We start from the raw sequence: 72,089 nt of genomic DNA on the forward strand, positions 1-72,089 counted from the left end.
TGGCATGTATTTGACAAACACAAACGTTGCTAGGAGTTTCTGCCATTAAAAAAAACATTCTTGGGACGCAAATTAGCAAATGAAGATTTTCCTATTTTAAATGTGGGGTTTTCTTTTTTATAAATTTGATATACTTCATTTAAAGTCATAAATAAGTGGCGTTTTTGAACCTTTGTTGTTAGATTTGTTTCACAATCTGTAACTTTAATAACATCCCTTTTTACTGGTGCTTGGCGTGAAATGTCGTCACGACAGTAAAATTTAGCAACGCTGTCTTTAATTTCTCTTGAAATAGCATTATGTGAAGTTTTCTGGCTTTCCTCATATAAAGGCTTAAACTTATGAGATATATGCTTCACTACGGAATTTCTTTTTCTGGGGCTTTTAGGCAACACATTTTTTACTCTAGAAACAGCTCGAGAAAGTGCTGCAGGAGAGGCATATGCCTTCTGTTTATCATTTACTACGGTGTGCACTGATTCTTCACTCCTCATCTTTTGCAGTTGTCTCATCGCTAATTTTGATTTTCTTCTGTCTTCTTCTATCTGCTTATTTGTTCTTAAACTTCTTTTAAGTGCATGTCTCTTTTTATCTTTTTGTTTCATTTTTTCCTTTGTTTCTTTATTCATTCGCTCTCTGTACTGTCTCATTCTTTCTTTAGCTGGAATCGGAGCCATCATAAATACTCTGCAAAATAAATTAAAATTTTAAGTTTAAAAAGAATTACAACTAGATGTATTCTATATTTATGCTACAAAATATTGAGTAGGAGGAACTGGATTAAACTTGTAAACTTAAATAATGCTTGTAGATGTTAAAAATGAATAGATTTGCTCAGAACACATTTATTATTGGTAAGAAATATATTTTAAAAAACTAAATATTTATCTTAATTATACTTTATAATGTTAAAGCAATTTGAAAATTTAAAATAAACTTAATTTAATTTAAGTTAGCCATCAGTTAGTCTGTTACACAGAAAATTGTAAGTCTGTGACACAATTGTTGTTAGTCTGTTACCACCATTAAAAAAAAAAATATGGCAAACACAGCAGAAATACTGCAAGTTATAAGTTTTTAAGCCAAAATGTAATACTTCTGAAAAATTTAAAGCTGATAAAATAAATAATTACTATTTTAATATAGTTATTTACATATTTTTGTAACAGACAAACATAATACATACCTTTAAAAAAAGCCAAGAATGGAGCTAAAAAACTCCAACAACCTTCCAGAATGAACTTTCTCAGTCAAATGGAGGCAGTGGAATGTGGAAAATCAACTTCACTTTCCTTCTGAACCTGATTACAAACTGGTTTTGGAAAGAAGAAAAGCAGTTCTCTGCCTGACTATTTTGAAAATCAATGTGACCTTCAAAAGACTGGTTTCTGCATTTTTACTTTTCAGAATTTTGGAAAAGGCATAGCAAATCTTAAAAATATAGGTTTTAAGCTTTCAGAAAATATACATATATCACTTGATTAGCAAAAAAAGTAAATTACTAAAAAAGGTAACATTGGCTTGGAACTGTCCATAGATGGTTATTCAAAATTAGTATATCCATTGCCAGAACTCGTGAAGAAAGGAGTACAAGAAGATATTCCGTGGTTAGAGTCTCACGAAAGCTGTTTCCAAAACCTAAAGAATGCGTTATGTGACGCACCTAAGCTGTTAACAGCTAAGTTGGATCAGCTGTACGTCATTCAATCGGATGCCTCTGCTTATGCGATTGGAGCCTCTCTATCACAGCGTGATGACGAAAGAGACCTACGTCCCATCAGCTTCGCTAGCCAAAAGTTGAACGCGACGCAGCAAGCATGGCCTACTGTACAGCGAGAGGCCTATGCTGTCATTTGGAGCCTTCGGAAGTTCGAAAGCTGGATTTTTGGAGCTCACATAGAGCTGATAACGAATCATGACCCTCTGATATTTATTACCAAGAGAGTTCCTCAATCAGCCAAACTACAACGATGGACATTGGCACACCAGAGATACAATATTTCAATCGAACACTGCCCAGGTGCCAAACTTGGAAATGCAGATGCCTTGTCACGATTACCTGTGGACTAATTTAGAACTTGAATTAACTAACGAACTTGGACTAATTTGAACATTAGTTATCATAGTGACAATTTCTTACTGTGTGCTATAATATTTCAAAACTCAGAACTTACTTCTCGTGTGTTAGTGTATTTTACAGGTATGAAAATAGACTTTAAGTATGTAGACTGGAGAAACACAGAGTTGTATTACGTTAATTTATGCTAATCAGGTAATTTATGGCATGTCATCAAGAAAACATGTTAGCATTTTTTGAAGGTAAATTTTAGTATCTGTTAAAATTTTACATATGTGATTATTACAGGAGAGGATTTTTGATATTGTATTTTTCTTGTATTGCAGTGTAAAGTGCTAGTAATTTGGTGAGTGTAATTACTATGTGTGTATGTTGGGATTGCCGAACTATTAATTCTCAGATGGTGATTTTCGACTGCAGTGATAATCACAATCTTGGGGGGAGGTGTAGTGTCCGGCACCCCAACAGAGACATTTCTCGACCACTCTCTCCTGGTCGCACGATTACTTCAGCCTGGTGCTCGGGTGCGGAGGAGCGAAGGGATGTTTGGGAGAGAGATGACTGAGGTCTGATAGAGAGCAGCGGTGTTGTGCGCTGGCTTTGACCGGTGGTTGATCTGTTTCATGTTTGCGTTATGCTTTATGCTGATTCTTGTGTATATATTGTACAGTTGATTAGAGAATAAATGTGTAAATAAAAGATCTCAAAATTAATCAGACGAGTTCACTAAATTTTCAACGAACCAAAGCGGATAAAGGGCAAGCTAAGCCCTGCACTCGCTACACTCTGAAAAAGTATTAGTTTTTCCCATTTAACAACAACTAAGTGCAAATTTGTGAACCAGACATGATTTATTTATCTCCGAATGAAAGGAAAAGCTGTTTATGTGAAACATCTTGCAAGTTGAATGCTTTTTCCTCCTAAAATAATTTTGAATTCAGTATGTTGTGACTTTTCTACCATACTATTTCCATCTGAATTCTCATATGTTGCAGCCTTGCAGCCCCCCCCCCCCCCCCCCATATTTTTATTTTATATATTTTTTAAAATCTCTCCTTATTAAACAAACTTACGAAGAAAGACAGCTGTATAATTTTAAATTTGGTTGTTGACCAAACTTTACATATTTTTTTGACAAATGTCTTCATTCTGAGAATAAAAGCAAACCCCTAATTTTTTCCCCCGTTTCATTCCAGTTTTTTTTTTTTTTTTCATACTTTTGTTGATTTCCATCCACATCCTTATTTTATCCATCCCATCTGAATTTATGAGTTCAAAACCTTTGTGCTGTTAATAAAATTTCATTTGTAGTTGAGATAGCCTTTAAAAGGAGAAATTAGCCTCCTCCGTAGATCAGTGCCATCTAGTTATCACTTACAATCCAGATTATATTTTTATGCAGGGGCTATCCACAAATGATGTCACACTTTGACAGGGGAGGAAGAATTCATGAAATAGTGACAGTTAGCAGGGTTTGTTGATTAAAATAATGATTTGAAGCATGATTTAAATAATGATTTGAATCAAGTGATTTTATAAAAAAAAAAAATCATTGATTTGAATCAAGTGATTTTTTAACAAAATCATTAATTAATTTTTTTTCATTAATTTTGCATTTTTAGAATATGTTGCTCTAAATTTAATTGCATAATACATTGCATATTGCAATCTTAACTTCAACAGGCAAAACTACATAGATCCCCTTCCTTTTTCACTCTTGCAATATTGCTTTTACTCCAAAATTACAGTTCAGAACAAAATAAAAATTTGCGGTTTTTCTTACACACCATGACTAATATAGTTAAGAAAAGTAATTGTTCAACTTATTATTTTACACTAAAAGCGTACGTGATGATGGAAACTTTATCTTTAAGCAAAGCATAAAACAAAATCACATCTTATCTAAGCATTATAACATATTAATTATAAGTCTTAAAAATTTATTGAATAGTTAGAGAAATTATCCTAATTTTAAAAGTAAGCTGAATGGATTCGTCTATTGTATGAAATATATCATTTTTGTACATGTAAAGTGTTCTACATATTTTTGAACATTTTTTTTTAAGAATAAAAATTTGATTTAAATAAAAGAAAATCTCCTTTTTTATTTTTTATAAAATATATAAAAAATAACAAACTCTGACAGTTGGTGACTTGGGGGCGAGAGGGAGTAACAAGAACTGTGACATAACACATTTTTTATGAATATGCTTTGAAAGACTGACAAGGGGAGGGATGAAGTGTGACAATTTGTGACAGGGTGGTCAAAAATGTTGAAAAAAGCAACATCATTTATGGATAGTCCCACAATCTGTTTATTTGCTTTTGTAGAAAATGAAATTAAAAGAGATTCCACCCTTCTAGATGCTTTTCCCCAAATCTTTTATTCACATCAACGGATGCTGGAGTTCCTGATATTTGTGCCTTCCGCAGCATTGTAAGTATTATTCAGTATGAAGTCATGTCAATGGTTTATGTATCTTAATCTAGATTTTCAATCTGTGGCATGTTATCTCATTTTTTTTTAATATGGTACTTTATCCAGGAATGTAACTGAATGTAACTTGAGTCTATCTGACCCATGTTGTTCCGAGAGGATTTTAAACCAACAAAACAACATTTTAAAAATGTTTTATTTCTCTTATTAGTAGACCAGCAGAAATGACCTCATAAGCGGAATTACATATGAATTGGACAATGTAAAATCAGGGTTCCTTTGTGTATTCGTTTTAAAATTTTCTACCAACATTGACAGTTAAAAAGAAAATTTTAAAAAGTGTGCATAGGTTTTCCGTGAACCAGGACTGGATTTGGAAGTGTGGAGACCTCGGGGCAACGAAGGAGTGGAGGCCCCTAATCAGGGTTTGAAAATATCCAATACTTTGATGGATATCCCAATATTTTGATACATTATATATATATATATATATATATATATATATATATACAGGGTGATTCTGAATTCATCATCAATATTTGGTGGGGAGGTAGGGAATAGGAAAAGAACACTATTTCACATAGGAAAGCATGGGCACAAACAAACGCATGACGGTGTAGAGGGCGGTGTGTGTCCGCATCTCCCATGAACGCGCATAGCTGTCTGCCGTGTGCAGCCAGTCGTCATTCGACAAGGTGACTTCGCAGAAGTAACATGAACCGGTACACGTTTCAAGAACTTGCAGATATGCATCTAACTTACGGTGCCGCAGGAGAAAGCTGTCTTAGAGCTAGGCAAATGTATGCAGAGCGCTACCCCAACCGGCGCGTGCCACAGCATCAAATGTTTTCACGTGTGCATCGACAACTGTGCGAAACTGGATCATTTGCTGGTATTAATGTTGATCGAGGCAGGCGCCGATCAACACGGACAGTTTCAGTCGAGGAAGCTGTCCTACAGTCTATCGAAGAACAGCCAAGTTCTAGCACACGAGGTATTGCTCGCCAGTTTGGAGTTTCACAATCGTCAGTGTGGCGGATACTACACGAGGAACGTTTACATCCTTTTCATTTGCACACAGTGCAGTTACTGGAAGCAGAGGACTATCCCAAGCGTGTTACTTTTTGTCAGTGGTTCATGCAGAGAACAGCCGTTGATCCCAATTTCCCAACGTATGTTCTTTTCACAGATGAAGCGTCCTTCACTCGTGAAGGTGTCTTCAACACACACAATTCGCATGTGTGGGCTAATCAGAATCCACACGGTACGAGAGTTCGAGCTGCGCAACAACGCTTTGCCGTCAATGTGTGGACTGGGATCGTCGGCGACTGTTTGCTGGGACCGTATTTACTACCATCCTGTTTAGATTGCGCAAACTACCTCATATTTCTTCAGACTGTGTTACCGGGTCTTATGAACGAGGTTCCTGCTGTTATTCTCCGGCGAATGTGGTTCCAGCATGACGGCGCTCCAGCACATTTCGCAAATGATGTGCGTTGTTACCTGACCAGAAAATTTGGAGCTCAATGGATTGGTCGCGGTGGACCGGTTTGTTGGCCACCACGGTCACCGGATTTATATAGTGTTCTTTTCCTATTCCCTACCTCCCCACCAAATATTGATGATGAATTCAGAATCACCCTGTATATCCGATATTTTCGACCCGTGAAAGTTAGGATATTTTGTAAAAAATTTATTGTGGGGGCCCCTTTGTTGTGGAGACCCCGTGGCAGTAGCCCCGCCTGCCCTTCCTTAAATCTGGCCCTGCCGTGAACAAATCTTTTTTTATGCTTTTACTTTATTATTTTTTCTTTTTAGATCGAGGAGATGCTCTCAACTAATGATTATATGCTCCTGTCAAACTTAGTTGGAACGGATATGAATATGAGGCCATCAGCTAGTAAACTGTTAAATTGTGGTTTTTTGAACGATTATGAATCTTTTTGTAAGCAAAGGTGTGGCAACTTATCAAATATGCAATGAGTACTTATATTTCAGGGAATCGATCACAGGAAGGATTTATCTCATGCATATCTAGTCATTTGCTAGATGCAAAGACAAGAGTTTGTTTTGCAAGTTTTTCTATTATTTTTCTCTTTATTTTTTCCAAAGTAAATTAAGATTCTTTGTGCCATTGATGAATAATTTCCTACTGAATCAAAATAGTCAACATTCCAAAGATTTATGTACAAACATTCTCAATATATAATGCTTTTTTGTGAAGTTTTATATGTATCGAGCATTTATGCTACTGTTATGATTCCTGCAGTTAATATTGTTTTTAAGAACAAATCAAAAAAAGTAATTTTTTTTTCTCCGTTGTAATTACTGTTGAAGGGGAAAAACAGAACTGTGATTTTAAGAAACTGTGATCTTTTTTAAATGTGTTTATGTAAGAAATTTTTTTGACTATATATCTTTGTAGTAAAGCATTGTTTCTCAATAAAAAAAAAACTCAGTCCAACTTGTTTTGTCTTTACATCAAGCTGTTTTGGTTTCTTCAAATTCCTATTCATATTAGATAATAAAGTACAGTAAAAAAAAAATGCTTTTAAAATTTTTAAGTATAGATAAATCTTGTTATAATAAACTTCAAGGTACCGACAATTTTATTTATTGTAGTGGCATTTCTGTGTTATGAAATCTGGGCAATGTAATGGCAATTAAAACAGGACTGAACATGTATTTCTTTGGAACAGATATTGCTATGCATTTTTATTTGCTGGGATGAGATTTTGCTGTACTTGTTTTTCTGAAAGTGTGCTTTGGAAATTTAATCCTATTAATTTAATTCATTTAAAAAATATTGGCAAAAGGATTGAGAAAGCCAATAGCAATGCTGCACAGAAATACAGGACACAAAATGCGAGATCCAAATCGATTTTGTGTCCTGTATTTCTGTGTTCAGCCGTGCAATTTTCTATGTGTGATCTTTAAAAAATGTGCATTGAAATAGAGGGAGTAGTGATAACTGAAGATTTTGAATGAATTGAGAGGTACTTAAGCACAAAAATTTAATGTGAAAAATAAATGGAGCGAATGAACCACTCATCATCAACATTGTAGTAGTGGACTATGAGGGAATGCACTAAACACGACAAATGCAACACAAAAATTTAGGAACCATCAAAAAAATAAGTGAAAAAAGCAGAAAATGAAAAAAGAATTTTTTTTTTCCATTTGCAGATGTTACCGGAGACAAATTTTAGACAAGCACCATCAGACCTGTAATTGAAGTGCAAAGTATTAATACACCACTAATTCTAAATCGACTTTTTTTAAAAAATGACGTCCCACTGACCATTTCCTGGTCATCAACATTGATTAAATAAAAAAATATGAAAAAAAATCCTCCCCCGCCCCTACCGCCGGAAAGAAAAAAAGAATTTTATGGCAAGAGAAGCCTTTTTTCTGTGTTCAGTGACAGTACCGTTGTTTGTAAGTGTCTACGTACCTAATTTCAATATTCCATGTCATGCCGTCATTGAGTCATGCAAGAGACATACAGACATCACGAGAAAACTCGCAGTAATTATCTCTGGTATCCTCAAAATGGATGTTTCGGACTCCCGTATGTTTTTAAGTATCGGGTCATAAAACTGGTCATAAAAGTCAGTTAAAGTCGGTATTTAAAAAATTAGTCGGTAAAGTCGTTTTTATAATTTTTTTTTTTGTGAATTTACAAAATAATTAATTTTAAGTTAATATTCACTTTCAATTTTATTTTCATTTTCTGATAAACTTTGAAAAATGCCAAAAAAGCAATAAATTGCTGATATAGCAGCCAATTTTGCCAACCTGGTAGTCGTTTTTATTGAACTTCTTCTATTCCCAATTATTTTATTGGATTGGGATCTAGTTTTATGTAAAACCTAACTCTCCCGCCCCTCCCTTGATATTGGATATATTCAGGGCCGTATTTAGGGGAAGGCAGGCAGGGCTACTGCCCCGGGGCCTCCACAATAAAATTTTTACAAAATATCTGAACTTCATGGGTTGAAAATATTGGATGTATACATATATATCAAAATATTCGGATATATATCAAAGTATCGGATATTTTCGAAAATATGATGATCTTTTTGAACCCTGATTAGGGGCCTCCACACCTCCAAATCCGGCCCTGGATATATTCTTTGAAACATTTTCCTGTTTTTGCCTAAAGTGCAAGGTAAGATTCTTTTACTTTTGGAAGTGAGGGTTTGGTTGCCTCCCTTAAGAGCCGCCTTTGTTTTTTAACTTATAAATGATATTTAAGGTTGAGAAAGTGACAAATGTTAATAGGAACTTGTGATTCTGTTACCCTTAAGTACCTCAATTACGTGATTTTCCATCAAAAGTATCAAGTTTTGCGTTACCTGTGGGGGGAGTTCATAATTATTCCATGCTTGGTCTATGACTCCTTTAAGGTCCTTGGTCAAAAAATATTGGCTTCCATTTTCATATAGTTTATTTGCTAGATGCTCCCACACGCTTTCCATTGGATTTTCGTCTGGACTAAGCGATAGGCAGTCCATGACATTGATACCACATATTTGTTGTGTTAGGCACATGAGTATTGAGTAGGTGCTTTGTCTTTCTGAAATACACAGATTGGTACTTCCAGCAAATCCTGCATTTGAAGAAAATGGCCCTCTGATATTTGCTGTTAGTCATGGAAGTTCATTTTCTTGCTAGAAATTTCCAAAAATGCTTTTCTATTGAATCCAAAAGCATATGAAGTTATTACTTATCCTCCGTCTAGTCTGTCTACAAAAAAAAAAAAAAAAAAAAGAACTTTTTCGTTGGCTTCTTAAATCATACCAGTAAAATTTATTCATTGGGTCCATTTAAGTTAGACTTTTTCTGAGTGCTAAATATTGTTGATAGCCATTTGTCACCATAAGGTGTATTTTCTTTGCTCGGTTTAAACGTAGGGTTTGTTATTGCGTTGGATTTAATTAAATAATGTATTTGGCGATTTGTATCAAGAAAATGATCTTCCTCGACTATTAGGGAGTATTAGAGGACCTTCTTATTAATTCATTCTATTATATAGGAATTGCTGGGTGGACCAAACTGTATTTCAGCAAGACAAAGCGCCAACTGATGCTTCCAACTCAACAAATCTGTAGTTCAACATGAATAATATCAATGTCATGGAATAACTATCGGTTTAGTCCAAACTTAAGTCCAGTGTAAATAAGTGTGACAACATCTGGCACCATACTTACATGAAACTGGAAGCCAATATTTTTCGACACAAGAGTAACTTGATACTTACGATGGAAAACCACGTGTCTCAAGTAACTAGAGGTAATGGAAATACAATTTCATATTTACGTTTGTAACTGTTTCTCAACCTTAAATATAATTCATAAATTCAAAAATCTGTAATTATGGGACACCCTATTTTTTAGTTTTCTGAATAATTTCAACACATGGTGTTCTTAAAATAAATTGCCCTAACTTGTGTTTCACATACTGGTCATTATTATACACACATCGTCGCCTCAGAGCAACATTGAGGCATCTAATTCCAAGAATAACGCTAAGATATCCTACTGTTGCTCTGAGTCGACGATATGTGATATAAATCCCTCCATTCGTATTCTTATTGTGAATTGTATTTTATGCTTGTGGCTATATTTTTGGCAGACCCAGCACCTGGGGTAGGCTGTTGCCTAGGGCGGCAATTTCGAAATTGAAACAGTAAAAAAAAAAGTATGAATATCTGTTTCAGTGTCATAAATGCTAAAAAAAATAATCATTTAAAGTGTGTACCAGTGCTTGGATATGCAAAACATAGTTCGGAATTTTTCAAAAGGTTCAATTTGATTTTAGAGGTGGCAAATTGCGTGCTTTAAAAGTCTTTTGAAAATATTAATTTCTGTTTCAGTGCCATAAGTTACACTACTTTAAGGGTGCTCTTCACTGAGAGTCTGAAAGCTTCGGATCCAATGCTAACCTACGGGGAAAGTTGAATGTTATTTTACAAAATTCCTTTGAAGTTTTCGGGTCAATTTTTTTTCTGAGTATTTTTCAAGCCTATGTCTGTGTATTTTAGTTTTTACTTTTTTGATACGAACAAAAAAAAAAAAATTCACGTTGTAAATTTAAAAAAAAAGGAAGTATCGCATTTTGCGTAAAGTTGCATCGCAGACCTTCAGTGAAGAACCTTTCCGAGTTATTCAAATTAATTCACGGATATAATTAAGATTAAAATGATCTTAAGTATGCTTATAATATAGCATTAATGAATATTTCTATTTCTGGGGATGCACTACCCCCATTACTTTTCACTACATCAAGAAGGCATAAACAATGGAGCTGGTGCATCCAAAGAAACATAAATATGTATATTAATGCTACTTTATAAGCAAATTTAAGGATGCTTTTTACTGAGAGTCTAAAAGCCGACGGATCCAATGTTAACCTGCGGGGAAAGTTGGATGAAGGTTTTACAAATTCCTTTGAAGTTTTCATGTAAATTTTTTTCCGAGTATTTTTCAAGCCTCTATCTGTGTCGTGTACTTTTTGCTTTTTTGAAATATCCATTCTTTGATTGTTTAAAATTCGAGAAAAAATGAATTTCGTTGAAAAAGGTGGTAGATACTGTTTGACATTTTGCTCCATAAAAAATCTGGCAAAATATTTCCAGCACTCTTTTGAGACTTTGTTCGAAATAATGCGACCATTTCTAAAAAAACCCGGGGTCTAAAACCATATTCCTCTATTTTTGTCTATATTATGCTATGTTATTACAAATGTAAACGCATAAAATGCTTTCCATAGCTCGACAAACATTTTTGAAAATAATTTCTCGAGCCAAACTCGTAAAAAATTCTTTACAAGGTATGTACACATTGATCATGTAATTCATAATGCAGTGAAATTCAGTAACAATGAACTTCAAAATCGGGACTGAAAACTTATTTGGTTGAAACGGGTATTTGGTTATACTGATATACGTTGTAACAGGATTTCACTGAATTTTTCTTTTGAAAACTTTCTAAGGAGAAAAATGATACATACCTGCATTTCTTTAAAGCATGAATGAGTATAAAAAAATTGTTTTAAAGCAGGGGTGGGTTCCCAGGGTCGTGACCCCAAATGGGGTCGTGTAGCGTTTCTTATTCGGTCGAAACATTATTCCTACCACAGCATAGTTGGGAGTGGATCGAATCTAACATAGCAGTTTTGTAATGTAGGATCTAACGTAGCTTTCACAATGTTGCCAGGTTAGGTCCACACCTAGCGATACTTTACTGACATGTAGGCTACGGGATCACAGGTCCTTTACTTGGTCAAAAAAGGGTCGCAACGTGCAAAAGATTGGGAACCACTGGTTTAAATTTACAGATAATTAGGGAACTGATGGGGGAAGGGGGAGAACACTGACCATTTTGTTTTTAACTGGATGAATACACAATGTTCGAAGAATCTTTCGGTAGTCGTGTTACACTGAAATTTTCATAAGCTCAGACAAATAATTTGTTTGACGTCTAAAACATTTCCCTGAAACCTAAGGTTTTTCAATTTTAGCCGGTCTTTATCAATATATATTTGTGTGTATGCACTGTGCAGTCGCGCCTGTTCATAGTGAAGTCTAAGGAACCGAATAACAATTTCGTTTACAGCTTCAATTTCGCTATAAAAAGGTAAACAACAAGAAGGGAACTGAACCATAAATACAATATATTGGGCTTGAATATTAGTACGAAAAACCAAAATTTCAAGTTGAATTTTAATTCAAAGTGTCAAATGTCAAAGTTTTTTAATATCCTGGATTCAAAAACAAATACATAGCCACAAGTTTTCAATCAAGCAATGCATTTTCTACACTTATAATTTACATCTTTTACTTGTGCTTTTAAGACGTTGTTTTTGACTTTTATCTATTCCTTGCACAAAGCTCATGCTTTTTAAAGTGCATATTTTATTTACAATTTACACATTTAAAAATTGAAGATATTTTGGAACACCCGATTTAAAATGGTGTTAAAGCTTCATTGAAACATTATCATTACTTAATATTATTCATAAATTGGGGGAAAAAAATCAAAAAAAAAATTAATACCAAACAGAAAAGAAAGAAACATTTAGTATCTAGCCCATAAGCTTTCATTTGAATTTTGACGTCTTGAATTTACATTATGTTTTCCACAATCACGAATTGTGGTAGAACCCTACTCGTTGGATTTCTTATTTCTACAAATGGTTCCTATCCGAATTATATTTGTAAAAGTCATGATTTGAATACAAGACGTCTACATTCAAATGAATTCCAGGGGCTGGATGCTGGACGTTGTTGACTGAATGCTGTTTTTGTCTGAAAAGTATTGTGTAAAATCGAGAGGGTCGGGAATAAGTAAAGTCGATGGCGGGGGAAATGAACTTCACCACCCAGGAGGAGGGACATGCTCGCGAAAACACGTGGAACATACGAGTTTGCATTAAAAGCATAGAAAAATAAAGTCGAAAGAACATCAAGAACATCTTTATCAATAGAGATAGATACATGTGTTTCTGTCTTTTACATCATTCAAAAAGTTTTTATTGGGCCTGACAGATTTCTCTTCCACGTTCTAGAGTTATTTGAGTTACCCTAATTTTGCTAACAGTTTAAAATTTCCCCGGGAAGTCGAGAAGATATCAAAACGAGCTGATGTGTGCATCACATGACTTCCTTTTACTCCAATTTAATGTCATTTCCCCATTATTCGCTATTTTAATGTGATTCAATATTTATTCTCTAAATATCACCAACAATGGCCAAATTGAAACCAAAAAAAAAAAAAAAAAACTCCGCCAAATTTGTCGCCAAGTTGGCGACAAAACTTGGCGACCAAAAGACTGGCGATATATCGCCAAGTGTCCGACAAATTATAACGCCACTTGAGTTTACATCGAAATTAACAATGATTTCCCCCCAAAAAGGTGCAAAAGACCCCCTTAGGAACATCCTAAAGCAACCAAAAGGGGAGGTGCACAACTAGACCCCACTACGAGTCTATGTACCAAATTTCAACTTTCTAGGACATACCATTTTTGAGTTATGCGAGATACATACGCACATACGCACATACATACAGACGTCACGAGAAAAGTCGTTGTAATTACCTCGGTGATGGTCAAAATGGATATTTCGCGTGTCTATACATTCTTAGGCACTTTTCCGCATGTGGTCGAATCGAAAAAAAAACTCAACATTCATTTGGGGGTGAGCAAAATGGAAATTAAGGGCGATTTTTGAGTGAAAATTTTTTCGCGAATACAATACTTCCTTTTTTGTAAAAGGAAGTAAAAAGAAAAATTAGAAAAATTAAAGCAATAAATGTTAGTACACTCAACAATTTATAAATTCTGCTTCATGAATACTTTTATACAAAAAAAGAAAAATTGAAATATTTTTTAAATTTTAAGGATAGTATACTAATGTGTGTGATTTGCAAATGTCGGATTATATTTTCAATTCTGTTTTTTTTTTTCTGAATATAAATTACGTATGTAAGACATTGTTCACGTTCTTACGAGCAAACAATTGACGTAAGTAGGGAATATTCTACGTAATTGTTTGATTACGATTGTTTGATTGATTGCAATAATTTGCATCATTGAAAGCTTGATTGAGTGCAGCTATCAAGTTTAGGACTTCGTTTGCACGAAGCTGTCAACATTGTGTGGTAATAAAGAGGTTTCATTTAATTTCGAAATGCGAGCATGAATGAATTTTCTGAAAATTGTGCTTTTAGCCGTTGCTTTTCTCACCATAGTATCCGCAGAAAGAAAAGCATTTCTGATTATTGTTATTGTTATTATCACTATTTTGAATCGCAGAAAGCAATGCATAACTAATGTAACCAAAAATTGAAAACCATTAGAAAAAAAAAGACCTGAGAAGAGAAAAAAAAAAGTTTAAAAAGTTATTCTATTCCTCCTAACATTTTGCATTTGAATAAGTCGAAGTACATTGTTCCAAGTGTACTGCAAGTAAACTGCAGCTTGTATTTTTAATTTAAGTACATTATTGCAAGTAATTCCCTGTTGCTCGTGTAATTCCACCCACGAAATGTATTTTCAAATGTTCTCAAACAGGGGCGGCATTTCAGCATTTCATTTGGGGGTCGAGTTTCTTAAATATGTATTATCACAGTGCGGTAACAAACACACATTAGCTAACAAGAAGTGGTCATAAAATCGGTTTAATATGAATAAAAATTAGTGCTTAGACGCAATTAAAATTCTGATTCATTTTCTAATAAGTTATCATACAAAACATCTCGATACTGAAGTTTTTATACCTTTTGGAAAAGTTTTAATGCATGTTTTTTGGAATTCGGAAGAGCAGGGAATCGTCTTACTATCAGTACCCAGTGTCGTGCTGTTTTGCCAGTACAGCTAAATAGAAAAGGTTTTTTCTTTCTTTTTTTTCTTTTGCTCATTGTGCTTCGAAAATATTTCTCTAACCTAACAAAAAATTTTCTCTACCAGCTGAGCTGATTGGAATAGTTAAAAAAATAATTGAAGTAACCAAGTTATGTATGAAAACACTTTTTATGTCTTGCTCTTCAAAATCACACAGGCAACTTAAAAAATTGCAAGGAGCTTAATTTTCATCATTGAATAATCTAGTCTCGTGGGCACTCTCAGCTTCAATGAGATGTCATCTACCACCAGCTCTGTTATTCACTATTCCAGGCTGAAGAGTCCACAACAAGGACGGAACTGCAGTCTCTGGATGTGATAACTGGTCTGTCGGTATATTGCCTGTAATTTTTCTTGCCTAGTGCTAAAAATTTTACTCATAATTGAAACATTTTATTTTTCGTTTTCAAAAAATCCAATCCAGATAATATAGAGCCAACCATGCAGAAAAATAATTATCATCAAATCTTGTGTTAATTTTATTCGAAAAACAATCTATTACTTCATACAAAATATTAAAAAATCAGTGTTTGACTTCACATCATCATGTGGATTTTTCTTTTTTTAGCACCTTTTTCAAATTGGCTCGGAGGAAGAATTTTTTTGAAAACGTTTCACCATTGATTGAAATATGCATCTATGTAAAATCTATTTTCAATTTCAATTGCAGATTTAACTATGGTAGTATGAACGCACAGATCAATTGTAGATTGAACTGTGGCTTGAATAGTCCGAAAATTAAGTGTGGCGGATTGAAGATGTTTTGATAGAGTAAAGCATTTTTAAAACACTTTCCGCAATAGAAACAAATTGAATAAAAATTCAAACGAAGTCATACATGCTTTGAAGGGCATGAGCTTTTGAAAGAATCGTTTTGCAATAATTCTCACAGTCGTCAAATCACTGCTTTGAAGTTATAGAGAAAGGTTTTTATGATTTTAACTCTTGAAGACCATCTTGTGTCACTTCGAGATTGCATAACTATAGAGTCCCATAAAAGGTATTTGTTGATATGTTTTTTTTTTTTTAATTCAATAAGCACATGCATTTTTAAGAAGTTTCTATGAAAGCAGATAATGCATTGAGCAGCTAAAACGTGTTTCTAGCAAAAGAAAGCGATGAACACTCATTAAATAAATATACACTTAAAAAATGAGCGTAAAAGTGAATGTAAAATATCAAGGAATTTTCTTGAGAAAACCATGCAGCCACACCACTTTGCACGAGCCTCTCATATTGGACATACCATCGTTACACTGGGCACACAAGTATGAAATATTTAGCCGAGAAAAGGCCGAAAAATACTTCTTGAATTTCTAAGTTATCATCCAAATAACGAAAAACACTTTTTCTAGTCTGGGAATGTGTCGAGCTTCATCAAATAGTTACTGAGAACCAGCGAGATTTTTTTTAATGAACATTGATTTCCGACTTACATAAATTGAATTCACCCATTTTCTATCATTCTGCTTAAAAAAATTTGGGGGTGCGACCGCCCCCTCTTGACCCCCCTATTTGCCGCCCCTGTTCTCAAACATCATGTAACTGCGTGCTTCGAAAATACACTTCAATAAAAGACTTACCAACTACTTATTATTATAGCCTGTTGCACTTTTCGTCTGATGCGTAAAATATTAATATTATTAATATTATCATTATTATTAATATTATCATTATTATTATTATTTTTGAAAAAGAGTTTCAATTTTAAGAAGTATATTAATCATTTAGTCTTGTGTATGCTGCTCTAGTCACCATGCTGATTATCTATGTTTTTGCGGGATGATTTGTTTACTGATAGTAAACAAATGCAGCCCTGCGCATGATGAATCACCGGAAAAATATAAATAAATATCTAAAATATTAATTGATTAATTAACAAAAATGTCAGTTCAGCGTTGCATATCCTCCATCGAATTGCAGAAGTATTCCTTTTTCGACCACACACACACACACACACACACACACACACACACACACATATATATATATATATATATATATATATATATATATATATATACACTAAAAATAGCGGGATCCCCCCCCCCCTCTTTGAAATGTAACCATATCCTGATCAGAAATTGTTTTCCGATTACGCCATTTCTGCCGTCCTCCCAATAATTAAAAATAAAATCAGCATCGTTCCACCTCTTGACTGTAAATATCCGATAACCGATATGTAATCATCCCTCCTCACCCCTCACCCTTTTTTTCCGGGACTACACCACAGTTTTACACTAAGCTTATACCTCTTATGTTTTCCCTTTTATATATATATATATATATATATATATATATATATATATATATATATATATATATATATATATATATATATATATATATATAATCCTATCCTAACGCAAAAAATTGCATTCTTTAATTAAACTTCGGCCAAGAAACGAATTAGCTTTATGAACGAAATAAGATTCGGACGTGGTAATTGAGAACATCGTTTAAAAAAAAAAAAATAAGACAATCGTTTTTCCTGTTCAATTTATGATAAATTTTCATTTCATTCATCAATTTTTCATGAATATAAAATCTGGGAACGCATATCCAAAAAAAAAGAATCTTTGTTTCAAAAATTACCGCAGACCCTTTGGTACTGACTTTATTTTCTGTTCTGTTCAACCTTCGCGTCGGTACTGTTCAAGTGAGGTTTTGGCCGCCAGCTAATTTCCCTGATTGCTCTTGACGACGGGGGTCATTTAGGGGTTCCTTTCCCTCCAGAACAATGACAGCTGTGACAGGTCACGTGTTCCTGCCTTACATCGGTTACCGTCCACTCCATTGGCTGTTGAAGTGTCAATCACTTAATTCAGGTTCACTCCCGTCGTTCAAGGAAGAAAGTCATTTACACCCTAACTTCAATGTTTTCCCTCACTGAAGAGCAGCCTTAATGTTAAAAATGATAATTTAAAGTGTGTACCAGTCCTTGGATATTCAAAATCTAGTATGGAATTTAACTAGAAACTCAATTTAATTGTAAGCACTTTACAATTTTTATCTTATTTAATATATTATAATTTTATATTATTCAATGGAGGAGGGACTGCACTTGTCAATATTGCCTAGGGCTGCAGAACTAGAGCCGGCCCTGATTTTTGAGATAGGGGGGAAGTTTTATGCAAAAATATTTGCTTATTAGTAATTAAAACAAATTCTAAATTTGTGTTCTGTGTTTTACTAAACGATTTTTTTAACTAAAAATTAACAGAGTTAAATGTACAATTTATATTATTTTTTCAACTTTATATTTCCTGATTTCACAACTTTTCTTAAGAGTTGTTTTTGAGTGAATTTTCCAAGGAAAAAAAGTGAATGAAAAAGTCCTCTCAATCACTAAATATTTTAAACAGTTGCAAGATATTTTTTAATTAATTTTTTTAGTTTCAGGAAAGTTTTATTCATTATACAATAAATATATGAATTAAACTAAACTTTCAGTCAAAAAATGTATGAAATTAGCTTTACATTATGTTGCTGCACGTTACAAACAAAGCTAGTATCTATTTTACTAAGTATGATACTCTTTTTGTTATGCCAAAATTTGTTAATTTTTAAAATTTTAGTCAGTATGTGGGCCAGTATTGGTCAGTATTTTATAAATTTTGGTCAGTAAAGTGAATATTTTTGATCCTCCAAACAATTTTACCCCCTGAGTATATACTAGCTTCGTTGCTTGGCTTTGTACGGTCCACCTTGAAAATAAAAGTTGTGTCAAGTGACATGTGTGTTCAACAATCAGCCTTGAACAAAAAAAAGAAAAAAAAGTTAAAATTTTGTGGCAGATTGCGGAAAAATAACCAGAAAGGAAACATAATAAATTCCCTGATTACAGGAAAAGCCTCAAAACAAAAGCCAGAATTTTATTTCTTCATATTTGAGAAAAAAAAATGGCAATACTTCTTTCTTCTCTATTATTTTCTTCAGGCTATAAATTTCAATATCAGCATTGATGCGGAAAGTTGAGATGAAGCACTGAATAACAATTTGAATGGAGGAAAGCCTTTGAAAAATAGGGATTTTATGCCGAAATATAAGTATCATAATTAATATAGTTTTTAATTGATAATCTCTTCTAATTATCATCGGAGGATTTTGTTAAATAACCAGACATAAAGAGTGGAAAAATACGAATCTATCAATACCTGGTTCGATGGTCAGTTCACTGGTGTTCGGGAAAAGAAACTCAAACATAGATGAAAATATAGATACATACACCCAGTTTTTAATTACATAAGATCTACATGCAGTCAACCCCAAAAACAACTCAACATTCCTTCGAGAGTCAGCAAAATGGAAATTTAGGTAGATGTTTGAGTGAGAATTTTTTGTGAATAAAAGACAGTAAAGGAAGTAAAATGTGTTGAGTTTATTTTTCTATCAGAAGAAGGACACCATTTATCTTGTTTTCCTGAATTTTGAGTTTTTGCGATAATATTCACGAATTCTTATTTTTAGATTGTCTTACCTTTAGATCTTATTTTTAGATTAATGTATGTAACAGACTGGTCTTGCTTAATTTTAATGACATTTTTAAGAACCCATTCTAGCAGTTAAAAAATATATATTATGCTTTTTATGTCCACTTATTGAAATTCAAACTGTGATGCGTAACATTGCTTTGTATACTTATGTCAAAGACTTTATTATTGCTTTTGAAACGTCTTCCCCAAAATAAAGCTAGATGCTTTTTAAGTTGGAAAGGTTATTCTTTCGAAAAGGGGATAAACAAAAAATATTATAGTGCATAAGATTTCTCACAATCATGTTTGCATAAAACCATTCTAGTTCAAAACAAGCACATGAAGTCTGAGTGTTTCTGGACCTGAGTGCAACCCTAGGACTAGACGAACCGGAAGGGGAGGCATTTTTACTCGAATATCTAGAAGAATTTTTTTCATCACGAGAAAATGTTTAAAAGTATACAACGAACTTTTTTTTTTTTTTTTTTTTTGTAGCTTTGAAGCCTGTAAAGTTGTATTATTTACATGTATCCACTTCAACACTTTTGGCTATTGCTACACAGCCTTTTGAAAAACATCCTGGAGAGGAATTATAGTAGAGAATCCCGGAAAGTTCGGGACCATCGCTGTCCCGGATATCTGAATTTCCCGGTTTTCTGGATCGCTAAAAAGCGCTATTGGCCGTTCGTTTGTGAAACTTAAATTACTATAATAAAAAGTAATGCATATTAAAATAAGAAGAAAACAGTTCGGAAATGCTTATTATTGAAAGTTATCCATAAGACCTGAGACCCGCACATTCATTTTGAAAAGGGGGGAAAAACCACTTTTCCATGTTTTAAATCAAAATGAAATGAAGGGAAGGGCAAGTAACAAGTTTTTGAACATAAATGTGCGATTTTTCGACTATAGTGTGTGAAAGAATTTGTATTCATGAAAGCGCTTTTTTTTTTCTTTTTTGATTTCCTGTAAAGGCTTGGTGTTTGCGATTACGGTAGTTATTGATACCAATAGAAATTTGATTTATGAGTCTTACGTTTAACGATTTCTAGATTCCACCATCAACCAAAAAAATCGCAAATCTGGTTTCCGGCCTTTCCGACGTCACTTACGCTCCAAACGGCTTTAATTAGAGACTATTCAATAAAATATTGCATTAGAATGTGACAATATTCATTTTTTTAGTATTCAGTTGGAATAAAACACGAAAATTTTAGACTTATGAGTGTACTTTTTAATTCAAGAAAATATTTCGGAAATTTTGCCCCGCGTTAAGGATAACCCTCTGAAGTTCGTTTTTGAAAACATTTTCCCGAATTATAGATGAGTAATATGGTATTTATTAAGAAACCCCTCGTATTCTTTTAGGTATTTCGAAAAAATGCTTAGTTTTTCAAAAATTGCCAAAAATGCGCATTTTTAAAAAAATGGCGGAAAAATCGGCAAAAGGTTGCCGGTTTTCTAGGTTCCCGGATAAAAGGTTCTGCACTGTATCTTCAACCCTCTCTATGTCTCTTTATAAGTTTTGTTTTGTGATTTTTTTTTCAAATTTAGTCAGTAAAACTAATTAAAATAGAGCTGAAATTATCAATAAAAGAATTAAAAAAAAAAAGACAAATTTAAATGCACAGGATGTGTCAGTTGCGCGAATCACCGATGCTGTTACAAAATGCTGCTAATTGTACTTTTCTGTCTCATATCAAACAAAGTTGCTCCCAAAAGTGCGATTTTTTTTTTGCAGGTGAGTCATAAATTTATACTCTTGATCTGTTTTCTGCTTGTCGTTAGTCCGTTACTGTCGCGACACACGTCTGTGTTGCAACGATAACGGTTAGTCCCGATTTTTTTTTTTACGCATTTCAAAATCCGATAGCATCCGATTCTGAAAACTTGATCGTTTTAGTTTACTATGTGATTTCTGTAACTTAGACATGAATAATTTTCTATTAACCATTATTTTCTATCATGTATATTTTTTGATAGTCGAGAACTAGTAAGCTCATTTTTTGCCGCGCCCACTCGAAATTTTAAATCCAGTTGCATCTGAATTGATTCAGGCCAATACTACCTGTAAAACCCAGTCTTTCTCTTGGGTTTCTTAAGATTTTAGAGAATAAAATTTTCTCTAATTTTAATTGTAAATATTTAGGCTGCAATAGAAAGAAAAAATCGAAGAATTCTACTAATGCTCTAGTAATAAATATTTGCTAACAATGCAAATTTCCCAAATTCAGGCATTTTTTTCCATTTTTTTTTAGCCTTTCTTAAAATTTTGGCATTTATGTTAGTTTTTTAAATAGTTTTATTAGCTAGTTTGAAAAATATTTTTCTTTGTGATTCCCCCCCCTCCTTCAGGTTTTTCATATTCTTTTCACATGCATTTTAATGTTCTTTTTTTTTCTTATAACATCATTTCTCAAAATCAGTTTTTTCACTAATGTTTTGCTACGTAATATTAAAATCTAGTTAAATTATATAGCAATCTAGATTTTGTCTAAAGATGATTTTTCAAATGTCACTTCATTATGATTAAATTTTGAATAATAAAAATAATTAACAGTGCCTCTTTATCTTCGCATATGTTAATCAGTATAACTTATATGCCTATCCTATCTATACGATCCACGCTCCCCCCCCCCCCATGTATGTGGGCGAATGTCAATATGTATCCTATTTTTTCTGCTTTTTGATCTGGAAGTTCCTTTAAGAAAACGGTAAACTCAAAGGGTTCCTCTAAGTGTAGTAGGTTGAATACCTCTGTCTATCAGATGAAATAATGTTGTGTTAGACTTATCAGGCAAAAAGCCAAACCCAGTTGAAGATTTAGCTCGAACTTCAACTCTTGGTATCACACTGAATCTTGAGATTAGTTGAAGAATTTCGCTGTCTTTGCTAGTAAGTAGCTAGTGGATGGATATGTTTTTCATGTTAAAAATCAATAAAATATTTCTTATGCTACACAACTCCCTCTCCTCCAAGATAAATTTAATGGTTTAGTTACATTGGATGTCGAACATGAATTAGCTGAACAGCTTGATTTGAAAAACTGAATCAATAAATCTGTTGAAGGTCTAAAAGTTAGCAAAAATAAACTGAGACAATTTTTGTCAAGTCGTCCTGATATTAAGAACTAAAATATTTCATCCTGAATTCAAACTTATTGTTCCAATACTCTGGTTCCTTTCTTTCTTCCTTTCTTTTCTTTTCTTTTTTTTTATTTGTCTTATTTAATTTCTTTTCAAACAAACTTTTTACTTTTTAGAACTATGAAATTCTTGCTTCGAAACAAACTTCATTCTTCCCTTAAATCTATTTTTGTGTTATTTTTTTTTTTTTCGCTAAAAATCATTAATTACTGCTGCGGAAGATTAGTTTTCTTGCTCTAAAATTATGTATTGTAGCTTCAAAATGGAAACCTTCCTTCTTCTAAGTAAGTTTGCGGCCATTTTTTCAACCCTTACAGAGACACATTTTGAGCAGCAGAATTTTTTTAAATTGAAATCAGACCTTGAATTGAAGGTGGCTGTTTCAAAATCTGTTCCCTTTTGAACGGATTCTGAACTAAATGAATTTTACAGATTTGATAGGATGCTGAACTAATATTACAAACCAATACAGGAAGGCAAAGAAAGTCATACGGTAATCCGACCTCCCTCAAAAGTCAGCAGCACAAGCTTTTTTTAGGCATACAAATTACGTTTAAAACATCATAGCTAATTTATTCACATTAAAATAATTTACAATTTATTTATTTATCTACCATTTACGAATTTCTTAAACAGTTGTTTCCATGTCTTTGGCTTAACATATTTAGGAGGTTTCCAACCAGCAGCATACGCCGGTTTCTTTGTCGTTAATCTTCGCATGTTTGTACTTGGCCAACCATAGCTAGGAAATGGTATTCCTTTCGGCCATCCTTTTGGCTTAGCAGGAGCTTTAGAATATTTTGATGGTCGAGAAGGCCATTTATATATACTACCCCCTATAGGAATGTTTTTGTCTTTCCTATTCTTGCTTTTCTTTGAAGTACCTTTTCGTGGTGGAAAAATCCATTTCCCTGGCGGTGGTGGTGAAGATGCCTTATTTTTGTCCTCTTTTGACACTTCAGGGCTTTTTGGTGGAACAGCTATTTTGGCATTACTAGGGAGTTTCGTTATTATGATGATTTGAGGTGGTTCTAACATATCTTCTTCCTCGATAGTTGGTGTTGGAGGAGGTTGAGTGGTGTCAGTCTTGTCCTTGCAGTCAGGTTTAGTTGTAGGCCACGTGTCTGGTACCGGTGTGGCTATAGATGGTTGCCAAGTTTTTGATGTTGAGGTTGGAGGTTTCCAGCTTTTCGTTGGTGGTGGTCTCCAGCTCTTCGATTTTTTTCGATCCAGGCTTTTTCCATCTCATTTGAGGAGATTGCGGTGGTTTCCAGCTCATACTAGGTGGTGGTGGTGACGTTGTTTCTGTCATCATTATCGTTGTAGGTGGAACAGGTTGTTTCCATTTTATATTAGGCGGAGGCTGTTTCCATTTTAAGTTTGTTGGCGGCTTCCAACTTTTACCTACTGGTGCTGGAGGAGGTTTCCAAAGTATCGTTGGAGGTGGTGTTGGCAAAGCTTTAGTTGTCATAACAGGAGGTGTCGTTGGTGGCCACGTCATGGTTGTTGGAGCTGGTGTTGATTTCTTCCAACTTGGTGGAAACCAACGTTTTGGCGGGGGGTATCCAACTTTTTTCCTTATTCTGCTTCTTTGGCCATCCTTTTGGAGAAATCACTGGTGGAGCATCTGTGGGTGGCATAGAAGAGTCGCTGTCGTCAGAAATATTTAGCTCTGGACTATCATCAGCATCATCGCTTTCAGGAACGCCACATTTGATGGTCATTTTACAACCTCCAAAAGTCCATGTTGGTCCATTACTGGAATCGCGATTTGGCCACTGAACTTGATTCCATGGTGCCCTTACTACTGGAACGGCATCAACTGGTGAATCTCCTGTTGTTTTCCATGCAACACTTAACAGATTACTGCTTTTTGGAGGAGCACTTGTTTTTGGTGGGACAGGTGCTGCTTTTCCATCTTGATCCTGTGCCCCAGCTTTCCAATCACCACCACTTTTCCACAAATCTTGTTTATTACCTGAGGAAAAAAAATATAATGGGGAGTTATATAAAATAAGATTAGATTGTAAAACGTTGCAAATAAGATTAGATTGTAAAACGTTGCAAATACAAGGTTTTAAATACTTTAAATTTAAATTTTAACTTTTACTTTTCTTCTAGTTAATGTCATTTAACATGATGAATTCAAATCAAATTTCTGTTTCAATTGAACTTTGCTGTACTCAAATTGCCATTAGGCAGTACTAAGTTATCAGACTTCGTACAAGGTAAGTGAGCTAAAGGTATCCATAGTTAAGATTTGATGGGATTGCATAACTTTCAGGTTAATGCAAAAACCTAAAGGTCAGGAAGGTCTAATGACCTGAAAGGTTAGGTTCAGGTTATGTGGACTCGGCTGATTTTTTTAAGATGAAGTTCTCACCTATCACACACAAGTGCAATTTTTTTGTACGATAAAATCCAATTTCAAAGCTATAGCTTGTGTGCCCCCTTTGGAGTATTGTGTTGCAAAGGAGGCCCATGTGTTGAAATCACTTGTAATATGTGGAAAACATTATTGGCATACTATTTTTACTTCTAGACGAGCAATTAGTCTTAAATTTAAAAAAAAATAACAAAGAAATACAGTATACATTTTTCAATGCAACTCTACCATGCTTCACTTGCACAATATTTTAATATAATTAATAATCTGTCAAATTTATCCCAGTAAAAGTGAATGTACTTGAAGAAATAAATTATCTTTCAGAAAATGCATCTTAACTTAAAGTTCTAACAATTTAAACATATGTAAATTAATTTTCAAATTCAGCTATTTGCACTGCAGCTGCATGTTTTACAATACAGTCGTATCACCGTTTTATGATTCAAACAAATATATTAATTCTACTTATTGAGGGTGGTTTACCTTAGGAAGACGGGCCACATTTGGCGCACCTACCTTAGTTTAATGATGTGCAAAATGTTAAAATTTTTGTAAACTCAAAAAAGACATCTATGATTTTTACCTGTCGGTTCATTAGATGGTGTATCATTTGCTTTCTGGACTTTCCACACAACTCCTCCAGAACTGGAATCATCTCCCCAACTTTCTCCTTCAGTTCTTCTGTTTGGAGGAGATTTCTTAACAGTACCACTTATAGGTCTTGAAGGCCACTTGATTCGTACACCATCCACTTTGAGAGTCGAGCCTGGAGTCTCATTCAAGTTGGCATTGCTGTTAGGTAGAGGCTGAGACCATGTAACGGGTTTCTTGTTTTCGCCTTCGTACCCATATTCATTCTGATTATTAGGGAATGTCCATGTTACGTTGTCCGCACTCCAAGGCAACGCACCTCCAAATCCTGTATTCCAAACAACATTGCTATTCCATTCATTTCCTTTCCATGTTTTGCTTCCATAGCCTGTGCCCCAAGCTCGAATCGGATTTTCAAGTTTTCCTGGTATTCCAGGATCAACAACTAATTTCTGTGGCAAAACTTGAACTTGACCTATATGAAAGAACAGGCAATGACGCCATTAAAATATTTGTAATTTTTGTAAATTTTGTTCCGTAAAAAGTTTGAAACATTTCATTAAATGTTTTTACTAAATGTAATGCTGCAAGTAAACTTTATAAAAGAATATAAAAACATGATTGATTGCAATTCATCTAACGCACTTTTACCTGCCACTGCTTTCGGAACCCATTGTCCTGAGCTCAGATCTTTGTTTGCAGCAAGCCAGGTGTCACCACCGTAAGCTACATTCCATCCAGTATTGTCCCCTTCCCATGTCTTACTGCCGTATCCTTGAACCCATTCAGGTCCATTTTTGACAGCAACTGCATTCGGATTCCAAGATTTAGCGTCCGTTCTTACTTCATCAGCTTGAGGTTTATTTTCTGGCAAAATGTCAGTATGATCTAATTTGTCTGAGTCTTCAGTTTTATCTGTTCTATCTTCAGCTGGATTTGATCTTATGTTGTCATTAGATTGTGTTCTGTGTCTGGTTCCAAATTGTATTCTTTCCGTCTTTTCGATGTTCGTGTTGCCGGTGGGATTTCCGATTCGCCAATCTGTGAGAATTAAATAACATTAAAAACTGATACTTATTGCGAGCTGTAAAAAGAAGTGTAAATAATAACGAATTTCAATCAACCTTTAAAAAGTTTAAGAAGAGGTGGACTAATGAAAATGTTTATTAATGTTAAAATGGTCTCCTTTTTCTTCTAATTACTTCCTAGTTTCTTTCTCTTAGCTGTATGTGAGACGCGTGCAAAAGTTTTCGAAATCCTTCTTTGTTTGAAACAATTAGTCAATTACACTAATGTATTTCACAAACACGCATAAGGATTGTATAATGAATAGATTTTCCATAGACGTATGATGACTATAGTGTTGAGATGCAAAGCTGAGACCTGGATTTTAATCCTGTCAAGGGCAAAGATATACGGTCGGCCTTTAAATTCTTTCCATCATGTCATATTTTCCTTTCGGTTCCAGATCCCGTTTTCAAAGTTGTAAGCTGCTAGTGACCAATGTTGCAGTTCGTGTTCTTCCGGATACTCCTGAAAAGTGCGTAAGAGATCTGTCTCGCCTGGGTTAAATTCCATTATAAAAAGCTAGAAAGAAGAAAAACAATATTTGGTTTGTCTTTGTTCAATATCTCAGGAGCGAAAGACCGTCGTTTAGAGGAGTCGGGGGGGGGGGGGGGGGGGGTGGGCAACTGCTTGCCTGGCTTTGCGAAATTAATGTATTTGCATATAAGTAGGAGTGTTTTCATTAGTTTTTTTGAATTTAATATGCATTGAGTATAGACTTTTTGCCTCCCCCTCCCGGAAAAATTTTAATGACAGGCTAGCTTACGAGATTTAATAACCTATTCTTATCCGTCTAAATGTTTCAGCTTTTGAACCAGTCGGTAATTCTTAGCAAAGGAAAAAAAAAGGCGACTGATATTAAAAAGCTATTAAATAGTTTTAATCAAATTTTTGTTGGTATTAAAATTCTTTAATGAACAAAGTAATGAGCTGAGCTAAATAACCATTTTTAAGTATTATTTTACGACGCATAGTTTTCAAACCTGTGTTAATTGGCTGCACTTGGATTCCAGATGCTTTAACATGTTCTCCAGTTAGATTCCCATCTCCAGCTGCAGGCCAAGAATAGTTACCAGAACCTCTCACATACTGTCCAGGATCAGCCCAAGGTGAAACGTATGCATAATCATCCACTGGCCAACTGTAGTCATCCTCTTCTGATAAAGATCCATCGGCTGGTTCCCACAAGTAATCTGGATCAGCCCATTCCACGTCAGCTGGAGCATCACCCGCGCTAGTTACTCGCCACTCACCTTGATCATATTCGATTTTCCATTCCACATCTCCTTTATCGTCCACAACCTGCCATCCTTCCTGTCCTCCATCGCCAATCACCTATAAGCAAATTTAAAGGAGGCTGGTAAAATAGTACAATGAAGTGACAAAAAAAAAAGGTATATTTCCTTATTATTATGTTGAGTTCCCGCCATCACGCAGAAGTCCTCTAAAAAGAGGTGACATGTGCTCTACTAATGTCTAAGGTAATGTTAGAGGCAATTTATACTACAAATCCAACAGGACAATCCAATAATCCAAACTAGTGCAAGTAAAGGGCGCTTTATTTTGCAGGGAGCGTTTTTTTTTTTTTTTTGATGTCCTCAATAACGTTCACGTCTGGGGTTTTAGGTGGCCAGACGGAAGCGTTTAAAATCGGAACACTGCTCCTGCAGCCTGTCTGTAGTAATTTCTGACGCGTGGGATGACGAATTGTCCTGCTGGAGCTGTCCGTCAGAATGCAAAATTGATATGAATAGGATGTCTATATATTTTTTACCAATTAAATTATTATCTACATCTATTAGGGGTTAAATCTTTGCATTTTGTTCCAGCATTAAAAATCTGATGCAATCAAAGTGAAATTTAGATTAGTTGTTCTAAAATTTATTTATGAATATACAGTCGGACCTCCATATATCGAAGTAGCAAATTGACGGAAAAAATTCGATATATAGAAATTTCGATATATAGAAACATCTTATTTTATCCTAAAAATATCCTAAACCATTAAAATTAAAGCTAATTTTCGTGTATGAAACCTAATTTCTAATTGATACGAGAATCGGATTAAATGAAAGTTAATTAAAAAAAAATAACAGAAATTACATTTTTGCATCTTCATACATCTTCATTCTTCGGCACTTCAACTTGATCCGCAACATTAGGGGGTTTTCCTTTTTACAATGTAATTGAGAGAAAAGTAAAAAGTCAATCTACTTAACTTGAATGCTTTTTCTGCAGCTAAAACGATTAGGAACGATAATCAACATACAAAAGGGATGACTTGAAACTGATTTTACAATGTTACTGGTTACAACTAAGATATTTGAAATAAATTTGATGGAATTTAAGAACTCCAGAACGAAACAACGACCTATCTACACACCACTCAACCCCAAATTCCTTATGAGTTTCGTAGCAACCTTTAGTGAACATAATTTTCTCCCCTAACCTTTATTTTTCATGAGACAAACAGTCTAAAAAGGAAAAAAATCTACGAATGTCTCGAAAAAAAATTCGATATATAGAGATTTTTTCGATACATAGAAACAATTTTTCTATGTAATGAACATAGAAATTTGCTTGGATTTCGATATATAGAAAATTTCGATATGTGGAAGTTCGATATATGGAGGTTCGATTGTAATTCAACATGATTTGCTGAGCGACCGAGCCTACTTATGCTATCCATTGCTATTATAGAATAAGAATATTGTTTATGTGGATTTTACACGTAACAAAATAATTTGCTCGAAACAATGCGTCCTGAAAAAAAAAAAAAAAAAAAAAAAAAAAAAAAAAAAAAAAAACCTATCAACATTATTATTTGCTCGCCTTAGTCTTTAATACAAAATCTAAGTTCGTTAAACAATTAAAAAAAATCTTTCAAATAGGGGTATTTTCCACATTATTTTAACTAAGAAACAAGTCTATTAATCTGAAAAAAGAGAAGGGAAAAATAGTGATGTGTTCTTACTTTCCAACGACTGCCATCTTTGGGCATTATGTCTTCAATCGCTGGATCTGCTTGTTTTTGGTCAGTTGCGATTGTATCACTCGGATTCCAAGCTGCAGAAGGTTTATCACCTTTAGGCCACACTAAGTACCCTAAGTTTGAAATGGATTTTATTTTTATGCTCAAATAAATAAACGTATTAGCAAAAGTTAGATGAAGCGATTTGTATCTTTTTTTTCCTACCTCTCTTTTCTGCATCATTTGCTGTATTTGGAGAATTCGTAACTTTTCCTGCTGTTTTTGGTGGGTCTGATTGAGATTTCGCGGTTGGACTGTTTGCAGAAGGAGCACTTGCGACATTTTCTTTGTTTGGCTTTACTCGGAGGATGTCTTTTATGGGCTGGTTGTCCACATCTCCTCTATCAATCGTTTGCAGACTGTCATAAATAGCATTTTCAGGGAAAGATTCCCAGATCTCGCCACTAGTGTGAGCGCTGGTATTGCCCCTGGTTTCGTAGTTAAAATATGTATCAGCTTTAGCACCTGTTGAGAAGAAATTCGCCATGCATTATGTAGGTCGAAAATTTTCTGTTACATCTTTATTTTGAATAAAAGCTAAAAATAATGTAAAGACAGTGCTAGTGGTTCATAAAACGACGTTTCAAAAAACTATTCAAGTGAGTCCCTACATGGTGTTGTTGGCAAATATGACGTTTGATCTAAGTCACCAAATTTTTCAATTTAGTGGTGAATCCTAGAATTTCATGCTTAGAGATAGAATTTCATTTTAGAAGATAGAATGATTAATATTTGTTGACTTGTTTTTCACAGTTTAAATTTTGTACCTCAGAGCCAGAACAACGTAAGTCACATAATCGCAACTTTAGAGGAGGGAGGAAAAACTTTTGTCTGGCGCACGCACCATGCAAAATAGAATTCTACATACCATGCACGATTAAACAGAAAATCGCCATTTTTGGACTTACGTCAAAATCTCTGGCTCTGAGGTACAAAAATAAAAATAAAGGATAAAACTCAGCAAGCTTTTTTTTTATTTATAAATATTTGATGTAGCAATGGTATAGTGCGTCAAAGTACATCACTTGTGACGCCATAAAGACCACGCCTTATTTCTAAAATCGGATATTTAAAGAAAATATCAAATAAAAAATAACTGTTGGGAAAACAAAAGTTTTTCTGGCTCCATGTTTTTTTTTTTTTTTTTTGCTTGTTCTATCAATTTCAGTGACTAAAAGTAGCACTTCTGACTCAAGGAAACAACTCCATTATCTAAAAAGACTTTTACTTATTTTGACTACGTGAGCCCGAAATTTTATATCTGTTTTCATTCATTTCATTTATAATTTCTTCTTGTGACAGCAAATTCTCTGGTAGTTCTCGTCGTGTTCATGGGACTCTTATTTTTGTGCCATCGACCCTCCGGTGTCTATGTAGTTTTTATAGCTCTATGATTAATTCTGCCGTACGAATAGAAAAGCTTGTTAAAATTAATTCTCACCTGGAGGTTTGTTGTATACACGAACCCAAGGACTGGGGTTTGCAGAATCAAATCTCGGAGCTCTCCTCTGCTGTTTAACAATATCTTCTACTTTATTTCCCGCTGTCGATTGATTCTCTTCAGTATACTCTACTGTGCTATTTACTGGTACTGTAGAGTTGTCATATAGCCTTTCCGTTTCGGCAAGGCACCCGGCAGTGAAAACACATACGGCGGCCAGCAGTTGCATGACCTAAATTGATAAAAAAAAAAAAAAAAAAAAAAAAAAAAAAAAAGAAATTAATTTGCAGAAATAACTCTTTTAAGGGACACATCTATTTAAATAACATTGTTTCCAGTCCCTGTCCCTTTAAATCTTTAAATAGGGACCTCCATGAAATTGCCTCTAATTGGGGGACAGTCTCAGAAGAAACTAACATAAATGCATGCATAAATGAGTTATAAGTAGTGAATTTACTGGAATTAAAATAAAAATTGGGGTAAGGGATTGACTGATCAAGAAACTGCAGCGTAAAATTCTGAAAAGAGGTCAATATGAAAGAATATTGGTAGCAAAAATTGAACTAGAATAGCAATTTGGATGTCGGCTTGTAGGGGTTTCTGCAACGGGTGTCAAGTTAGAGCGGTTTTCGTCCATTAAAATTGGCATTGAGTCAACCAAAAGAAAAATAAATGTCTAGTTAACGGGGGTAGTGGGGTTACTGAAGTTATACTGTATTTTTTAATATTGGATGTTTAAATAAGTAATTTAATCATAAGGACTGAAAAAACAGCCAAATGAAAAGTAACCATATAAGCGGTATACTCAGTTTTTTTGTGTTTTTGGCCTCAAGGGCAAGACAACATTCACGCTTCTCGCAACATAGCGCTTTTTTTTTTTTTTTTTGGTTATGTGAATGAATTCGTCAAACAATATTTTCATAGTCAAACTAAACTACAACTGCTTGTGACGGGGTACAAAAATGCTTCTACAGAGTGACCCTGCATAGGGCCCGACTAAAGTTTTTGAAGACACTGGGCACTAAATTTATTTGGTGCTCCCCCTTAAGTTTCTTCATAAAGAGAAGCAATAAAATGTCTTGATAATTGCGTATTAACATATCTGTACGAAAATTTGGCGGTGCCTCATAGCAGAAAATATATGCATTATAAAAATTAGAAGTGACATAGTGCTACGATTACTAAACATGATAATATAAGATGTCGTCAAACTTTGCCCTTGCAGTAAGCTATTAATATCCAAATTATCTATGGTATAACTTTTAATAGTATTGTAAACACAGAACGAACTTGGAGTGGTTTCGGGATCTGCGAAAGAGATGAAATTTTACAGGGATTTTTTTTCCAGCTTTAATCTTCACATCTTGCTATAGTACGATATGGAATGAGTCCAAAATTTAAAATTTTCCTACAGATTTGGTGCCCCCAAATGTTGGTGCCCTGGTTCCGTGCCCCGTGTGCCCAAGCCTTAATCCGGCCCTGGTCCTGCACAAAAATTAGTTTCTTTCACATCTTGTGATTTCCTTTGTTTATGATATTTAATCATAACATTGAGTTTTGTGCTAAAATATCACGCAATATTATAACTCAGGAGGGTCAAAAGACCCGAGTCAATTGACTTCCTCCGCCCTCCCCCGTATTTTAGAGACATAATGAAGTTATGCATTTTTGCTGTTTTTTCCCTAGCAAATATGATGAACACAAATCTCTTACTTTCCAAGTAGAGTTATTTACACGTCAGAATTTTCTTGAAATTCATAATTAAGTGTTACCAAGTGAGTTGCAATTAGGACCTTTCTGTATCAATTTACACGACTTTTAATGTAATAATTGAAAGCTAATTAGTCTTTTTTTTTTATCGAACACGTTTGACGTATTAGTTAAATCTGACTTTCGGTAAAAGGATCAAAAGTGCGAACGTATATTAAAAAAGAGAGAGAGAGAGAGAGAAGAGAGACGGAGGGAGAGAGAGAGAGAGAGAGAGAGATCACGTAAGAGTATTGAGTTTTTTATGTTCTGAAAACAATCTAGCATACTGGAAGGCTCGTGCAAGGACGGTAAATCGAAACTATGAAACCTTAAATCATCGGTTCCCAACCAGAAGTAAATTATATTGCAATGGCGGAATTTTGACATGTTTGTTGAACGTTTCTACTCATCATTTATTCGTGTATTTCTTACTCCATTCAACCCTCGACGAAAGGTTTTAAGTCATCAAAGATTGCCATAAGAGAACAAGCTGTAATAGCCCGTCTTCCTATTGGTCATACTCGATTTACTCATAGACATTTGCTTTAGACGTCTCTTATGTCTGTCATAGACATCTCTTGTGTCAGAAAAATACTTTTTAAATTTTATTACTATTCTGGAAAATGTTTTCAATATTACTAAAAATTATCCCAAATTTTATTGTGTGTTCGATTTGTTTTTTTTTCCTTTTTGGTTGTTACTTATTACTTAATTCACGAGGGTTCGCTAAGTTCTTTCGAATTTTGGAAGGGGTTCGTAAAAGAAAGAAGTTGGGAACCGCTGCCTTAAATAATGTTTTTAAAACTAATATTGTCTGTCAAAATTGGCTGAATTAAGAAATATTGTGTAAATGATTGAAGTAGTAAAAATTAATGTTTATGCTGTTGATATGGGGACGCGATCTGAAGCTATTATTTTCAAAGATGGCTCAAATTGACAACGCACTATTGTTGGTATTTGATCAAACTGACAGTTGAAGAAAAGTCGTAAATTTTCACGATGGAAAGAAAAAACAAAAATCTGTTTCCTTTTTTCTCCAGCAAACATGTTACACATCCTGTCTCCATAGTTGAGCTAACTGGATTGAACCAATACTCTCATTATACTGTTTCTTTTTTCTGAGTTCTTGAAGTTTATTTTGTAACTAGAAAGTCGCACGTCAAGATATGACGGGTGAAAATTGCTTCTACATTTGAACGAAGCAATTGCCTGTTTGGTGATATTTTGATAGTTGAAATTTTAACTCTAACTCCAGTGAATGAACCCTAAACACCAGTAGGTAGCGTTAATAGTTTTTTGACCACTTTTCCGTTTCGTTACTCTCCTCTTACCAGTAAAACAGTTAAATGACCGGATCCGGCACAACCTTGTCAAAATAAAGCATTTCCCTGCATGTCAAACATTGCCCAAAAATACTATCAAATTTTGATGCATCAAACAAAGGAAAACCAGGAAAAAATCCATGAGACAGTTCTTTCATTCTTAGACAATGCAGTCTAACCAGAGGCGCTTCGAGAGGGGGATTTGCTTTAACCCCTAGAACCCTAGATTTTATCCAGTCGTAGCATAGTAATAGTAAACACTTAAAGACTTACAATCGACAATCGTTAATGAGGGTGTTTCGTTCAAACAATCAAAAGTAATACTTTTTCTCCTTGAAATTGATGGAATAAATTAAAAAAAAAAAAAAAAAAGAGAAAAAAGAAAAGGGGGGGGGGGGGGGAAACATGGAGCCAGAAAAAACTTTTATTTTCCCAACAGTTATTTTTTAAATGTCCGATTTTGGAAATAAGTCGCGGTCCTTATGCCGTCACAAGTGATGTACTTTGGCGTACTATTCCATTGCCGCGCCAAATGTTTACGCTTTGCTATCAACCGCTTTGTCAGGTTATGATAATTAGCGCTGTGTGCTAATGGCATCAGTGAATGGCATTTCATCACTTGTAATGTCATGTGAAAAGCTTAAAAAATGAATTTTAATCTGCGCACCGATTAAAATAATTGTTAAACTTTGTCAAATTATTTAAAGTGGATAAAACTTATGTTTTTAAGCATGCTCTTTCAGAAAAAAGTACTTTTAAAATTTCGGAAACAACCCCATTCTGACCTCCACCCCAGGAGAAAATTTTGACTTCGCTAGTGGGACTAACCCTACCAAAATGTCTCGTATAAGAAATAATGGGAGTCCCCGTAATGTCAATGCCAAAAATTTTATAGCAAACGCTGAGGAAAGCTTGAGTAACAATATTGTTTAACTTCATCTTACTATGCCTAATCAAAGAAAAGAAATTTCCATTTAATTTTTTTATTAAATTTTACGGGTGACAATTTCGGTTTTATTCATTAAACTTATTTTTTACATTGGGTTGCTAACTGCTCCGCATGGCTCTGCAAAAAAGTTCTTTTGCTCCACATTTCGCGGCCAAAAGTTTTCAAGCTTAAATTTTTCTATTTTATCATAACAAACATGTAAATAGGGGAAATTAAAGATGCTTACTCAAAGATTGAAATAGTGTTTTAAGCTGTTTTATTAATTTAAAAATAATTATTTTTATACGGACTGGTGCTTGAAATGATTTATTAAAGCTATAAAACATTTTTAGATAAGTGGTTTAAGTTATTTTTATTGATTTTAATGCAAAATACCGAACTATACTCCGCAAAATTTAAAATTGTTTCTCAAAATCATCGCAGATGCTCCTCAAAGGGTTTCTCCAAGGTTGGCAACCCTGTTTACAAAAGAATATTTCAATATCTTTTACGCTTGCTCCTCTTATAAAGCCTTAACTCAATACAATTTGGATGAAACGAGTTATTGAAATTTAAATGAAATAAATCTGGGGCATGCCTCGGTATTTAGATGAATGCAAATTTTAATACTTGCAAAGCACTTATGCCATAAGAAAGAGATCCCGTAAATAGCTGTGAAACAGAACGTGGACAAATACAAAGGAGTTGTTATTGCGGATACTTTTGCTTCTTCAGTGTTGAAAGGGTTGGTGGAGATAAATTGGTGGAAAGTATCCTGGTGAGGGTCATAAATCAGTTGCTCACTGTCATGGCAGACATTGAATTTCATGGAAAGTATAGAGATTGCAGGAAGATTACACGCTTCTTTGGAGTTCCTTGCTTATTGGATACACCGCGGTTTCGGCTTTGGTTCAGGTCCTAAAATTATTTTTCGTTCTGAGACTTCCGCATAATATTCTCCGATTTCTCGTGGAATTATGGTGAACGTTAATTTAATTGAAGATTTTATAAGCGATGAAAGATTAATTAAAGATCCCAGGAAAATAACTTAAATCAATTTATGTTGAAAATATAAAGTGTCTTTTAAGTAAGTGGATTAAGCAAGTAATTGGATATAAAAACCAGATATCGGGATTAGTAAATCAACTTCATAAAATTTGTACTGCATGGTCAAAAAATTGGATTAATACAATAGATTGCAATCCATTTTAACACAATATAAAAATAATTAGGCTAAAACATGCCGTTAAACGTTGGTAGTCAATGATTTTTCTGTATTTTACAGACCAGCCACTGACTGACTTCTGACCTTCGTTTAGGAAGAGGAGGTTAGTTCAATTCCAAGCTTCATAAGTATTTTTCAGTTTCTGACTTTGAAAAGAGTCGGGTTTCTGATGTTCTGTAAGTTTCTAACTTTAAGAAGTTTTAGTCGTATTCTATAGCAAGAGTATGGATAAATAAATTTCAGGCTTACGAAGTTCTTTATAGTATATAAAGTTCAATCCATATAAGCTTTTAACGAAGTTCTTGCCAAATGTTGCTTACTATGATGTTGCTTACCGCTTCAAACCTAGGGGAATCGCTTCCCTTGATTTTAAGATATGTGCCAATCGTAAAACGGTAGTTAGGACCCCTCTCCTCCAGGGTAAATTCTGACTGCGCTATATATCTATATCTAATGTATCGAAGAAAGTATTGAATTAGTGAAAATGTTCGAATTCAGACGGATTTGCACGTTTTGATGTGTGCTGAGTTCATTTTGACCATTTCTGAAAAATGTCTGTCCGTCTGCGTGTGTGTGTGTCTGTATGTATGTGACCAGTTTTTTGTGGTCGCTCTAAAGCAAAAACTACTGTGTGGACTCGAACGAAATTCTGTTTATATATGTGCCCCATGTGAATAGGTGCTCATTAGTTTTCAGCGCCGATCCCTCCAAGAGGGGTGGATAAATCGAATGTTTTCTCTGTTATTCGTGACTGCTATATCCATGGAAGTAACGAGCGGAAAAAAATTGGTCCGCAGAAGGTTTATGTGTTGATTCAATTCTGTTGCCGATACCTCAAACGGGGTTGAGCAATCGAGTTTTTTTTCTCTCGTTACTCGTGGTTGCTATATCTCAAGAAGTAATGAACGGATTTAAACAAAAATTGGTCCACCGGTCGACCTAGAGGGTCTAAAAGTTGATTCGATTTTGGTGTTAATAGTTCCAAGGGGGTGGTACAACCAAACGTTTTTTCTTGTTTATTGTAACTGCTTTATCTCAAGAACTATTGCTACAATTTATATAAAGTTTAGAATAAATGTGAACGTACATGGTAACAGGCTATGATTCAATTTTGGCACTATTCACTCCAAGAGGGGCTGATTTTTGTCATTTTTTGCTCGAGTAAAAATAGCTTATATCATACAACAATGTAAAAGATTCACCGCATCAAAATGTTTTCGTTTACGATGTGACTCGAAAAAGTCTTTTTACGATTTAATTGTTGGCAAAATGATCAGAGAAATCTGTTTACCCTACTTTTTGCAGACATTTAAAATCCCTTCCCCCCTAAATATATCAAAAGGTAACTTTTAAACTGAAAAACGTGGGGGAAGGAATTTTCGTATTGTCGAAAAATCACCGAGAAATATCAAATGATTAAAATATTTTATTTGTTGTCGCCATTTTTCGTAATCAAATAAAATGTTTGAAAAACTTTAAGCAAGGCTTTTAAAATGATTTTAAATTTTCACTCTTTGATTCTGTTTATGCTGGGATATTTCGATAATTGGGAAATGAGGGATGGTGAAGTCGTCAAATATTTGAGTGAGTAATTTCATTTCGATATCCCTGCTGTTTTATGCAAATAGATATTTCCCTATTCTTTGTTTACGTATTCAAAGAAAAAACATTCCTCGCGTATGCATGGGTGCCAAAAATTAAACAGCGATGACTTAAGACCGTCAATTTCTCAATTAACGAAATCTTCCCGCTTTTGCGTACAGCAGAACTTTGTAGTAGCGATAACATGAGCTATAGCATACGTTAGATCCAAATATTCATAAGATTTATATAAAAGAAAGTTTCGTGACAGCCTCAATATACTAGTCATTATTTGGCTAGATAATAGCAATGAGTAATATTTTTAATTCTCTTTATATAGGGGAAAGTGGGGTAAAACCAGGGGGTCGGGAGCAAACCGGGTACCCCCTTCTAGCCCCTGTGAGTGCTGCAATCGCATGGAGAAGAGAGGAACTACCTTCCATCTTGATGAAGAAGCAGTGGCCATTAAATTAGAGCGTAGGGCCGTGGTAGCTCGATCGGTAGAGTGTCGGATTCGGGGCCGGAGGGTCCTGAGTTCGAACCTCGATGGTCGAAGACCCACCGTCGTCATTAAAGGGGACTGGGCGACGTTAAATATGCTCGTGGTCTCAATGTCCTCCAAGTGAAACGATACCTCTGGAGGTGCTAGCACCAGGTAGCTATTAGCTCCTGGTCTAGTTCTAAATTCTCATTAACTGTTCGATCCGGTGATGGTGCTGCCATCTATCGGTATAAAAATAATGGAGGCAAAGAACTTAGTATGCAGTCCTCGACATAAATACAGTTGTAGTCAGTTGTGACTCCGGAATCGAAATTAGAACGCAATAAACTCGCTTTTTTCGTTCCTGTGAAGAAAATTCTGTTAAAGTTGTTTTTGCTTAAAATTTTTGAACAAAACTAGACCGATTATACTATGTTCCTGTTTCTGCAACAGTAAAGGTATGTAGCTCTCTTTGTAGAACATTAAATTACCTTTATTACCATTTTAAGTAATTGTCTGTAGCAGCCTGTATAGTCATATGACGGTATTTTTTATGAAAGCTGTATGTGCGGGGCAAAACCGGGTACTAACCGAGGGGCAAAACCGGGTATTAACCCCATACACTGAGGAAAAGACGCAGTCGAAGGAGGACGAGAGAAAAGGAAAAACTGTCATTTTGACGGGCTCCCCGCACATTTTTGCAAAATTTTGTTCCTTTAAGCTAAAAACTCTGATTTCTGGAAGCCTGCAAACCTTAGGGTCCCGGTTTTACCCCACTTTCCTCTGTGCATTAAACAAGTAATGAGTTACTGTTTTTACTTCCTTTAGCATAATAAAGAAAGTATTGTGTTCGCGAAAGAATTTTCACTTAAATATCGGCCAAAACTTCCATTTTGCTCACCCCCAAATGCACGTTGAGTTGTTATTTCGACCCGACCGCACGTGCATACATACCTAAAACGTATGAACGCCCGACATGACCAATGTCCATTTAGACGATCCCCGAGTTAATTATCCTAAGTTTTCTCGTGACGTCTGTATGTGCGTATGTACGTATCTTGCATAACTCAAAAACGGTATGCCGTAGAAAGTTGAAATTTGGTACGTAAACTCCTAGTAGGGTATAGTTGTGCATCTCCTCCTTTTGGTTGCATTCGGATGCTCCAAAAGGGACCTTTTACACCTTTTTGGGGAAAATCAATGTTAATTTCAATGCAAACTCACGTGATGTTATAATTTGGCGAACACTTAGCGATGTATCACCAAGCTTTTGGTCGCAAAGTTTTGACGCCGACTTGGCGATATATCACGAAGTTAGCGTGAAATTTGGCGAAAAAAATTATTTTTCGAATCTGGTTTCGATTTTTCGTTATTGGCGATGTTTAAATCCATGTTTAATCCGTTGAATCACGTTAAAATTGTCTGTGTAAAACGCTATTACATCAGTTCGCTAGAAACTAGTTAATATTTAAAATGTTTTTAGATTCCTTAAGGTGAGTGATGCTCTCGAATCAAGTACGGTTATTGTGTTTTTTCTGAAAGTGGTGATTAAAAATCATTAACTCGGCGAAAAAGGAAGTCATGTGGTGCACACATCAGCTCGTTACCCTTCTCTATTAATTGAATTTCCTCTAGCCTGGTTGAATTTTTCCTTCGGTCAGGGCCGATCCTACGGTGTCGGCCGCTCGCGTGCAAAGACCTAATGTGCCGTCCCTCAAGAGTAATTTGCATATTTTGACTAATCTTTAACATCCATATAAATCTTTCTTCAAATTTTTATCCCAAGTTCTAATTAAAAAAAAAAAATGAAGAAGAAGAATGATGAACTTATAAAAAGGGAGAAAAGTTTTATAGCAAGAAACTCCTTAGGTACAATTTATATTTTTGAAAAAAGTAATACACAGGTGCCAAAATTTACTAGTCGTAAAAACGCATTTTATAGTCTGTCTTCGGTGACATCAGAGGAAGGACGTAAGAAGGGGGATTGCTCCTAGAAAATTATCGAAATTGGCGTATGAAAAATGGTTTTATTTCATCTACTTTTCGAGGCTTCAGGGGAAAGTAATGTAGGAGATCTTTCCTAAAATTCTTTCAAAATTGAAATGAATTTGAAGCTATTTTTGGTGAGCGTTGAAGGATCAGCTCTCTTCCCGAAAATTTTTCGAAACTGAAGTTTTAAACACTCAATTTTAGGTTACCTTTGTGGACGTTATCGAAAGTTTTCAAAATTGAAATTTATAACGCAAATTTAGGCTGTCTTTGCTTATGGTAAGAGATCATTCGGCCTTCCTCCGGGAGTTTCTCGGTACTATTGTTTCAAAACCCATTTTTGGCTATAATTTGAAAACGATAGGGGTAACATGAAAATGTTCTGAACCGAAATATTTTTCGGAACTAAAATCCATTATATAGGCTATTTTTGGGAAGGAAGGGTTTTGGGACTCCCAATCGGATATTTCTAAAAGCGCAATTTTATACTGTCTTTGGTGACGTTAACGAAACTGGGAAGCTTCGGCGGATCTTTCGGATATTTTTCGACATTAATATCTAAAAAATATATCTATTGGCTTTTGTCCACCTCACCTCGACGATTGATGGGTTTGCCCTAGCGCCGTAAAAAGTTGCATAAGCCAGGCAGTTCTAATCCGGAATTTTTTAGAAATTGATGTCCCGAAATCGTATTTTAGGCATTGTTTGATAACGATGGAACTAATAGCGGGCGGGGGTTCAGTGTGCCCTCACGAACTGGTTTTTGAAACTGAAGTCAATTTCAGGCTAGTTTAGGCAGAAAAGGTTCTGTGACTCCACGGAACCGTCTAAAAATGAAATTTTGAGGTATAGTGATAGCGTTGGAGAAAAGGGGGATCCGGGGTCCTCTACAAAAGTTCTTGAAACTGATGTTTGAAAAACGCAATTTTAGTTTGTTTTTCAATATGTTAAGTAAGAGGGGGTGGGATTAGGGGCCTCTCTAAAGACTCTAATTGAGACTGTCTTTGGTAGTAATATTTGGGAACGGATTTCGAGACCCTCCATCGCAAAAATTTGGAAAAAGAAGTCCGAAAAATGTCATTAAGTAATTTTTGATGACATTAGGAAAGACTGTCCTCTGAAAACACATTTTGGGTTTTAGAGCCAATATTTTTAGGCTATGTTTAATTAAGTTAAGGTGGAAGGGGTGAATCAGAGACTTAACTGGGTCCTTAAGATCGGTTGTTCAACCAGCAAAATTTTCCGAAATTTAAGTCTTAAAAACGCAATTTTAAGCCTTCTTTAGTCTCGTCAAGGAGGTCATATGGCATCCTTTTGGATATTCGTTTTGGAGCTACATCTAAATTTGCTTCCGGTGCAAAAGCCCCGTCCTCTTACCTGATCTGAAACCGGACAGTTCATTCGAGATTTTAATTAGAAAAAATTAACGTAAAAGGGGAAAATTACAAAATTTTAGTTCGTCATTCAAATATGTTTGACTTTCAGGGGAGTCGCAATTTTCCACTTTCTTTCCACGCATCCACGATTGTTGAACACAGAATTTGTTGTTTGAAATGCTTACGAGAGTATCTAATGAGTATAGCTTTTTTTTTTAATAAATAAAATATGTCTTCATTGTTTAGGTCTATAAAAGTTTGGGGGGGGGGGGGGGTAAACATTAGTGGCCGCCCTCAGTGCTCCTTTTAGAAGGCACCCTTTCATGCTTCAGGAGGGGGCCATTTCCTTCATTTTCCCCTCCCCTATATCCATGCCTGATTACCGGTTCTGTCACAAATTTTGTAACCAAATTAAGCATGTGTGTAAAGAGATATTAATGGGCAATGAACCAACAAAATGTTCCCTAAGATTCTATTTTTCTTGAACTATGGTATGCTGTCCGGAAATCGACACTTACTTTGATAATTGAATATTTAAAATTCAACATATTTATTCGACTTTTTAGAAGTTATCTTGTGAGAAATTCTTGAGGAATTTTGCTTGAATCGTCATTTGCTTGATGACCAGGGGCGGCAAATAGGGGGAGCAAGAGGGTGCGGTTGCACCCCCAAATATTTTGCGCAGAATATTAAGAAATAGGGAAATTCAATTTACATAATGCGCGAATCAGTGATCATCATATGCAAGGAAATTGAAAAATTAAATAGGAAAAAATTAAATAAGAAATAAAAAAAATGAAAAAAAAAAAAAAAAAAAAGAATCTGCAGATGATCTTTAGTAAAAGTTGATGAAACTCGAAACCTGTCCAGACACGAGCAACTGTTTTTCGCTATTTGGAAAATAACTTAGAAATTCATGAATCATTTCCAGAACTTCCAGAATAAAAAACAGAGGGAGAATAAGTTTGTTTCAACTAAAGAAGAAATTTCCTCATATGGGTTAAACGCCTCATACTTGTAAGTCTAGTGTTAAGATGATGCTTCGGCTTCTAATGTGAAAGGGCAGTGCAGAGGTGTGACTGACCCGATTTTTACGAGAAGTTCCTTGGTATTTTGAGTTCATTGTTACGCTTAGATTTTAAATGTACGTTCAGTTAGTGAGTGAACATAGATTCCTCCTGTTAAGATGCATATTTGAGCAATTCAATACATTGTATACTTTCATGGAAACTTCTTACAAAAGACACGCTATTTTTGAAAAAAAAAAAAAAACCGTGCATCAACAAATACTTTTGCAGGGTGCTCTTTAACTGAGAGGTACAAAATGGTCTTCAAAAGTTAAATCTAGAACTCTTGATTGAGCTCCTATTAAGAGCTTCTTGTTAATTTGGAATTATTGGACCCATTTTAAAAAATATTTAAAAAAGTGACAAAAATCTCCACATGATGATGCAAAGTCATATGATTGGCTTAATATTTTGTATCAAGTAATAGATTCATTCAGTTTCTAATGAAATTAACACAAGATTTAGTGATAAATCTAAGTTCAATATTATATGCAGTTTACTGAACAAGATAAATAAAATGCTTCAGTTACATGTAAAAGTTGTTGAACGAAGCAAAAAGAATTGTTTTGTGAAGAGCCAGTGTACTTCAATGATAAAAAATGAAGACTAGAGCACAAATTCTAAATTTGCGTGGGGTTTTTTAAAGCGAAAATTTTTTAAGATGCGTTTCCGAACATAACTTTGTAGTTTAAATTATTTTTCACCGATTCCAATCAACTCAGCTAACTGTGAAAGATCATTTTCGTGTCTCAGAAAATTAGATAATTTTTTTTTTTTTTTGGTGCATGATGGGACAAGCAAAACTTTCATCTTCAGCTATACTGCCGTCTGCATGCCACTGGATATAGACGGAATATAGTACCAAGATTTCCTTTTCTTCTGGATTCCAAAAATCGTACATAAAAATTTACTTTAGAAACGGTAGTATCAAGATCTTTTCTGTTACAGTTTGCTATAAAATAAATTAAAAGTGTGGAAATTAAAATTTGAATTTCTTTAATGACCTTACTTTAAAAAAAAATGTACTCGTATTTTATTCCCTACTGAGAAAATTCATGTTTCAAAAACTCGACCCCCCAAATGAAACGTTGAAATGCCGCCCCTGTTGATGACTATATGATGCGGAACGCGGCCGGCCGCCCCTTGCTTTCTCCGCCCTTGTGCGGTGCACCCGCTGCGCACCTGCTAAGATCGGCCCTGTCTTCGGTCCAAATTAGGCCGGCAAAGAGAAGTTTGATTGTAATCTTTCTTAAAATATTTATACTAAAATTCAGACCAGAACAAAATGTGTGTGTATTTGGAATGACTTAAAATTTTTTTAATGTATTATTCTACAAATATTTGTTTAATTCAGTGTTGTTAATTAACATGTTTTCCCGAAAATAAAACCTAATCAAAAAATAAGTGATAGCGTAATTTTTCTGAGTGTTTTAATGTAAGCACTACCCCTAAAATAAGCACTAGCTAGAATCGCCAATCAAAATAACGAACGCCTTACTACAGAAACCGGAAGGAGGCATTAATGTAATATTAGGTTGCAAATATGGGTTCTGGAGCTTTCCCCAGTAATTTCTCGAAATTGAAGTCCCTAAAACGCACTTTAAGGCTGTCTTTGGTAACTCTTATTGGAGGTCATGACTAAATTGGATCTGTGCTGGAAGACATGCTTGTATACATGATTTTGTTCATTTTTGAATCTTTTTCAAACAGGAATAAAAGTATTGAAGTTGAATAAACATGTATCTTAAATTTAAATAAATGTATTTCTTGTACCTGAATAAATTTTTGCAGGTTTTACCTGACCCGTGGGAACCTTTTCTAATATTTGAAATATTTATGGATGTGTGTACTATATATTTTACTGAGTGGTTAACCAGTCCTAGAGTTAAATGAACAAGATATCGACTCAAACTACAGGGTGAAAAAGTCCTTTTAAAATTATTTTGTTGGTGAACAAAATATTTTGAGGCATCATGTTGGTATTCCTAAAGGTTTTTAGGACACTACTTATTTTATTGATTCCAACTATATTTTAAAACGATACCGCTGAATGTACGAAATTCAACATGGTTATGTCAAAGTTTACAGTTTTTACTGCAAGGTACACGAAAAAGAGTATTGAAATTTTAGCGGTCTGTGCTACAGTTGAGAAATAAATAGATTAAAATTTCAGGAAACAAATATGTATAAATTTATGGTACATTTAAGTTTCGGCAGATGACAAGAATTTGATCACCACATTGAAATACGTTGCTCCAGGTAGGCTGAAACAATCAGTTTAGAATTTTATTCGAAACGATACTCTCCAATCCCACCTATTAATACAAAATAAGTACGTCTTCTTTGTATAAGGCAAAAGGTTATACAGTTTTAAGATTTTGTTATTCAAATGATGTTTCATATCGATGTGTAAAACTCTAAACTTGACGTAAATGGATGTGTACCCGAGAGAAAAGTTGAAAGTGCTCAAAATGTTGTGTAAATATTTTTGTGTTAAAACTGTCTTCGAGACGTTTAACTTCACAATATTTAAACCAGTGAATCGCTAGCGTATCCTTAAAAAGACCGTGACTAATTTTCTTTTTCAATCGCACGAGTTTACACACCAGCTTTTTGTTCTTGACATGCTAAATTTGGGATATAAGATGCCGTTTTTTAATAATAGAGGTTGAAACATTTTAAAATTTTTAATTATATTGTTGCTCAAAATACTATTGTGGTCAATATCACGTTATAATTTATTAATAATAGGCGCTCTATGAACGATTTTGTGATTTTAAGGTTTTCTAATGATCTTAACCACGCAAGGTTCTATAAGTCGTATTTTACCTTAATTACCTTGATAGAAAAAAACCAAAAAGAGAAATAGGTTATGTTTTAAAAAATTGTGTTTTTAAAGTAGAGAAATGAGTAAATAAACTAACAGAGTTGTAGTCATACGAATTTATAGTTAAACAGTTGATGCTAACTAAATTTCTTAATACGTTTTCAGGATTATTGTTATGTTTTTTAGTGTAATAATATTCATTTAGTAACATAATGACATGTAGTTTGTACGGATGACAAGCACATTTCAATCAATACCATTCCCATTAAATTCATAATAAAACAAAATTTGTTCATTGTTTTACATGTTTAGATAGGTCGAAAATAATTCTTAGTAGCGTTGAGATTGTCTGGAAGGAAACTTAGTTACGTTTAATTGAAAAAAAAAAAAAAAAAAAAAAAACGTTATCTAAGAAATGTTTATGAGATTGTGAAGATTGTAAACTAAGAAGTGTTATGAGATTTGAAACATTATACACATTTAATTAAAAGTAAAAAATGAATTGTTTAATATGTTAGCGGAACATTTTCGTTCAAATTAAAAATTTTGAGTGTATGTATGTGCTAAATGTATAAAAATATACATATTTTATAACAGTGAAGTCTTAAATAGTTATAATAATAATAATAATAATTTAATAGTTAATGGATAAGTAGAGTAATAAACAATTATTAAATATGAAAAAAAAAGGATAATAAAAATAATAATAAATAGAAAAATTATAATATAAATAAATAAGCAAGTAAAATAAGCTAAAATAAAAAAAGAAAGCGTAATCATTAAAAGTGAGCTTTCTAAAAAAATTTTTTTTTAACTAATCAAGTTCTAGATCTACTTTCAAATTGTTTGGGTCCCAAATGAAAAGAATTATTTACTTTTAAACTCTCTCAGCCTCTGCAGGAAATTAAACTTTCATTTCACTTTTATTCTGCTAGAGTTATTACTAGATGTCATGCAATTTTGCCTTTAAGGTTAAATAGTGTATAAGTATCTTGTCTTATTTGCTTTAACGAAAGTTTAAATATGTAGGTATGCTTTTTAAGATTTTTAATATTCGGGGTGAAAGAGGAAGACATATGAAGAAACTGTTATCAAAATATGTAAGTTTGTCTCGACAGCTTTGTGCTATATATATATATATATATATATATATATATATATATATATATATATATATATATATATATATATATATATATATATATATATATATATATATATATATATATATTAAAAAAAACGAAATACCCAAATGACATTTAAATCTTTATGATCGAGTTTTTCATAAAGTCAGAAAGAGGGAAATAATATATTACCTAACGGAAAAGCCTTATTCTGTTCAGTATTTTAACAACTGATTTTTGAAATACTGAACTTAGATACTCAGCCTCAATGAGATGACATCTGATTCCAGCTCGATTATTCACTATTCCAGACTGATGTGTCCAAAACAAGGACGAAATTGCAGCCTCTGGGTGTGGTAACCGTGCTATCCCGTATTTTGCATGTTGCTGATTTTTTTGCAGTTTTATTTTTCTTGTCACCTTTTTTAGCAGAGTCTTAAATATTTCATTATTTTATAAGAAATTTCCCAAAGATTTGAAGGTTTTTTTAGTTTTAATTTTTTTTGGCACTTTTTCTTTTCTTGTCAAAGTATTTTTTTTTCTTGGAAAGAAACCTGAACTTTTATGGAATCTCTATCGTCTGTGACCCAGTTTGAAGCAAGGCAATTTGAACAGGTTGATCATCAAACTTTCTTATATCACTGAAGAATTTTAGGTGTCTTAAAATCGAGACTTGAATTGCAAACAGTTAAATGATAAACAAAAGTCTGCCCAGTTCGAGATCTTTTTATATACTTTTTTTGGTATTATAAATTAGAGTGAGAAAAAGAAAATTGGTTGTTAGAAGCAGTTTCGAACGTGAGAAGTAAACTGTGTGCAGTGTTTTTTTCTTTTAAATAGATCACACTGCTTTCATGATCTGTATTGGAAAGTATTGATAGCACTTACCCCATATTTGGAAGGGATCATATCCACGTTGAATAATCCAAGAACAGTTTGTGTGTTTGGAGCTGTTATCACCATGGATCAAATCGAAAGTGTTGCGATCTTCCTAAAGCCCTTCCTCTAGGTTATATAGATGTCAACCACGTGACCATGTAACCTATAGGTCCACCTGACACCCGAAGAATGCGAGTCAGGAGGTCGGCCACAAAAAAGACGAAACATTCCGAAATCCGCCACCGTGACCGCTCGGAATCCGGCACCATCACGCATCTTTCGTGTATACAAAAGATTTCTTCAAGCATTGGGTGTGGACTAGAAGACTGAAGTTGAGACGGTGGAATGTATTTTCGCGCTGCTTTTTTAATGTAAGACTGATTCTGCTATATGCAGATTAGCTGTGGAACGATGAAATGGTTCCAAGGCCATGCCTGTAAATGCTTGAAATTGAATCAAGTTCCGGAGGAGACAATTCTTTGTCGTAAATGTTTATGTCTCTTTGGACATAACTTTGGTAGACGTTAAGCTTGGCTATCTTCTATGTAAAATAAAATTTTCTCAGCGGAATTTCCGTGTGTTTCATTGTGATAACTGCTCTGTTAAAATAGTGGGAAATAACGCTTAACATTTTGAAACACAGTTTAATTTTTCTTTCGTCTGCAATCATGTGGATTTTTTTTTTTTGAAGAAATGATGCAAAAGAGGAAAACTTTTATTTGTATGTAAAGATTGTTGTCTCTTTTATTTCAATTTCGACACTCATAGAGCTTAGAAACTTTGTCTCCTATAATTCAGTTTTTAATGAATACAATATTTTTTATAATATTAAATTTAATGATGAGAGACATTCTTAAATACTTAATCCAAAGCATTTTTAAGCTGGAAAAAGCTAGTTGTCTATGAAAAGAAATTGAACTGAAATATTAACTTTAAGCATGGACGCCAGAATTGTGTGAAACTATTTTGTTTCTTTGCTTCGTGCAGAATTGAGATAGAGTTTTACGCATGAAATAATTTCTTGATGAACTTTTTACTGCAATTAGCTCTTTACACAATTAAGTGTAGAATAAATTTTTTGCATGTCGAAATATATCAGCAAAATAACTTATTACTGGTGGTGGTTAAAGGAAGTTGGAAGAGATAAGTTAAGGACTTCAGCAGAACTTGCCCCACTGTTACTGGAACCATCCACAGTTTGTTTTAGGTAGAGGAGGAAGGGTGTTTTTTTAAATTTTTCAGTAGAATAACGTCTTTCTGTTACTTGGATGATCTGTATAGCTTTAGCAGTCAATTTGAAGTTACATTTTGGCTCTAGTATGCTTTGTGTATTTGTTACACATTTTTTAATGCTTTGGATAGCTCGCACACTTACCCCATTAACGGTCAAGTTAGAGAACAGTACGGGATAAATTAGCGCATCGGGAAAAAGCAGTCTTGTTAAATTTTTTTACTACATGCCTCGGGGATGTTTTAAATAATCTCCTAAAATCACCCACAAATTTAATAAAACATAATTAGCATCAAAATTGTTTCCAAAGTAGACATTACACCGTGGAGGCTTAACTTTGATTTTAGAAGTAGATGTTGAAGAATTCAAACGCCATGTAAATTCAACAAATTTAGTTAAGAGAGTTTTACTTGTATTCTACAATGATAAAAAAACACCTCGTAATTGGGTACAATATAAAAATGACAGTTGGCCTTAATAAATTTTGCATAAGGTCATTAGCCTATTCCATATTGCCGCATAAACTGCAATTTTATCATTCAAAGAAAATGTGAACTTCTCCACCGCACTCCTTCTCGTGGGCCTGCATTTGACATTTACTGCACTAGACCCATTTTTCTCGAGATCAGCTATCTTTGAAATGAAACTTTCCGGAAGGAAAATCATCGTTATCCTCAGATTCTATATCTTCTATGTCTTTCTTCTTAGTTCACTTGAATCTGCTGTTCACGGGGATTTTTTAACTTATCTCCGGCCGTCTCCACCTTTTACGCGAAGCCATAGGTTTTACCACGTGGAGAGCGTATGGTTGGGATAGGAGGAATTTTTTGTACTTATTTCCTCCAAGTCCTCGAAAAAATTTCACCACGGTTTCTTGGATCAAAGGTCATAGTAATAATCTGGGTAATGATTCAGCCGACTTTTTAGCTGAACAGGCCACTTCCTTTCCTACTAACTTTCATGTTCCAATTCCAATTAAAATTCTTAAAACTATCTTCAACAATACCCTTCCTGCTGATTGGCAAGACTACTGGAATAGTGCAGAAAACGCAAGATAGACTTTTGAAATCCACCCGAATGTTTCTTTTAGCAGGTTTCAACACCAATTTCAATCAATTTCTTACCAATCATGGATTAATTCATTCTTACTTTTTGAAATTTGAGGTTGCAAGCTGTCAATTCTTCAAGACTTTCAGAAATGAATAAGAGAATTGGCTCAACGCGTTTCTTCAAATGTCTCAAGAACTCACTGCCGTTAACTGCCCACGGTAGTTCAGGCATTTTTTTTGTTTCATTCTGTCTTATGCCAGGCGCGGCATGACTCGCGCGCAAGAATGGCGGCTTTTACCATGAAGATACGGGTGACACGCAGCAGTGTTAGGGCTTAGAAAAAAATTCGTAAAAAATATTAACTATTTTTTATTATTATTTTTTAGTTGAAGTATATTTGTTATATATTTATCATCTAATAGCACAGCAAAATTATTTGATTTTATGTTCATCATGAGATCTTTTACAGTTCAAAAAAAAAAAAAAGTGCGGCTTTACTTCCGAATTCACACTAAGCGTGGAGACGACATATATGCAAGTATTATTCAAATCCTGAACTATTGGTTGATACAATAAGCCACGTACAGTGTTAGCAATATTTTATAAACTAAAAAAAATAAAAAAGTGATACATTATAATCCTTTCAGCAGAGCTCTGCATTGGGCTTTTTAATTTCTTTTGAAGTTTAATATACCAAAAAATACAAAGTGACAAGAAGTTAACGTACGTGGGTTAAATAAATACTTTTTTGCATAAAAAGTAAAATGAGAAATAACAACATAAAATAGCACAAATTGCTACAGACACGTGTTTCGTTGTCGTAAGAAACATCTTTTTCAATGCAAAAGAAATGAGCTTATATAGATGAAAAAAAAGAATCCGTTGCAATGATCTGCATTTTGTGCTATTTAACGTTGTTATTTCTTATTTTACCTAGCCCAAGTGGTTTAAAAATGCCCTAAATGAATGACACTAAAACGTCTTACTTTCAGTAACTTATGCTTTTGATTTCTACTGTGCATGACACGTTTCTTAAGTTTTTTCCTTCTTTTTTCAACAACCTCACTGCAAATAATCAAACACTTTTTGAACACTATTTGCACACGTACACTTGTCTCCTTTTTGAGAACACTATCTTTGTAATAGTTATTAGACCCGTTTTGTGAACACATGCCATAATACTTTTTGAACACGTACACTTGTCCCCTTTTTTAGAACACTTTTTCCGGTCAGTTTTCAAAACACTTCTAGAAACACTGTTTAGAACATTTATATCCTTTTTAGCGCAGTTTTTAGACATTTCAAAAACTGGGAAAGGGTGCGTCTGAGTTGACTTTCCTCGCAATCTTTTAGAACTTATGAAGCGAATGGCTGGTAAAGTCATAGTTTCAATCATCTCCAAAAAATTGGTTTTAGAAAAATTCACATATCTGTCGCTAAAAAAAAATATGAATTACACTAACATTTCCTGTTTCGTTAACATTTATGAATCCATTTATAACTCTCCGACTGTCCGAGATTGTTGGCCTTACTTAAGTATTACACTAAAAAAGTGAAGAAAACATATTTGCACTACAGTTGGAATTTGAGATACCTACTTTTGTATCTACGCGCTTCATAAATAATATTGTACATTGTGTATGTATACACAGAAAGAGAGAAAAAGAAAGACTTAGAGAAAACTCATAAAACCTCTGGTTTAGCATGGGGTTGGTTAGAACTCGAATATGAGCAGGCTGAAATAAAAGGTTCCCCCCCCCCGGAAAATTTTCGAAATTTTGGTTCTAAAAACGTAGTTTCAGACGATCAGTGGAGATGTGAGGAAGAGAAAAAGCTCCGAGAGAACATCTCCAATATTTTTCGAATTTGATGTCTTAAAAACGCGATTATATACCATATTTGTAGCCAATTGAAAGAAATAAGACTCATTGACCGTTTCTGATGGATTTTACTCCAGCTCTCAATGTTCTGAAATTAAAGTCCTAAAAATGAAATTTTTAAACGTTCATAAAAGTATTAGGAAGAAAGGAACAGAGGTTCTCCCTCTTAATTATTTTTTGAAATTGTAGTTTTAAAAACTCTATTTTCGGCATTCTATGGTAATGCGAACGAGGATCCAGGAGCCCTCTCCCCGAAAATTTTGTAAACTGAAGCTTTAAAAACACTATTGTAGACAATTTTTGGATAACGTTAGGGGTCCGGAAATTTTTCAAAATTGAAGCTCCAAAAACGGAATTTTAGACTATCTTCATTGTTGTAAGTGCACGAGGTGTTTTGGGGTTCTCCCCTAAACAAGGCAATAACATTTCCTTTTAGACAGGCAATGAACAGCATAATTTCACCGCCACCATTACAGTTGATGAAAATTTTATATTTTCTGTAGGTGATTTTTTCCTTTACCCCTACTTGGAACATTTTTGATCGGTAGAGCTCGGCGCCTTTTTGACTCTGGCGCCGTCGTGCGGCGCATGACCTTGCACGTAGGGACGGCGCGGCCCTGGCTTGAACAGAAGTATGTTTATTTCTTTTCAATAAAAGGAAATCTTGAAACGCATCTGCAGAAATCGTTTACAGTTTTTACTACTTAACAGTCATTTAACTCAATACTTTTTAAATTAATTTATTTGACACATGTACATATTATAAAATTTACATCACATTGCTGGACAGTTGTATTGCAGAATCCTCGTTTTTACTTGCAAGTCGATTCTACTGTAAAATTCCATAAAATTTAATTTATAAAAGCTATTTTTTACATTTATAAACCTTATCAGTTGAACACAAATAGTATATGTCCCCTTTAACACTAAATTCTCTTGAAAAAATATTTTTCTGGAATTAGACCCCCCCCCCTCCTCCCTTCCCTTTTATCATCAAATATAGCTGAAATGTATTTAAGATATCAGTTTTCTTTTCTTTATTTAAATTTACGGCGAGATTCTCCGAGTCTCCTTCCTCTAACGTCTTCAAGTTCAGCTCAAAACTGTACTTTTAAAATTAAATTTTGAAACATTGAGGTTGGATATCCCCTTAAGTCCCCTAAAGATGTTCTTAATTCCTCACCTCTGAATCGTTTTCGAAGGGGGTCATTCATGGAAACTGTTACCCTTATAGTTTTACTAAAGACCCGTCTAAAATTGCAATTTTAAAACTCCAGTTTAATTCACTTTTCTATACCCCCCCCCCCACCTTCGTTTTTCTCACCTTTACAACCCACTCAAAGACAGCTTAAGCGTTGTTTTCAAAACATCAGCTTCAACAAATATCTTGGAAAGGTATCTATACACCTTTACCCGAACATTAAAAATGTGGCCTAAAATTGCGTTATTAAAGCTAAAATTAGAATTTTTTTAAATTAAAAGGCCTGAAAATTCCGAGTATTCCAGTCTGTGGCCCCCTGAGCCTCTCTTTTATAGTGTTAAATAGATTGCATGAAATATATGTATAATACTGAAATATTTATTTAATATGTGCAACAGAATGCACTTTTTTACTTATCCAATAATTACACGTTTTCGTCAAAATTTTCATCATACGTTATTTAATTTTAGTTCATCAAGTTGTATATATTTTTTTAAATAGGACATGGTCATTTTTCAAAATATAGAATTTTTTACTAACGTGTCGAACAGCAAATTGAAAAAATGATTTAAATAAGACAAAAAAAAAAAAAAAGGTAAATTTCTCAGAATTATCTTGTAAACCAGTGGTTTTAAACCTTTTGTTTCCCAGTCCAATTTTTGAACAATTCCAGGCATGATATATGTACTGAGACATACATTTATACAAGCCTATGTAAGCTTTAGTGGTTTCAAAAATCAGATCAAGATAGCTGTTATAACTTTTTGCATATATTTCGAGCTCAGAGTAGAAATTCAAACATCATATTTTTTTTTGCTTTACTATGCATTTGTGTTAAATCTAAATTGTGAGACTCAAATTTCATGAATTTATAAAGTGTAATAAATGACAATAAAGGGTTAGGGATCTACTGGGCGACGTTAAATATGCTCGTTGTCGCAATGTCCTCCACGTGAAACAATACCTCTGGGGGTGCTAGCACCAGGTAGCTATTAGCTCCTGGACTAGTTCTAAATTCACATTAACTGTTCGATCCGGTGATGGTGCTGCCATCTATCGGTATATAAAATAATGGAGGCAAGGCACTTAGTATGCAGTCCTCGACATAAATACAGTTGTAGTCAGTTGTGACTCTGAATAGGAATAGGAATAGGTTAGGGATCTTTGTTCCAAGCATAATCGGTGGCTAAACATCTGAATTACAATTGTATAATTTTTAAATTTAGTTATTTAGATTCTTCTACAACTTAAACAGTATCATGAATAAAAGTTTATTTGAAACAAAATGTGAATGTTCAGAGATGTACAAGTGCTTAATGTACAAACTAGTGATGGGCATAATCGAGATCTTTTGATAATCGAGATCTCGGGAATCGAGTACTTCTGATAATCGAGTGATTTGATAATCGAGATCTTTTTAAGTCGATCACTCGAGTGATTGATAATCGAGATCTTTTGAAATCGAGAACTCGAGCGATTGACTTCTCGAGATCTTCCGAATCGAGTACTCGAGCGATTGACTTCTCGAGATCTTTGAAATCGCGTACTTGAGCGATTGACTTCTCGAGATCTTTTGAATCGAGTACTCGAGCGATTGACTTCTCGAGATCTTTGAAATCGAGAACTCGAGCGATTGACTTCTCGAGATCTTTTGAATCGAGTACTCGAGCGATTGACTTCTCGAGATCTTTGAAATCGAGAACTCGAGCGATAGACTTCTCGAGATCTTCCGAATCGAGTACTCGAGCGATTGACTTCTCGAGATCTTTGAAATCGAGTACTCGAGCGATTGACTTCTCGAGATCTTTTGAATCGGGTACTCGAGCGATTGACTTCTCGAGATCTTTTGAATCGAGGTCTCGAGAAGTTTTAAATCGAAATCTCGAGATGTTTTAAATCGAAATCTCGAGATGTTTCAAATCGAGATCTCGAGACGTTTAAATCGAGTACTCGAGTAGTTCATTTTCTGAGCTTTTCCAAAATTGAGTTGACTGCTACGGGGGTGCCCACTAAAAGGGGGTGGAGCGTGGCGCAGCCTGTGCAACTAAAATTTTAGAGCCGGTTTTTTGAGAGGGTTTTTTTAATCTCATTTTCGGAAGGGGGGAGGGGATCCATGGCGCAGCCTGCGAAACCAAAATTTTTAGAAGCGGTTTTTTGAGATTTTTTTTAAAATTTCATTTTGGGAGGGGGGGGGGGGAGAGCTCTTTCTAGGACGGATGCTCCGTAATATTTGAGAGGGTGCGCCATCGCCCTGCGAAAGGGGGGAGGTGGGTTCCCTTGACTTCAGCTGAATTCCCGAGTTGTTTTGGCAGGGGTGCGCTCGAGATAGGAATGTGACATTTAGCCTACCATTTAGAGGTATAAGAAGGGGTGAACCCTCCTGGCTTTTAGAAGTTTTAGGTTAAGTTGGGGGGGGGGATTGACACCCCTTTTAGAAGGGGGATCAATACCACTCCCCCCAAATTCCATGAAAAATTCTAGTTTTTACATTTAAGTGGGTCTAGTTTTTTGTTGTTTTCCGATAAAATGAGCAGATACACCTTTTGTCCCCTTACCCTCCGGTAAAGTTCGAAGTGCAAGCTTGTTTTTAGGGGATCGATTCGATAGATTTTAGTCTTCATTTTGGGGGTCGCAATCCTTGGGGGATGCAGGTTCGACTAGATTCCCTGTTAGCTTGTCAGAAACTAGGAGCTCGGCATTTGGGCGACTGAGTGATTTATTCGAACGGTTATGCATTTAAACTAATGATTTTCAGTTATCACGTGATTATTTCGAATTTTTTCGGGCTCTCAAACACGAAGTTAATAATGTAAACAATAGGGAAATAGTTGCTCTGTGCAAAAGTACTCATTCTTTCCTAGTTTATAGCTTTGCTTTTTTTTTTTTTTTTTTGATGTTCTTGTTAAGAGTAGTTAAGTATATTTATCTGACTAATACATGAGGAGGGAGGGTAAAATATTTCTGATTGCGTTTTCCAGAGGATTGGGATTCCCAGCGCATTGGAAAGTGTACAAGTGTGGCTTGAAGTGCATTGAAGTTCATGATTATTTTTTTTCTTTCTTGATCCGCTCTTTTTTATTTTTCTTTTTCATTCGTCGACTTTAGGAATATGCAATAACAGTAAAAGTGTTGGGAGTGAAGTTGAAATGTTTCTGAGTGCATTAAAAAGAAATATTGAAGTTTGTCGTGTGGGATTAATTTTAGCTTCCACTCTTCGGCCCAATTTTTAAATAAAAATTACATTTAAACAGATTGTTTTTTTTTTTGAAATTCCATACGCAAGATATTTGTGACTTCTTGTGTGCGTAGCATTTATTTTCGCGTGGGTAGTTAAATTTAAGTATTTTGCTTGTTTTACTCGCTTCTGTTTGTCATATTCCTTATAGTTTCGTAAATGTTGATTAGTATATTATTTACTCAACTTAAAAATTTTCAGTCAATTAATGTGCTTATTTTATGTTTTTTTTTTTTTTTTTTTCGTAAAGTTGAGGCAAAACTGCTGAAAATGCTTAGGCTCGCAACGGTCCATTTCGGAACTTAAAGTTCCGTAGCTACGTTTCATTTTCCGTGCGCTGGTCCTCAAAAAGGTTAAAATTGATTGTCAAGTTTCTCTGAAAAGCAGATTACGTATTCGGTTTTCAAATCATCCGAGATGCTCGATAACCGAGCATTCCACAACAAACAATATATTATACAAGAGAGAGCACGGGGGGAGGGGGGTAAATGGCGCAGACCGCGCCATTGAAGTTTTGAAGAGGAGAGGGTAACTTAAGCGGGCTTTAATTTATTTTAGGGGGTTCAACGTCGCATTTGGGGGATGAGTATCATTGCCATGGGGGGGGGGGGAGGGCACCACTGCATTATAAACACCTTGCGTTTAAACATTTCATAAACGTTTTAACATGGCTGCCACAGCGTTAACAATCGCTTTAAAACGTTTACTCAACGAAGTGTGCTCTCTGAGTAAACCATTCGAAAAAAAGCAGAAGCAATTATTTGAGTCAATAACTTTATAGGATGACAGGGGTGACACATTTGAGAAGCAATTATTTGATTCTAAAACCTTATAGAATGACAGGGGTGTCCGTCCGTCCCTGTGAGCAATGGCGCGCTTTTTATGACAATCCCCCCTCCCCCAAGAAACGATAATCCGAAAAAGGGCTAAGACTACATTAAATTTTCAATTACGTGGTTTGTACTATACCGGTCAAGGGCGCCCATATGCAAAATTTTAAGGGGGGGGGGAGCTCAGATATTTTCCCAATAGTTTAATAGGATATTTTCCCCATAGAAACCGATTTCAGTACAGATTAGAGTTATTAAAATTTGACATTTTTAATAACTTATTGATTAATTGCTGGAGAAGAAATGATTTTACATTTTTGCAAAAAAAAAAAAAAAAAAAGTACTAAAAGCAAGGATGTCCTAATTTCGAAGAAGGGGGAGGGGGCCTGAGCCCCAACTTGCCTCCCCCCTATATGGAAGCCTTTGATACCGGTTTAATATATTTTTAAGTTTAACAACTCTCAATTTTAAACTTGCTAGTGTCGCCCAACGACTTGCCCATATTATCATTATCCCTCACCTTTTAATAAAAATTGTACATACGTACGTATTTAATCTTAATAACTATCAAGTTCAGAACAGTATGGAAAGCGTTTCTCTATCCTTTGTTTCAAGATTTCACCACCGGATCACACCATCGGCTGATACAGAAAACCATTTGAAGGGGGGGTGGGGGTCATGCTGAAGAAAGCCCTCCCCTATGAACGAAATTCCCGTTTTAAGTACGAAAAAATTCTGAAACTTTTTTTGGGGGTCAATAAAAAGCCCCAAATCGGTCAGGAATAAGGCACATAATTTTGGATAAACGTTGCAAATTAATTTCATAAGCAATAAAACAAAGTAGTAGTTCAAATATTTTCTTTGAAAAATAATTGATCTATTGAAAAGATAAGATACTGTCATCGTTTGCATTTTATGCATAAATTATTTGAACACAATTTGTACGGACCCCCACGACCCTCCATTGTATCCGCCACTCACACAACACATGCCCCCCCATAAATATCCGCTCATATGATAATTAACAATTTTCGTTCTAAAAATATCGTTCGATTATTAAGGAATCTCTCAATTATCGAAAATTCGAAGCCAAACATTCAACTATTACCCCATTCGAACAAAGCAAGAGAAAAGCAATCATTCGATTTAAAAAATCATTCCAAATCTATCCGTTCCAAGAACAAAGGGCACCACCTATATGAAGCTCTTCCCCCCAAGAGCAATACCCCCAAAAGAAACAAAATCCCCTAAAAATTACAATCCCGCAGTTTACGTCAAAACTCCCCCCCCCCCCCCCACCCATCTTATTTGCACCCATAGGAATGAATTACACGATAAGTTAACCACTTGTTTTATTAAGAAATAACTAAGTACCTTTGTGCCGAGAAGTAACATGAAATAACAAACGTTTTGTATCCCAAATATACAGAGTACTGCAGAAACATGTTTTGGAGTTTTAAGGTACCCTTTTTTCAACAAAATAGTAAGCTTTTACATATAAGGGGCCACTCCTTTGTTACGTATGGATGATTTTGGCCATTTTTGACCCCTTCCCCCCATGTAAGGGTACGTAAGGTTTTTCAAACCCCTCCCCCTATTCTTACGTAAGATCCATTACGTCTTTCGAAATAATGAAATAACTAATCTAATATCACTGGAATCGAAATTTAATTCACTATTATTAAATTAAACCTTTTTGTGTGAAGAAATATTTACTAAAAAGTTGGAATCTAGACTGAATGTGTTTTCGACATTTTGTTGTATGTGATGCGATAGTAGTTAAAAATAAAACATGCCATACATAGTGCAATTCTTTTATTATGTTTTACATAATTAATTCTTCGTAAAACAAATAAAAAACAGTCACCCTAATACGTTTTTATTTTCCAGACGCAAATGAAACATCGGCTTGGAAAATACTGCGTAAGAATGCGTTTGAACCCCTCTCCCCTCCAAAGTATGTCGACATTTTTCCAACCCCACCCCCTGGGACCCTTACGTAATTAATGAATGGTCTGTAAAGACATCCAGTAATGTCCTTACATCCACAATCTCACTATTTTGCGTTGAATAAAGGGTTCCTTCAAACCCCGAAACACGTGTCTGCAGTGATCTGTATATTTGGGCTCTAAAACGTTTGTTATTGCCTATTACACTTGTATCATTACCCAATCGAATAGTTGAAGGTGAACGTAAGGGGGAAGACGTCCCCTCAGGTTTTTAACTTAAGTATTCCCCCTTTTTACCTGAAGTTAGAACATTATAAGCGCCTCCAACCTATACTTCCACACCGGTACACACAACACATGTTTCCCCCAGACCAGTCCATGTGTTCATTCATTAACACCTTTCGCTCAAAACATATCATTAGACTACCAAGCATCCCCAAAGAATCATTTGATAATCAAGCATTCAACAGTATACATTCAATTATAACACTATTCGAATGAAACATTCGAAAGGCAATTATTTGATTGTAATACCATTTAGATTGCAAGGGTATCTATTCCTCAAGTGTGCTGGCACACTTTTTAAAATTAGGGATCCTCTCTCCCTCTCAAGAAAGACACTCCCTAAAAAAGTCTAACGTCCATTAGGAATTTCAATGGCGCAGTCTGCGCAATGACCCACCTTCCCTGTGGGCTCCTCAGCGCAGCCCGTCTTTCTGGGGAAAATGTTAAAAGGTTTCAATGCTTTTTTTTCCGGAAGACAGAAAAAAACCATGCTCATTCATAAGTAAAATCATTAACTTTTCAAAGCCAGCCCTTTGACCGCCTAAATGACGGATCCGCCCCTGCAACTAAAACACTTCGGAAGCAAGGGTGCCCACCCGCCCTGAGGTCAAGTCCCCCCCCACCCTCAATATCACCCCCCAACAAATGAGAAAAATACCCCTTAAAACACCCAACCCCCCAAAATGTCAATAGCACAGTCTGCGCCATGACCCCCCCCCCCTACATAGGTGGGCACCCTTGTCAGAAGTCAACTATATTGAGAGGTTCATTCGATTATCAAATCGATCGAAGAATACACTGCTCGAGTGACTGACATCTCGAGAACTCAAGATCTTGAGAACTCAATATCTCGAGAACTCAACATCTCGAGAACTCAACATCTCGAGAACTCAACATCTCGAGAACTGAACATCTCGAGAAGTTCAAAGCGAGAACTCGAGCAGTTGATCGCTCGAGCACTCGGAAAGTGACAATCGAGAACTCGAGCAGTTGATCGCTCGAGTTCTCAGAAAGTGATAATCGAAAACTCGAGAAGTTCATCGCTCGAGAACTCGAAAAGTGATAATCGAGAACTCGAGAAGTTCATCGCTCGAGAACTCGAAAAGTGATAATCGAGTCCTCGAGAAGTTCATCGCTCGAGAACTCGAGAAGTGATAATCGAGAACTCGAGGTACGATAATCGAGAACTCGTGGTAATCGAGTTCTCGAATGATCTTGAATAATCGAGTGATTCCATTATGAGAACTCAATTATGCCCATCACTAGTACAAACGCTAACGCATAAATTGCACAAAATATGGAGCTCAACGATCTGCGAGTGCTAAGTCAATTTTCAAATGTTTAAGCATAATGTAATGAATAGAAATGGAAATAAGTAACTTGCATTAAATTATTCCAAACCACACCAAAACAGTTACAGATGAAAACTCTGAAATCGACATCAATGTTTACCAATACTTTCTGCGTATCTTCGCAGAATTTGTCACACGTGATGAAATACGTCACAATTTCATAGTACAAAGTTCTTTCAATTAAGTTTATGAATGAGGGTATTGAAAAAATGTAACAAAATTTGCAGAAAAAATAACGTCATTTAATTTAATAGTGTATACCGTATATAGTACAACCAACCAATCTTCATCTAGCCATTCTCATTGCAGCAAAGGAAGCAATGACTTTACAAGTGTGCCCAAATGTGATCAAACATGTTTTCAAATGTGTTGACGAACCATCTGCTGCCTTGGACTCGTGTGTTGGTTGGTACACGAGGTTCAGTATCCAGAACACATTCGGAACACTTGCCTTCTGACGGAGCTTATTCAGAACACTTCATAGTGCACATTCACATATTAGGATCACTTTTTCTGAAACAAAGTGTTCCAAATTGTGGAGGTTTATTTGCAGTGCTTATTTCAGAATAGCCAACTAAATGGGATAGCTCATAAGAGACTGTCCATAAATGATGTCACACTTTTTTTCCATCATCGTTGACTCCCCTCCTCCTTTTGTCACAAACTGTCACACTTCACCTTACCCCTTTCTCTAGTCACATGTCACGCTATATTATACAAGCATATTGTTATAAAAGTCATGATGTTATACTTTTTGCTTTCCCCTCCTGACCCCTTGGAACAATTTCAACACTCCTTTCCCCTCAAAGTGTGACAACATTTGTTTACGACCCCTAAACTATGTTTGTACAAAATGAAAATATTATATATATGACTTTCGTCCATAATTTTTTATAAAATTTTATTAACTAAATCATTTTTGGTTTCTAATGTGTGCAATGTACATTGTACATTGCATTAATTCTCATTCATTTTTAATGAAAATTGAACATTTTTATCCTAAAAATTCGTGTTTTTATGATTCAATGTCTACTATAGTAGAAACTCATCTTTCCTCAAATGATCGAAATAATAAAACTAAGTAATGAGCTTGAGGTAATTTTTAATGTATAAATTAACTACTTAGAGTAACCCAGCAAGCGCTATTACATTGGTAAAGCTTTAGGAAAATAATTGTTGTGTTTAATGCATTCAAATGTTTTTGAGATTTTTTTGATGCAATAGATACTGAAAATAACTGATAAGCGAATAAAAAAAATAAACTGAAGCTTTCGATGATATATGTCAATTACGATATATGTAGATTTATCATTAGTGTACCCATTATTCATGCAGAGACAGTAAAAAAAAAAAAAAGGAAGCGAAAAACAGTTAAATTGCCGGAACTGGAAGTTATCTGTTTTAGGCAAAGTGAAATATCGGGGCAAGTGAAATGGCAATATATTTTAGTCAGTACGAAGCGCCACCTATCTGGTAAAATTTTAATATGTACTAGTTAAATATATAGTTTATTCTAGCGAGAAAATGGTTACCTCGGAATATCAAAGTGTAACACAAGCCAGTTTCATAACTTGATGCTCAAATTGTCATTTTTAGTGGTGTATGAAAAGTTATTTTTTGCTGTTGAAAGTTTCAAACAATAATTGATGCCTACTGATGTTCAGTGAAGTGGTTATTTATTTAGTAACAGGGGCACAACCAGAGGGGGGGGCACAGGGCCCGTGCCCCCCCTCCCCAGAACGTTAATATGAACAATTTTCAAAAATACTCTTTTTTTTATTGGAACAAAGATGAACGCGCTTTGAGAAAACGAAGTGGTTCCAAAGTAAGCAGGGACGACGAGAGGTCATTTAAAACTTCCCCCTCTCTCCTTTTTGGCATTTATTTTTTCTGTAGTTAGGAACTAATCGTTCATAACACTGCCTATTTCTTCTGCTACCGCGGAGCGATCGTTTTCAACATTGCGCCGTCTCAAGTCCTATTTAAGAAGCACAATGATGCAAGAACGCTAAAATGGATTAGCACAGCTTTGTATCAACTACAACCAGATGAAGTTATTGAAGAACTAACCAAGAAACAACGACGGTTAAACTTTGTATTGTAGACAATAAGACAATTTTATAAGTGTACACATGCAATGTGGATATTTAGGACTCATCAAGTGTAAGTGATTTTATTGATTTTTTTTTTTTTAAGTGATTTCATGCCATTTTAACGTGTTCCTTTTTTTTTCTTTCCTTGAATGATCTTAAAAATATGAATAGTTTAGAGCTTTTGTTGATAAAAATTCGTGTGCATTTTTATTTATTTCATTAATATAGTAAACGAAGTAATAACAAGTATTGATCTCCATTTATTAATTATAACATCTTACCGCAATACTGTTGTTTCAAGTACTTTAAAGTTTATTCTTAACGTGATTTCAATGCTGACATAAGAACAATTAATGTTTTTGCAACAGTTTCTGAATAAATTGTGCAACTTATACAATTTTAAGGAATTTTACTAAATAATATTAATAATAATAATAAATATATATTGATGTAAAGAGAGAGAGAATGCTGATAGAGTGTTGTGAAAAAAAATTGTGCCCCCCCCCTAAAAATATTTTCTGGTTGCTCCTCTGTTTAGTAATAGTCATGTTTTGATTTTAAATGTTTAACAGTACAGTTTGTTAGGTGTATGCGGTGCAAAGTGAAATAGTTTATGGATTTATGTATTAGTTTATCTATTAATTCAATTAACTATTTAATTGATTCGTTCATTCATTAATTACCTAATTCTTAAACATTCATTCATTTATTTATTCTTTTACTTATTTATTCGTAATTCAATAGTTACTTCATGTATTTATTTATTTATTAGCTTATTCAATCATTTATTTACGCATTCAAAGAAAAACATTTTTGAATAATCAAATAGAAAATATTGCATATGAAAATTTTGATTTTCACTTTGCATCATATACGGAACAAAGTAATAATTTTCCATTTTTATTTAAAGGTACAAAATTACTGGTAAAAACGAAAAGTGACATTTTTATACAAGTTCTACTCGAAAATAAAATGTCCTTCTCTTTATGTTTCATTTTTTAAATAAATTCGAAAAATGTGTTAATTTTAAATTTAGTAATTAATCTAAACTATGTAAAAAACAGTCAAATACAAGTGGAGTCACTTGACCGTTAGTTTGGTCTTCGGTAATCATTCTCTCTTTTATGTACTGATGAAGAGGCTTGTTTTTCATACCCACGAAACTGCTGTTTGCTGAGTTTTGAAATCTTTTTTATTGCTTTTATTTGTAATAGTATACACGTTGCCAAATTTTAGTCACAATCTAAACTATTCCATTTTTCTCCCCATTGACATTTTTATGCAATTTCAGATCTGTTGCTAAACCGTAAGCTTCCTGTAAATAACTTGTTTTAGTGTTTTCATGTTTTAATTTTTTCCTGCCTTTCATTATTTTTTTTAATTTAAAAATAAAACATGATAAAAAATATCAAATAAAAGTTTTGCTTTGTTTGTTAATAATGAAGTAATTCAAATCGTATTGTTTCATAAAACTTATACGTTTTGTGAAATAGCAATTCCCTTTTGTTTGAAAGTCCGAATAGAAAAAGTGTTGAAAGAAAATAAATTCAGAGGAGTAGGAACCAAAACATGTTAGTTGCAGTCCAGTTTTCCGTTTGCTAAAAATCATCAATTGGTGGTAAATTCTTGTAAATTTTATAGTGAACACACATTGAATCTTTTATCTATAGATTTGTCAAAAGAATTTTAACTATGATTCATGTAAAATATGAAAAAAATTATTTATTAATTGAGCCTTGAGCATATAAAAAATGTAAAACATTGTAAGCAATGTATTCTTTCGGTTGCAGTTATGGTCGCTGGTAGAACAGTGTTGTTTCAAGTTATAATAGAAATATTTGATACAAAAAGACTTACTTTCACAGTAAATTCAATCCATTATTAAAAAAAATTTTTTTTTTGGTGTACATGCATCTTTGGAATATTTAGTGTTTTTCTGTAAGTACTGGTAATTCCACACTGATTCAGTACTGAGCATCTTCAACTTTAAAGATCTTCAATGTGAAAATTGTGTATAGTTTGCTAAAATTTTAAATTCATTTTATTCTGCTGATTTTTAGTGATAAACAACTGAATTCTTGAATGCTCAACAATAGTTGAAACAAAGCATTTTTGCTTCGAGTGTGTAAATATTCTAATGGAATGTGCTCGTGTAAAAAAAAAATCCTGATCTTTATTTATATATATATAATAGTGAATGATCGAGTAATGCTCTTGACGTCATCAACAATGGAACTCACTCTACGGCATGATATTTTGATAATATTTTTTGGTAATGTTTGACATGCAGGTTACGCTTTATTTCGACAAGGCAGAATTGAATGGTGACTTAACTGTTTTCCTGGTGACAAGTTTAGGATTAATTCACTGGAGTGAGGATTAAAATTTCAACTATCAAACTATCACCAAACAGGCAATTGCTTCGTTCAAATGTTGAAGCAATTTTCACTCGTCATCCTTGACTTGCGACTTTCTACTAAAATTAATAATAATAATAATAAACTGAAGAGATTGAGATTCACATGATTAATATATTATAGTCAATTTAGAAACATAAAATATCCAAAATAAATATATGTATACAAATATATAAATATTTGTATAATTAACAACAGTTCAGCTAAAAATATGTTTGTTGGTTTTGTGTCAAATTGTATGGAACATTGTCTCGTAAAATGACAGTTCTCATCCGCTATAATATTAAAATCTGTTCGCGTCCGTCTGTCTGTCTGTCTATCTGTCTGAAGATCGATCTCCTCGAGAACCGCTGCGAATCGAGAGTCGAACGAGATACCGATCAATTCGAAATTTTCCAAAGAAAACAATAGAACCAATCTCGTAATTGTACGACTTGAATTAGCGGAGATATTAATTAAAACGTTAATTAACATAACGTTATTCAGGAATTTTTATTTCTTTCCTGTTGCCATTTTGCGTATGAGCAAGTAAAATTCTAATAATTGTTTTAAAAGAGATTTTTTTGGCTGCTGTCCAAATCTTAAAACAACGTTTCCATCTAGAATTTCATTTTGAATTAGTTTAAAATTGGTTGCCCTATTCGGGCATAGCCTTTATTTTATCGTCTGTCCTTTTATTTATTTTTTACATTCAACGTTCTTAACTCTTTTCAGCATATGAAAGTAGTTTCTTTAGCTATGTTTATTGATTGTAGTGTAAGTTTATCATTCACCGGCCTCATATTTTAGTACACTTAGGATGTGCGACTAATTATGTTTATTTTGTTGGACTTTTTCCCGTCACATGGGTGAGTTTTCGAATTGTAATAACTCTCTTTTTCCTTCCTGTTTCTATTTTCAAAATACAGTTTATATCGTTAAAAGAACATGTTAAATTAAGATTGTTTGGATTTCTTTGTGAAACAGCGTTGAACAAAAAAGATTGTTTTTAAGGATTTTAACTAAAGCTAAATTACTGATCTGATGACTTGGTATTAAATTAATGCTTATTAGTATTTATTTAGTCTTGGTGCTTTAGTTTCACATAATCAATCAAAATGTGTGTGTCATTTTATGTAAAAAGATGATCGTAATTGTACATAAATATTTCAGATATAGTCTATCAGATTTAATTCAGTTTAAAGTGACCAGAGATTATAGTTGATAATGCATATATTTTCATCTTTTGCTAATTGAAAATACTCATAACTTGTATCATTGATACCTATGATTAACGTTAAAGAGAATTTTGACAAAAATATGCTCTACTGGTGTTTTACAAACCTTGCATTACGCGTATTTATTTACTTCTTAGCGCTTTAGAAACTGATGTCAGAGTAATACAAAAACATCAATTGGACATCTCTTTCATTTTTTAAGTAGCCCGTGCAACGCCGGGCACGCAGGCTAGTCCACTATAATATTAAAATCTGTTCGCGTCCGTCTGTCTGTCTGTCTGAAGATCTATCTTCTCGAGAACCGCTGCGAATCGAGAGTCGAACAAGATACCGATCAATTCGAAATTTTATAAAGAAAACAATAGGACCAATCTCGTAATTGTACGACTTTAATTAGCGGAGATATTAATTAAAACGTTAATTAACATTACGTTATTCAGGAATATTTATTTCTTTCCTGTTGCCATTTTGATTTCTGGGTGAGCAAATAAAATTCTAATAATTGTTTTAAAAGATTTTTTTGACTGCTGTCCAAATCTTAAAACAACGTCTCCATTTAGAATTTCATTTTAAATTAGTTTAAAATTGGTTGCTCCTATTCGGACGTAGTCTTTATTTTATCGTCTGTCCTTTTATTTTTTACAGCCAACGTTCTTAACTCTTTTCAGCACATGAAAGTTGTTTCTTTAATTATGTTTATTTATTGTAGTGTAAGTTTATCATTGACCGGCCTCATATTTTGGTAAATTTAGGATAAGCGACTAATCTTGTTTATTTTGCTGGACTTTTTCCCGTCACATTGGTGAGTTTTCGAATTGTAATAACTCTCTTTTTCCTTCCTGTTTTTACTTTTGAAACATACTTTGTACCGTTAAAAGAACACGTTAAATCAAGATTGTTTGGATTTTTTAAAGTGAAACAGAGTTGAACAAAAAAGATTGTTTTTAAGGATTTTAACTAAAGCTTAGTTGGAATCTGATGACTTTTTTTGGTGTTAAATTAATGCTTATTGGTATTTATTAAGTCTTGGTGCTTTAGTTTCACGTATTCAACCAAACAGTATGTATCATTCTATGTAAAAAGCTGATTGTAAATGTACATAAATATTTCAGATATAGTCTATCAGGTGTAATTCAGTTTAGCACAGATTATAGTTGCATTGATTATAGCTGCATAATGCATATATTTTCATCGTTTGTGCAAATCGAAAATACTCATAATTTGTATCATTGATAACTATGATTAACGTTAATGAGATTTTTGCCAAAAATATGCTCTACTGGTGTTTTGCAAATCTTGCATTACGCGGATTTATTTATTCCTTAACGCTTTGGAAACTGATGTCAGAGTAATACAAAAAAATCAACTGGACATCTCTTTATTTTTTAGGTAGCCCGTGCAACGCCGGTCACGCAGCTAGTGTTATTATAAAAACTGAAAATAATGAGCATTATGTGATACAAATAATTTTTATTCAATTCAGAAAATAGTATGACCAGAAAAACATTTGTATGCTGACAGTTGTTGAGGTAAAAATATTTTTTACTGAAAAGTATCGATATTATTATGAAATGTTGCTAAAAGCAAGACATATTTTTATTCAATTCAGAAGCCTAACAAGCCCAGAAAAATATTTCTGTGCTAAACAACAGTTGGAGTAAAAATAGTTTTACTGTAATTATGTTTATTTCCTTATGAAATATTGATAAAGCACAACACATTTTTATTCGAAATTCAGAACCATATGATCAAAAAAATATTGGTATGCTAAACAGTAGCTGGGTTAAAAATTGATATCATTGAAAGAATGTAAATATTCTTATGAAATGTTGCTAAAAGCATGATTTAGCATTCAAAGGAATTTTTCTAGCAAGTTGATGAAATAATATGCTTGATGATAATGATTCATCTTTGTAGTTTAGCAAGAATAATTTAAAATTCGATTTTCTCGGTCACCTACAACACTTATTTATCGTTTCACGCAGTTTTTCGGATTTTACTCAACTGTAACCCCCCCCCCCCCATGACAATATTTAATTGAATCCTCATTTCAATCTCGAGACAAACCAAAATAAATTCTTGCCGAACCAAAGATAGGCCAGAATGAGTTCATTGATATTTAGGAACGAAAGTGTCCTCGCAAGTGGCTTGGAATAAATAAATAAAAGTCCTCAATCACTTTTCAGGGTCTTCTTCCGAAGAATCTTTCAGAAGTTTAGATCTTCTGTGTTTGACGTTTCTAATTATTAGTTCCAGATCTTTTCTTTCGATTGGGCTATTCTTTTGCTTGCCGGCGTAATCGATGACAATAATTTTTCGACTTTTCTTAGAGCCATCCTCTCCATCTTCCACATCAGTCTCTCCACTTAGCACGATTGGAGGAGAGTGGTAGTGTGGTCTCTGAGCAAGATTCTTTCTATTTGCTCTATGATTTTGAAAATGTGAATCATCATTCAAATAGTTCTGCTTTTCACGAAAATTCACTTCTTCTTCAGAACTAGAAGGGTCAAAAGTTTTTGATTTAGGACGGTTTTGAAATCTTTTTTGACTACTATAGGATGTGTCAGTCTTTCTTTCCTGTGGTATTGTGTACCTTCTTTCGATAACTTCAGGTATATAATCGTTTGTTTTGACTTTTTCAATTATTTTTGGCCTAATGTATCTGTTTCTAGTAACTTCTGCTGCATCTCCTTGCCGAGGATTTTGTTTTGGTCTGTTACGTTGTCTTTGTGAGGATGTCCTTACTGAACCGTCATTTTTTCCCGATTTAGGATTTGTCCGATATTGACGATCATTATCGGTTGAAACTTCATATAAATTTGTTTTTGAATTGCGTATATTCTTTTCTCTTCCATTGTCATAATTATAATGAGTAAATTCTTCTTCAGAACTCGTTTCGTGCCTGTCAAATCGGTTATTCTGAGAAAATTCTTTAGGAATGTAGTCTCTTCTGTTGTCAGGTCTGTTTGAAATTGCCGTCATTTTTGAGATATTACGTGGTCTTTCATTGCGTACATGCTTATTCCTGTTGTGAAAATGTTCATGTTTTCTTGCCTCATAATTATCATCTGTTTTTACTTTCGTTTGTGACTTGGAAATACTTGAATTTCTATTTGCTTTTATTAACTTCAAGAGTTCACTAAGATCCATAACAGCTCTTCCTTTGGATTCTTTCTGAATTGTTTCTAATTTGTTTATTAACGAATCAACTTTAGAAGCACTTTTCGTCGCAATTTTAATCCCATACGGCTCTAGTGCTGGTCCATTACCTATCTTCTCATTTTTATAGTTATTTGAATCTTTTTGTGTTGCTTCATTATCGAGTTGAAAGTCTGATTCATAAGGCTGTTCATTATTAAATCCTTCATCTCCTAAGTTTGTTTCAAAGTTACCGTTATACTTTCTTCGTCTGTGGTCCAAATCATCATTTGTTTTCTGATTCTGTGAAGATTCCTGTTGTTCTTGATATCTAATTGATGGTTTAGCTTTCTGAGCATTTTTAGCTATAAAACGATCTTCTGGATAGTGGCTGTGATGCTTATGATCAGAGTTCTCAGATTGTTTGGGTACTGAACTGCTTTTTTGCTTGTTGTCTCTTGCCTTCTGTACTTCGTGCTCAATTGAACTTTCGCTATTAGATTCGTCATTGATGTGCGAGTCATATTCCCTCCTGTTTTCAAGGTTGCTTAAACCAGATCCTTTAGTTACTCTATTTGGCTTTCCTGATAGCTTCCAGTGTCCATGTTCAGCCAGCAATGATTTCCAAGCTTCGATAGCTTCTTTTTTTGTGTTAGCTACCTCAACTGTTTCTTTAAAACGTGGATATGTTTCTACACGGTCACTCGAATCACTTTTAACCATTTTATTTTCACCTGTGCCCCAGAAAGGTCGATCGGCGAAAGCTTCTTGAGAAGAATATGTCTTGTAAACTCCATCTACGACACCATAAGAATAATCATCATTCGAATAATAATCTCCTCGCAATTCTGAATTTTTAACATATTGAACTTTATCAGCTGGTGGCCATTTTTCTGCCGATGTTCCAACATCAGGTACTCGTCTTTCCGCAGATACTGTCTTCCACTTGTCGTAGTCATCGTCCAAAGTCCAAATTTTCGGCTTTTTTGGTTGCACATCCTGAAAAGAGGAAATGATTTTTTTTTTATGAATAAGATAATTTGTACAAAATAAATTTACTTTCAAAAGCTGATATTTACCCTCCTTTTATTGAATTAAAAACTACTAAAATATTTATATTTCACATATAGCTTGCACCTATTTTTCCCACAATTTGCGAACAAAAATAATCTGGCCCAACCTGAACTTTTACCTGAATTAACCGTTTTCAAACCTTAAAATATTGTCTGCTCTTGAACGGGACATTTTTCGAAATCCGAGTACTAATTTAAATGTTAGCAAATCATTCAATATTACTGTACACAAAAATGTTTGATTTATCTCACATCATTTTCGGTTCTACAAGAGCTAACAAACGTAAAAAGAAAAGCCTTCAGTAAAGTAATGCAAGTGAGAAACTGGACAACTCTTATAAGCATCTTATATAAACATATTCTTTAAATACGAGTACCAATCAATGTTTACCTCAATAAAAGTGACGCATGAAATGAGAGTTTGAGCCCTACAAACTTTACACCTGAAATTTTAAAGAACATAAGACTTTTAAGAGTGTGAAGCAGAGACGAGGACAATGTTGTCGGAAAAAGATTACTTATTCATTTGAGTTAACAGATGCTCCTTTTTTACGGCATTATTTAAACATTTTCTCTCCCTTTCTCCCTCTCTCTCTCAAAAAACAACTCTCTGAATTAAGGTGTTGAGTGTGACGTGTCAGTGTTTGGCGTTTATGCCCCAGAAAATGGCAGGAAAGAAGAGACAGAACTTTTTTATGAAGAGTTACAGCGTAGAATAAACAACTGTAACAAAAATGATAGTATGATTTTAATGGGTGATTTGAACGCTCGAGTTGGCAATCAGCCTATTCCAAATGTTGTTGGGACATTTGGCGAAATTTGTCTGAACGATAATGGTAAACAATTAAGAGATTTTGCCTCTTTTAACAACTTAAAGTTAACAAATACATTCTTTAGGAAAAAAGAGATCAACAAATATACGAGGAGTGCAAGAGGCACAAGGTCACTAATTGATTATGTAATCGTAAATAAAAAACTATCTTCACAAATAATGGACACACACGTCCTCAGAGGATATGATATTTATTCTGATCACTTTTTGGTCATTTCTAAAATTAAGCTTATGACTAGATGGAAAAGGCCTAAACCTAAACATAATAGACCTGAAGAAGAAGTTTTCCGGATACCTCTGTTACAAGAGGATAGTATAAGAAATTTATACCAAAAACGATTGAATCAACTGATCAGAGAAGCAGATTCAAATGATAATGTCAACGAGGAATGGGATAACATCAAAAATTTGATCCAGAAGGCGGCATATGAGGCGCTTGGAAAGAGTAGGAAAACAATACAAGAAAAATGGCCTGAGAATTTGGAATGATGACTAGGACTCGACCGATGCATCGGCCTGGCCGATGCATCGGCGCCGATGGTTCAACAATTTCGCCATCGGCATCGGCATCGGCGGCCGATGCTAACTTGCTAAAAACATCGGCCCATCGGCCTTAAAATACATTGAAAAGCCGATGGAATTGGCCGATGTTTTTGAAAAAAAAAGGACCTTTCTGTTTTACTTTTTAATACAAAGTAAAAG

At 34.3% G+C, this 72,089-nt stretch overlaps 1 protein-coding gene across 1 annotated transcript; it reads right to left on the reverse strand.

Moving 5' to 3' along the window:
• Positions 1–24,002: 24,002 nt before the first annotated feature.
• Positions 24,003–29,823, reverse strand: LOC129216574 (uncharacterized). Its single transcript, XM_054850788.1, has 6 exons — positions 29,781–29,823; positions 29,559–29,689; positions 27,568–27,919; positions 26,171–26,560; positions 25,512–25,994; positions 24,003–24,520 (listed from the first exon to the last, which is right to left on the reverse strand). The coding sequence occupies exons 2-6, from the start codon at positions 29,583–29,585 to the stop codon at positions 24,003–24,005; spliced, it is 1,770 nt and encodes a 589-aa protein (XP_054706763.1). The 5' UTR covers positions 29,586–29,689; positions 29,781–29,823.
• Between the last annotated feature and the right edge of the window lie 42,266 nt (positions 29,824–72,089).

The sequence above is a fragment of the Uloborus diversus genome, chromosome 2 (assembly GCF_026930045.1).
Source record: "Uloborus diversus isolate 005 chromosome 2, Udiv.v.3.1, whole genome shotgun sequence".
In the NCBI taxonomy this organism is placed as follows: Eukaryota; Metazoa; Arthropoda; class Arachnida; order Araneae; family Uloboridae; genus Uloborus; species Uloborus diversus.

Excerpts from the sequence above, each read along its gene's own strand:
- LOC129216574 (XM_054850788.1), bottom strand. The coding sequence starts at position 29,585 with ATGCCCAAAGATGGCAGTCGTTGGAAA. Across the intron at positions 25,995-26,170 it reads GGTTCCGAAAGCAGTGGCAG|GTCAAGTTCAAGTTTTGCCA; the intron begins GTAAAAGTGCGT and ends TCTTTCATATAG. Across the intron at positions 24,521-25,511 it reads ACCATCTAATGAACCGACAG|GTAATAAACAAGATTTGTGG; the intron begins GTAAAAATCATA and ends TTTTTTCCTCAG.